Genomic DNA, 62,141 nt, shown 5'->3' on the forward strand with positions numbered 1-62,141 from the left:
GAGAGGGGGGGGCTATTGTCATGGCCTCAGTCTACACCATTTCAAGCAGAGGATGAGGCTCAATCTGAAAAGGTCGTGTCATTTCGAGCGAGAGTGGATGGATGCGGATGATTCTGAAATACAACGTGACAGTGATACAACAGTCAGTCATCTGCAATTAAAGCTAAGAGCTATGCTAATCTTGAGCATCTGAAGTGGCCACAAACACAGGGACGAGGAGGATCCAGAGGAGGGACGACCTCAGACACGGTCGCAGCTTGTGATTGGTCTAAAATGGGGCGTGGTTGGGTTGCCAGGTTTTGTAAAGGTTATAAATTGTTAAAATAGTTTTTAGAATTCATTCATCCATTCATTCATGCATAAGGCAGGAACACTCCCTGAACAGAGCACCACACTCTCACCCAGTCACTCAAACACTCTCTCACCTGTGGACAGTTTCACACACTCACCCAGTCACTCACACACATTCACACCTGTGGACAGTTTCACACACTCACCCAGTCACTCACACACCACTGGACAGTTTCACACATTCACCCAGTCACTCACATACCACTGGACAGTTTCACACATTCACCCAGTCACTCTCACATCACTGGACAGTTTCACACATTCACCCAGTCACTCACACACCACTGGACAGTTTCACACATTCACCCAGTCACTCACACACCACTGGACAGTTTCACACACTCACCCAGTCACTCACACACCACTGGACAGTTTCACACACTCACCCAGTCACTCACACACCACTGGACAGTTTCACACATTCACCCAGTCACTCACACACCACTGGACAGTTTCACACATTCACCCAGTCACTCACACACCACTGGACAGTTTCACACACTCACCCATTCACTCACACACCACTGGAAAGTTTCACACATTCACCCAGTCACTCACACACCACTGGAAAGTTTCACACACTCACCCAGTCACTCACACTCTCTCACCTGTGGACAGTTTCACACATTCACCCAGTCACTCACACACCACTGGTCAGTTTCACACACTCACCCAGTCACTCACACCACTGGACAGTTTCACACACTCACCCAGTCATTCACACACTCTCTCATCTGTGGACAGTTTCACACATTCACTTAGTCACTCACACACCACTGGACAGTTTCACACACTCACCCTGTCACTCACCCAGTCACTCACTCCATCTACCAGCATGTGTTTGGACTGTGGAAGGAACCCTGAGGATCTTGGGGGTTAATCTTTGTTAGGAGAGGGGCTTTAATTCTCCTCAGAATCCTGAGATTTTCCAGATGATTTCAGACAGATTTTTGGAAATGCAGTTCCACCGCAGCTTCAATAGGAGACTAGCCTTGTAGGACTGAAAGTCATTGTCTCAGGGTGTCACCACCGAGAGGACGGGTTTGTCTGTGGTCGTTTTCCTGGCAGTCAGTCAGTTTCTAATGTTGATGTACTGAGCATGCTCTGAGCCTAAATATCAGAACAGCAGTTCTTCCTGCACCACCACACAGGCCTCTGCCAGTTTGAACCAGCGAGGTCCTCTCCAGCAGACGTGCTTTCTCTTTTTCCTCCTAATGAAGCGGTTAGGCGTTTACTTGCCGCGTGCGACGCCTGGAACCAGTGCCACTCAGCTCACTCACACAGCGGAACTGCCTCGGACGCCTTGGACGGCTACAGTCAAGGCGAGCTAACGTATAATGACGTGATTATGTAACGATGCATAAGGCAGAGGGCAGGATCTAATGTGTGTGCGTATGTGTGTGTGTGTGTTTGAGAGACAGAGGAAAAAAGAAGTAGGAAGATGCTAAATCTGTTTTTTCCAACTTCATCCATTTCAAGGTAAAGACTCTTTCTCTTCTACGAGATCCCCACCACCAGGTTGAGACGACAAACACTGGCCACTTTTCTGGACTGCTGCTCATGCTCATCACCTAATCTTCGACCTGGCCTCCCAACCATGCGAATGTCCAACTGGCAGGTAGCTAGCTTAGCAGCAGACGATAACCAGACCCTGTGGTACTCTGCTGGACGGTGGTGGTCTGGTCAGTAGCATGACTGTGTTGACAACCAACAACAGTGGGAATGCTGGGAATGTTTGAGACTATGTCTGAAGCAAGAGGGGTCCAGGCTTGTTGTCCAGGGAGGAGTTAAAGGAGAATGCTTACCTTGTGGTCACCCCAGGAGAATATGTTGTGGTGTTTTTTGTAGTTGTTGATGCTGTGTGTAGCTGTACTTCAGCTTGTGGCTGTGTTAACACACCACCCTCCTACATCTCGTTCTGTTGTAGTTTCCGTTTCTTTATAAGACCAGTGTTTCTCAACCTTTTTTCAGATAATGGCACCTTTTAAAGGCGACATTCACGATTGTAATTTTTGAAAAATGGTGAGAAAACAGAGAAAAGTCATCTGTCGTTTTTTATTAGACTCCAAATTTTCAAAAGCACAAATCCAGATGAGGATATTTCTCGGTTCCTGCTCCACAGCTGTGTACACTGACTTATTTTTTTTGTTACTTAAGGTGGCATGTTTTCAAATAACAAAAGTTCTAAAAAAAAAAAAAAAAAAACTAATCAGCTCGAGTTATAAATGAGTTTCTGTGGGAATTCAAACACTCAAACACACCGTTCCACCTTAAAAGATGTTAAGCCTCGGAATGTAAACAAACCAGAGAGAACTGTATTTATCCACAATGGTAGACATGCCCTTTAAATGTATGAAAACATTTTTAACCTTCTTTCTGTAAATAAAATTCTCTTTATTGAGAATAAAATGTGGCGCAGCAGGTAGTGTCGCAGTCACACAGCTCCAGGGGCCTGGAGGTTGTGGGTTCGATTCCCGCTCCGGGTGACTGTCTGTGAGGAGTTGGTGTGTTCTCCCCGTGTCCGCGTGGGTTTCCTCCGGGTGCTCCGGTTTCCTCCCACAGTCCACAAACACACGTTGCAGGTGGATTGGCGACTTGAAAAATGTCCGTAGGTGTGAGTGTGTGTGTTGCCCTGTGAAGGACTGGTGTCCCCTCCAGGGTGTATTCCCGCCTTGCGCCCAATGATTCCAGGTAGGCTCTGGACCCCCCGCGACCCTAAATTGGATAAGCGGTTACAGATAATGGATGGATGGATGGATGGATGGAGAATAAAATGTGCTTTCAGCTGCTGCCACTGTGTCCACTCACAACACAACACACCACCTCACTCAATAGTGTGCGATAGGCTCCAGTGGAAAGTACTGCATTAAGAAGCTGAGAGATATCAGATTATGTGAATATTTTTTCTAGATATTCTTGAAGTATTCTTACTTTGTTTCTTGAAACATTCAGACTTTATTCTCTGATGTTTCTGATTCAGGGGTGTGGCCACAGTTGGGCCAGTCCCCACCCCCACCCAAACAGGACCAATCCCACCCAGTCCACCACTGCTAATGCACACACAAGGTTAAACACTCTCCTGGCTCTTCCGTGCAGGTTCCTGCGAGTCTGTCAGAGTGAGTGCGAGTGTGGATATGGGTGCAAGGAGCTTTGTTTCATGAGAAATGTACATACAACAAGTACAAGAAATAGACACTAGACAATTCACCTAAAAAGACTAAACATCGACAACCTTGTCTGAGGCCCCGTCCACACGGATCCGTTTATTTTTAAAAATGGAGATGGAGTTTTTGAAAATGTCCCCATCCAGATGAATATGAAAATGGCTGCATTCTCATGGCAGGCCAGTAGGGGGCCACCATATCGCCTAAGGAGAGAGACATCAAAACATCTCAAATCACTCAATATTCCCCCTGTAGAGCACTGCGCAAGTCTTGAAATGACTGAATCTAGATCTTAACATTTTATATTTCTGATACCGAATCATTTATATTTATTCATCTGTGTGAATCTAAACTCTAGTGCTGTCTGTGTGTGTACAGTATAGTTTATGACTGATGTAGTTCACTGTAGAGGGAGAGAGCGAGGAGCTGTGTGTGTACAGTGTAGTTTATGACTGATGTAGTTCACTGTAGAGGGAGTGAGGAGCTGTGTGTGTACAGTGTAGTTTATGACTGATGTAGTTCACTGTAGAGGGAGTGAGGAGCTGTGTGTTTACAGTGTAGTTTATGACTGATGTAGTTCACTGTAGAGGGAGCGAGGAGCTGTGTGTGTACAGTGTAGTTTATGAGTGATGTAGTTCACTGTAGAGAGAGCGAGGAGCTGTGTGTGTACAGTGTAGTTTATGACTGATGTAGTTCACTGTAGAGGGAGCGAGGAGCTGTGTGTGTACAGTGTAGTTTATGACTGATGTAGTTCACTGTAGAGAGAGCGAGGAGCTGTGTGTGTACAGTGTAGTTTATGACTGATGTAGTTCATTGTAGAGGGAGCGAGGAGCTGTGTGTTTACAGTGTAGTTTATGACTGATGTAGTTCACTGTAGAGGGAGCGAGGAGCTGTGTGTGTACAGTGTAGTTTATGACTGTTGTAGTTCACTATAGAGGGAGCGAGGAGCTGTGTGTGTACAGTGTAGTTTGTGACTGATGTAGTGCACTGTAGAGGGAGCGAGGAGCTGTGTGTACAGTGTAGTTTGTGACTGATGTAGTTCACTGTAGAGGGAGCGAGGAGCTGTGTGTGTACAGTGTAGTTTATGACTGATGTAGTTCACTGTAGAGGGAGTGAGGAGCTGTGTGTGTACAGTGTAGTTTGTGACTGATGTAGTTCACTGTAGAGGGAGCGAGGAGCTGTGTGTGTACAGTGTAGTTTGTGACTGATGTAGTGCACTGTAGAGGGAGCGAGGAGCTGTGTGTACAGTGTAGTTTGTGACTGATGTAGTTCACTGTAGAGGGAGCGAGGAGCTGTGTGTGTACAGTGTAGTTTATGACTGATGTAGTTCACTGTAGAGGGAGTGAGGAGCTGTGTGTGTACAGTGTAGTTTGTGACTGATGTAGTTCACTGTAGAGGGAGCGAGGAGCTGTGTGTGTACAGTGTAGTTTGTGACTGATGTAGTGCACTGTAGAGGGAGCGAGGAGCTGTGTGTGTACAGTGTAGTTTATGACTGATGTAGTTCACTGTAGAGAGAGCGAGGAGCTGTGTGTGTACAGTGTAGTTTATGACTGATGTAGTTCATTGTAGAGGGAGCGAGGAGCTGTGTGTTTACAGTGTAGTTTATGACTGATGTAGTTCACTGTAGAGGGAGCGAGGAGCTGTGTGTGTACAGTGTAGTTTATGACTGCTGTAGTTCACTATAGAGGGAGCGAGGAGCTGTGTGTGTACAGTGTAGTTTGTGACTGATGTAGTGCACTGTAGAGGGAGCGAGGAGCTGTGTGTACAGTGTAGTTTGTGACTGATGTAGTTCACTGTAGAGGGAGCGAGGAGCTGTGTGTGTACAGTGTAGTTTATGACTGATGTAGTTCACTGTAGAGGGAGTGAGGAGCTGTGTGTGTACAGTGTAGTTTGTGACTGATGTAGTTCACTGTAGAGGGAGCGAGGAGCTGTGTGTGTACAGTGTAGTTTGTGACTGATGTAGTGCACTGTAGAGGGAGCGAGGAGCTGTGTGTACAGTGTAGTTTGTGACTGATGTAGTTCACTGTAGAGGGAGCGAGGAGCTGTGTGTGTACAGTGTAGTTTATGACTGATGTAGTTCACTGTAGAGGGAGTGAGGAGCTGTGTGTGTACAGTGTAGTTTGTGACTGATGTAGTTCACTGTAGAGGGAGCGAGGAGCTGTGTGTGTACAGTGTAGTTTGTGACTGATGTAGTGCACTGTAGAGGGAGCGAGGAGCTGTGTGTGTACAGTGTAGTTTGTGACTGATGTAGTGCACTGTAGAGGGAGCGAGGAGCTGTGTGTGTACAGTGTAGTTTGTGACTGATGTAGTTCACTGTAGATGGAGCGAGGAGCTGTGTGTGTACGGTGTAGTTTATGACGGATGTAGTTCACTGTAGAGAGAGCGAGGAGCTGTGTGTGTACAGTGTAGTTTGTGACTGATGTAGTTCACTGTAGAGGGAGCGAGGAGCTGTGTGTGTACAGTGTAGTTTATGACTGATGTAGTTCACTGTAGTGGGAGCGAGGAGCTGTGTGTGTACAGTGTAGTTTGTGACTGATGTAGTGCACTGTAGAGGGAGCGAGGAGCTGTGTGTGTACAGTATAGTTTGTGACTGATGTAGTGCACTGTAGAGGGAGCGAGGAGCTGTGTGTGTACAGTGTAGTTTGTGACTGATGTAGTGCACTGTAGAGGGAGCGAGGAGCTGTGTGTGTACAGTGTAGTTTGTGACTGATGTAGTGCACTGTAGAGGGAGCGAGGAGCTGTGTGTGTACAGTGTAGTTTATGACTGATGTAGTTCACTGTAGAGGGAGCGAGGAGCTGTGTGTGTACAGTGTAGTTCATGACTGATGTAGTTCACTGTAGAGGGAGCGAGGAGCTGTGTGTGTACAGTGTAGTTCATGACTGATGTAGTTCACTGTAGAGGGAGTGAGGAGCTGTGTGTGTACAGTGTAGTTTGTGACTGATGTAGTTCACTGTAGAGGGAGCGAGGAGCTGTGTGTTTACAGTGTAGTTTATGACTGATGTAGTTCACTGTAGAGGGAGCGAGAAGCTGTGTGTGTACAGTGTAGTTTATGACTGATGTAGTTCACTGTAGAGGGAGCGAGGAGCTGTGTGTGTACAGTGTAGTTTGTGACTGATGTAGTGCACTGTAGAGGGAGCGAGGAGCTGTGTGTGTACAGTGTAGTTTATGACTGATGTAGTGCACTGTAGAGGGAGCGAGGAGCTGTGTGTGTACAGTGTAGTTTGTGACTGATGTAGTTCACTGTAGAGGGAGCGAGGAGCTGTTTGTAAAGTGTAGTTTATGACTGATGTAGTTCACTGTAGAGGGAGCGAGGAGCTGTGTGTGTACAGTGTAGTTTGTGACTGATGTAGTGCACTGTAGAGGGAGCGAGGAGCTGTGTGTGTACAGTGTAGTTTGTGACTGATGTAGTGCACTGTAGAGGGAGCGAGGAGCTGTGTGTGTACAGTGTAGTTTATGACTGATGTAGTTCACTGTAGAGGGAGTGAGGAGCTGTGTGTGTACAGTGTAGTTTGTGACTGATGTAGTTCACTGTAGAGGGAGCGAGGAGCTGTTTGTAAAGTGTAGTTTATGACTGATGTAGTTCACTGTAGAGGGAGTGAGGAGCTGTGTGTGTACAGTGTAGTTTGTGACTGATGTAGTTCACTGTAGAGGGAGCGAGGAGCTGTTTGTAAAGTGTAGTTTATGACTGATGTAGTTCACTGTAGAGGGAGCGAGAAGCTGTGTGTGTACAGTGTAGTTTATGACTGATGTAGTTCACTGTAGAGGGAGCGAGGAGCTGTGTGTTTACAGTGTAGTTTATGACTTATGTAGTTCACTGTAGAGGGAGCGAGGAGCTGTGTGTGTACAGTGTAGTTCATGACTGATGTAGTTCACTGTAGAGGGAGCGAGGAGCTGTGTGTGTACAGTGTAGTTCATGACTGATGTAGTTCACTGTAGAGGGAGCGAGGAGCTGTGTGTGTACAGTGTAGTTTATGACTGATGTAGTTCACTGTAGAGGGAGCGAGGAGCTGTGTGTTTACAGTGTAGTTTATGACTGATGTAGTTCACTGTAGAGGGAGCGAGGAGCTGTGTGTGTACAGTGTAGTTTGTAACTGATGTAGTTCACTGTAGAGGGAGCGAGGAGCGGTGTGTTTACAGTGTAGTTTATGACTGATGTAGTTCACTGTAGAGGGAGCGAGGAGCTGTGTGTGTACAGTGTAGTTTATGACTGATGTAGTTCACTGTAGAGGGAGCGAGGAGCTGTGTGTGTACAGTGTAGTTTATGACTGATGTAGTTCACTGTAGAGGGAGCGAGGAGCTGTGTGTGTACAGTGTAGTTTGTGACTGATGTAGTTCACTGTAGAGGGATCGAGGAGCTGTGTGTACAGTGTAGTTTATGACTGATGTAGTTCACTGTAGAGGGAGAGAGGAGCTGTGTGTGTACAGTGTAGTTTATGACTGATGTAGTTCACTGTAGAGGGAGAGAGGAGCTGTGTGTGTACAGTGTAGTTTATGAGTGATGTAGTTCACTGTAGAGGGAGAGAGGAGCTGTGTGTGTACAGTGTAGTTCATGACTGATGTAGTTCACTGTAGAGGGAGCGAGGAGCTGTGTGTTTACAGTGTAGTTTATGACTGATGTAGTTCACTGTAGAGGGAGCGAGGAGCGAGGAGGAGGAACAGTGACAATGTTTTCAAAAATCTTCTTCTTTCCAAAAGCTGTGTACTCCATTATACTCCACTCATAACACTACAGCTTGCACCTTATCCTTAAAGGAAATGTCAACCACAGATTAAGCAGAACTTTAATCACTGCCCACACTGCCGATGCACGTCTGCTTGTATCTGTAATTTATATTTCAATATCCACCTCTAAATCTACCTTTATTTTCCATATTACTGACTATTCTGCTGCCTATGTTCATTTGTATTTAAAAATAAATGTCCTTCTGCTTGGGAAGCCTGTCAACGAAACCTCCTTATACTCACATATAATGTCAATAAGGTCTCAAATATATTGTAGCTAGATTTTCATGGTAAGTTTGTATCTATCGTTTTTTTCCGAGATGTCAGAATACAGTTAACGGGACCCCATGACAAAGCCAGGTGGCACACCAGTGTGTCGCAGGCTGTATGAGACTGTGTGACTGCCTGTTCAATAAAAGAGCATTCTGCCTAAAGGCGCTATGTTGTCCTTGCCTTCTTCTAAGACTTGTCTCTACCAGAACGAGCACGCCCTCACCTCCTACTTTGTAAAGCAATGTTCCCACCCGCATTTGGCTGTCCCCCAACTGTCTCATTACAGAGATAACATCTGACCCTACAGGACTAGCCCCACAACTGACCGTTGACTCTGCGTAGCCCGACCAAGTGGGCCAGAGTCCAACTGGAGGCACAGAGATGATAAAGACAAAATGACAATTACCCGGGCTTTAATTTGACATTTAATCGACTGAGACATGATGATGATGGGATTTCTCTCTTCCTCTTCTTCTTCATATTCCCTAACTGCCTCTCACTCCTGTCTTATTTTATCTTCCCCTCCTCAAGTTCCTTTAGGCCTAGAGACTCTGGAGTCTGTCTCTGGGATTTAGGACTACAGAAAAAAGCTGTAGAACTCTGCATCCATAAGGTGATTCCTCCTCTCCCTCTCTCTGTCCGTCCACCAGCCTCTGAAACCTCCCGACTCAACAAGTGGAAAACGAAATCACATTTCGAAACACTGAACAATAAAAGCACACTAAAATGACTCTGTGATGTCTTTGGGTGTTGGGTTTGCCTGGCTGCGCTTCTCCCTCCCTCCCTCTCTCTCCCTCTCTCACTCTCTCTCCCTCTGTCCTCTCTCGGTCTTTTATTCTCCTCCTACTTCCCCCCCTTGCCTTGTCTTCTCTGAGTCATGTCAGGAGAGTGTAAGAACATCACCCTCTCCTCTATCTCTTTCTTCTCTTTCTCTTGCACACATACACAAACATAGACCCTTCTCCACTGACCTGCTAAGAGGAATACTTAGTCTCTTTTTTCCTGCTTTCACACATACACATACACACACAGACTTGTGCCGAGTGTGTAGGTGGAGGGGAGTTGGAGTCCCTCTCCCATCCGCCTTTCACCATTCCGCCGTGCGTGGAGAACTCAGCGCTGGCGGCCCCACCCCTCTCCCGCCTCAGCCTGGGACGGAAGACCCTGCTGGGGGCCGCAGCCGCTGTCATGTTCCTCCTCATCCTGGTGGTGCTCATCCCTGTCCTCGTCAGCTCAGTGGGTGGCAACGAGGATGCCAGCCGGTACGAGATGCTGGGCACCTGCCGCATGGTCTGCGACCCGTACCTGGAGAAAGCGGGAGGCACCGCGGCCGGGGCGGCGGGTACGGCCATCACGCACCTCCAGCCCGAGGCCGAGGCTCTGACCGACCACAGCATGGGCCCCCCGCTGCCCACCTACGCACACGGGCCACAGGGCAGGCCCGGACGCCCGGGTAAGCCCGGGCCTCCTGGACCCCCGGGACCACCCGGAGAGCCAGGTCCACCTGGACCTGTGGGGCCGCCGGGAGAAAAGAATGAAGTAGAGCAGCCAGGAATCTTCTCCTTGGGTGGTAGAGCTACAACAGGCATCAGCACTGCCACGTACACAGTGGGGCCCCGTGTGGCGTTCTACGCAGGGCTGAGGAACCCTCAGGAGGGCTACGAGGTCCTGAGGTTCGACGACGTGGTCACCAACATCGGGAATAATTACGATGGCTCGTCGGGGAAGTTTGTGTGCAAGGTGCCCGGGACGTACTTCTTTACCTACAATGTCCTGATGAGAGGTGGAGATGGGACCAGCATGTGGGCGGATCTCCTGAAGAATGGACAGGTGAGAGGTTTCGTGGTGTTGGATTTTTAACAGATGTTTTCACTGAACGATTTTGGAGGGAATTTCTTGGGAAAGTCATTGGGTGTTAAGTGCCATTCAGGGAGACTTCTGCATCCCCTTTTGCAATCTGTCAAACTTGGGAGGGACCACTGCAGCTGCTTTTCAGACCACATAGATAATTGTATGCAAAAGTTTGGCAACCTGTGGTAAATCTATATGTTAAAACTCAGCAAAATATATGTTAACAGCATAATTTAACACACTTTTTTATATCCTCAATTATATACTGAATATAACATATTGGGTGGTGGGGTGAAAAACATAAAATGTTTATAATAAACAAAAAATCACACATATTACATTTTAAACTACAAAATAAATCTGTAGAGACTCAATATTTAGCTTTGTTCCCTGTGTACTGTCAGAAAATACATTTACAGTAGAGGTACATTACTGTCACTAAAGGTCCAAACCATGTAGTGTATCTTTAAAGCTACAGCAGTGGTGTTAGAGTCCAGTTGTGTTCCCTAAAGGTTCATTACATTCTCTTCTCCAGAAGGAAAGGGGGATCTCTGTAACCTTCCATTATACAACTGTGGAGAATAAAAAAACATACAACAAAATAAAAGTCCTGGAGATAAATTGGGGCGTATGAAATCTACAATTAGAACAGAATAAGGTACAATTATGTTCCCTAATTAAATGTTCCCTTGTGGGTACCACCACGGTGACTGTATTTCTGAGCATGTGTGAAATGATATTAACTTAGAACATGACAAAAAAAATGTACTTTGACCAGAGCTGTTCAAATAATTCCAAACGACTGCACACGTCCAGACAGATGGAACAGCGGCACATGACAGACCGAAGAACACAGCGTCTGTAAACACAGCAGCGCAAGAGTCAGACCCAGTCACAGCCCGTGTGTTCAGAAAGAGTTTCTTCATCTTGTAATGAAACCCTTAAGGGAATCTGAGCGCTGCTGTAAAAGAGTGTGTGCTGCCACAAACACAGATGAACTTCTCCCTCAGAAGACGTTTGAAAACAGAGCGATGTCAGGGCGAACCAAGCTGAGTGTAAACAGAAGTGAGAGGTTATGAGGTTTTCACCGAACCAAAAGCTTTTCTTGCTTGCAAGTGCGTGTTTGTGTGTGTGTCCAAATCAGCAGCTTTCTCAAACACACACAGCTCTCCAAACACATCCATATTAACACTCAAACACACAGTGCAGCAGCAAGGACACGACATGCGTCCCTTCACTAACACTGCTGTGCAAAAATAGCCAAATCATAAGCTTTGAACGGCAGTTCTAGTAAACACTGAATGGAATATTACAGGTAGACTTTGGGAAGTGGTGCTGGAAAAGCTTTTTCCCATTCGTTTTCTACAGTTTCAGACAAACTCTGACCTCCAGGGGAACATTATTAAACCATAATATCATTTAACTTCAGATTAGTACATTGTGTTAACTGTATACTCCAGGTTTAGTCCGAGTTTAGAATCTACAACATTATCAGTCACACTTTGTATTACATGAATTGACAGTAATTAAGATATTAACCCCTCAGGAAATAAAGAAGCATGTAGCAAGCGTGTGTTAATAACGGTAAGGTTAATTTCCTCAGCGTTAACTAATGCAGGTACCAATGAATCAATATGAAGGTGATAAAAGCTTTCTTCAATGTATTTATCGGGAATTAAAATATTATGTATGATGCTGGATGGATATAAATGCTAACTCTTTGAAAAAGCAGAACACAGGTGACTGGGATAATGGGGCTGAATGCTGTGAGCAGTGCTTATCTTGTAAAAACAACGTAATGCATTGGCCCCTGCGTTAGATAACGCTGAGTAAATTAACCTAACTGTTATTAATACACGTCTTAAACTGATCATCACTACGGACCATACACTGATCCATACTGTATACCCTGGACTTATTTACTTAGCATTCACATATATAGAACATGTTTCAATACACATGCTGTACATCTCTGTGATTACACTGTGATTAATAGGCTGTAAACACCATATTTTATACCATATTCTCACTCACTTATATATATTTAGTTACATAGTGTCTTATATGTTGTATACTTTATATGTTATATATTTAGAGTTTATATATTATACATATTTCATAGTGTCAGTTCACGCACCCTTAATATGAAGTGCTACCCATCGATCAAATAAATACATACAGATACCGAACCTTTCCATCTGTAAAAGAGAATATAGTGGACCATCAGGGAGCACAGCTTACACCACTGCTGTGCCACGCTGTTCCCCTTTAGTCAACAACAATGAAACTGTGCAGTCCCTTGCTTTTCTGAAAGCGTAAAGAGGATTATGCAGAGATTCTTTCTCCAAAGACATCACTCACGCTGCCAAGCCTTGGCTCCGTCAGACCCAGGTCTCGTTCTGCTCAGAGTCCAAATGTAACACTTACAAAGAATATTTAATCTCACATTGAGTGTGTAAAGAAATCACAGGTAAACGCTCCCTCCGTTTCTGCATCTGGGTGTTCAGTTTTTTTTTTCTCATTTCTTGATCATTAAAAGCTTAGAGCTGGTGAACAGACAGGGATTAAGCCCATTCCTGGACTACACAGAATTCTGTCCTGTCATTTTTCATTGAAAAGAGGATATAGTCCAGGACTAGGCTTAATCCCTGTGTGGGAAACCAGCTCTAAATGTTTATTTATTTATTTATTTATTGCCTGGGAGTGTATCCGCATGTACTCACACTGACTGTTTTTGTCTGGCTTTATGCTACATTTTTGGCACATCTTGTGTAATGATGCTTTATTGATTTAAAAGTAATTACATTCTCTGTACAGAATATATTTACATCTCTCTCTCTCTCTCTCTCTCTCTCTCCTTTATTGTGTATTTTACACATTAAATTATTGTTGCTATAGTTACTTTAATAGATTTTTGTTCTCCTGTAGTGTTCATATTTTGGAGATACTAGGTTTTGTTCTTTCATTTTTTATTTATTTATTTAGTCTTAGACATTTTCGTATTGTTGATTTGGCTAAAAATTTGTTTTACATCTTAGACAACTGAGGATTAATTAACATATTTAAATAACATAATACCTTTGACCTATTAAATAATTAATAATATTATTCATAGAGTAACTTTGGCCCTTTGACTGGTGCCCTGTTCGCACCCAGTGCAGCAGCGATCAGGAAATGCCTTGAAAGAAGATGAACGTAAGAATATTGTGAGTTTAAGTGACAGCTCTGAAACTTTATTTATTTAAGGGGTGAAGTTATTCCAAATTCGGAAAGGAAATTTGCCCCTAGTCTTTTCCTTGACCCCCCAACTATTATTTTGATATATTCTGCAGCAATTACAATTCATAACATTTAAATCAGGGGTAATTCATTAAAATTCATTAAGGTCCAGTTAGAGAAAATGTTTCCAAGCCAAGGTCCGGAGCATAATGTATAACCTGCATATGATCAGTGCTGTATCCTGTACATCGAAGTAGCCTCATAGTTATAGCATCATTTTATATCGTTAACAACTGAATGTCAAATCAAATTACACTTTCAGTTACATTTCAACATATTTCCAAAATATTTATAAATAATTATAAATAAAATATTCGCTAAATAAAAAGGCTTTTTCTCAGTTCAAGTAAAATTTACAAACAAAATAGTCATATTTTAAATTAAGTGCCTAATAACTTTACTGATTGGCTCTTATTGCTGAAGGGCGGGACTTTATCCATAAACAGAATCAATGTTGAGCGTTAGGAGAATATTTCAAACGGTAATCGTTCCCTCCGTACTAAAGATTCTGGTTTGACCTCACACAGCTCTGTCGTCCGGAAAGTGTTCGAAAAGAGCTTTTATTATTTTCTTATTATATTATAAAATGTTTAGGCACGATCAAATCAATCGTGCATTCACATTTTTGTGTATTGTGTGTGGACTGTGTAAGTGGGTTAAACTGTCGACGGGTATCGACTGATGATCCTAACGGTTCTCTTCCATCTCTAGCTCGTCCACAACTTGTGCACGCACTCAGGGCAAAGGTTACGTCCGTTGCGCATGCGTGCTTGCAGCTGAAACTTATTTCAGACCTCACCCGGCAAGAAGAAATCCTGTTTTCTGATTGGTCGATAGGTCGCTAATTGAAGACAGCTGTAGGCGCGCAAAGTAATCTGCCTTTGACTCGTTTGTAGGCGAAGTTAATCGTTTCTTAGCGAGAGAAATATCATGTGTGGCGTGAGAGCGTGTGAACTGCGTGTGAGAGCCCTGTTCCAGCATAAAAATCAAATTGTTCTTCTGAAAAGAGTGGCAGCTCCTGACAAATCTCACAGGGGGCAGTGGTTGCGATGATGGCTGAGGCCACTTATTCAATGGGTAGATTAGGAGTTACCTAGGGTGACCAGACGTCCTCTTTTTCCCGGACATGTCCTCTTTTTTAGACTTAAAAAAATGCCCGGGCAGAATTTCACAAACGTCCGGGATTTTGTTTTTCTAGCGCTTACACAGAACTTTGAGAGGTTTCGTTCACAAACTAGTCCCGCCCTCCCCTACTCCGATTGGTTCGCTTGAGTGAGAAGGGGGCGTGGTGAAGTAGCCTAAAATCTTCGGATTGGACGGTCTGACTGTAGAGCTACCGTTATTGGTCGATAACCTTCTCTGTTAAAATTTAATTGGTCAGCCTGCAGTGTACAAATTTCTCTGTACAAATTAATCAGGAAACTAACTTGATACTGTCATGTTAGTTACACCTCATGTAGAAACACCACCAGTAACCTTATCTACATAGTGTACAGTATTTTTAGTCCAGGAGTTCACCCCCTTCACAGGGCAACACACACATTCACTCACACCTATGGACACTTTTTTGAGTTGCCAATCCACCTGCCAACCTGTGTTGTTGAACCGTGGGAGGAAACACGCATGGACACGCGGAGAACACAACAAACTTCTCATAGACACTAGACATTCTTCTATACATTATATTTAAGGTGCAGGAGATACAGAATAAAGAGCATTGTGATGTTCTCCTCACACCTCTGACAGCTCCAGTTTTCCGTACAGGGCTGTGCCCAAAATTAGTCAGTGCCCGGGGCAGCCTTGGCCTAATGTTACAGACCAAGCTTTTTAACCAGAAGATTGCTGGTTCTATTCCCCAGGCCCAGCACGAATATCCATGGCTGAAGTGCCCTTGAGCAAGGCACAGAACCCCCAAATGCTCCCCAGATGGCTGCCTGCTGTTCAGGGTGTGTTCAAAGCCCCTAGTGCACTAGTGTGTGTGTGTGTGTGTGTGTGTGTGTGTGTGTACTGCCACATAATGGGTTAAATGCAGAAGACATTCCTTTCTACGCTCTACAATGACAAATAGTTGCACATTATCATTATTATTTTCACTATACACTTCACTACATAGTGAGCAATGTAGGGAATAATGTAGGGGGTCATTTGGAACCCACCTTACGTTTTGTATGACGAAAACACATTGGGGCGAGCCCTACCAGAGCCAGGCCTCCAGGATTTTCCTTCAAAATTGTGCCACAGGATGTGAGCGGCAGAGCTATGAGAGGACCATTCGAGAGTAGATCTCCATTCACTCTCATTCATTTCGAGGGGATTATTGAACCAATAATAAAGTCTTTTTTTTTTCCTATTACAACACAACCTAGTCACAGTTTAGAAATTAACGATTTTCCACAACATTGCTCAAGATGACGTGATAAAGCAGGGACCCAAAACACTGTGCTGTAATGTTTGATCTTAATATAATCCAGATACACAGAGATATAATTTTATATCTCTTTTAATTCATTGTCTGTAATCCTTATCCAGTTCAGGGTCACGGTAGGACCAGAGCTGGAATCACTGAGCGCAAGGTGGGAACACACCCTGAAGGGGGCGACGATCCTTAACAGGGCGACACACACTCACACATTCACTCACACCTAAGACACTTTTGAGTCGCCAAGTCACTTACCAACGTGGGTTTTTGGAGTGTGGGTGGAAACTGGAGCACCCAGAGGAAACCCACGCAGACACAGGGAGAACACACCACACTCCTCACAGACAGTCACCTGGAGGAAACCCACGCAGACACAGGGAGAACACACTACACTCCTCACAGACAGTCACCTGGAGGAAACCCACACAGACACAGGGAGAACACACCACACTCCTCACAGACAGTCACCCGGAGGAAACCTATGCAGACACAGGGAGAACCCACCACACTCCTCACAGACAGTCACCTGGAGGAAACCCACGCAGACACAGGGAGAACACACTACACTCCTCACAGACAGTCACCCGGAGGAAACCCATGCAGACACAGGGAGAACCCACCACACTCCTCACAGACAGTCACCTAGAGGAAACCCACACAGACACAGGGAGAACACACCACACACCTCACAGACAGTCACCCGGAGGAAACCCATGCAGACACAGGGAGAACCCACCACACTCCTCACAGACAGTCACCTGGAGGAAACCCACACAGACACAGGAGAACACACCACACTCCTCACAGACAGTCACCTGGAGGAAACCCATGCAGACACAGGGAGAACCCACCACACTCCTCACAGACAGTCACCCGGAGGAAACCCATGCAGACACAGGGAGAACCCACCACATTCCTTACAGACAGTCACCCGGAGGAAACCCACGCGGACACAGGGAGAACACACCACACTCCTCACAGACAGTCACCCGGAGGAAACCCACGCGGACACAGGAAGAACACACCACACTCCTCACAGACAGCAGGACTTGAACCCCCAACCCCAGGTTTAAAGGTGGTAATATTTCAAAGTCTTATGAGAGACAGATTTGCTTTCATAGAGGATCACTGGGTCCTGTTTATATTCCAGTGGTTAATACAGAGCCATGGGTTAATACTGTGGTAGAATGAGAAAACAAAATCACTGTTGCATCGCCCCATCGCCCTAATGAAGGAACGGCCCATGGAAGCAGTGATAAAGCCAAATGTAATAAAGTCATTGTACATTTAGTGTAATTTTCTTTAAATATATCTCCTGCTGATTGCAACCAAACTAAAATAAAAACCCCTACCTTACATCTGTTTTCCTGGAATCATATATAAATGAATATTAGGCTGCGTCTGATATCACATACTCCCATACTGAACAAGACAGATGTATTTATATAGCACATGTAAAAGACATCAAGTGTCAGCCAAAGTGCTGTACAGTTAGACAACCCACTTAAGAATATATTATAAATGGCACAAGGTTTGATTTCCTGTTCTAAAACAGAACGCGATTTCAGACGCAGTCTTTGTTTGTGTGGATCTAATATAGCGATAAGTGTAAAGAGGTTAAATTAGAGCTCACACTCATATCTGCTGATCTGAACCCTGTCAAAACCAAGACACTCGAGTCTGACTCAGGCGCTGATGAACAGGAAAACACAGCGATTCATTGGTGCGTACGTGTTGGTTTGTGTTTTGTGGTTTGACCTTGAGTGCTTTAAGCGCTAATCCACACTGATACAGCACACACACACACACACACACCATGACAGACAGTACGTGTTGGTTGAGTCAGCGTTGTTACCCATGTTATAGAGAGCACGATGAGGCGGCCTGCAGGGACAGCTTCTCCTCGGCTGACTGATACGCTGACATTTCCCTCACTTCTGCGTCTGTGGTCTGAAAAACTTCTGTCCTCTTTGTCGGGGTAACACCTCCCTCCTGCAACACCAACAAATAACAAAACACATTCCGCTTCAAGGACTCTCTCTTTCTCTCTCTCTTCTACAAGACTCAGATTGTGGCATTCATGCTGTCTTTAAGAGGTGTTTATGTGGTTGTAACATGTTGGTGCTTATAAGGGGTGGGGCTTAATGCTACTTTTAAGTGCACGCCGGGTGGTAGTTTTCTCTGAGGCCCCACTCATGTCCACGTTCATGTCTTTTGTGTATGATATTTTTAAATAAAAACAAGGATGCTGTAAAGATGTCATATCCTGTTGATTTTAGCCTTTCTGCAAGTGATTTTTAAACACAATTACAGCTAAACAACACGTTTTATTTGATATTTTACTGTTGATGGACTAGTCCACCATGTTGAAAATAATGTTTATGTCACAACTATTACAACCAGTTCGCGTTGTATTAAGAAGTTTGATGTGTCCGATTTTATCTTCTTAACTGCAGAGAGTGTTCATATGGTGCCTCCTGGTGGGAAACAATAAAACGTACACTACTTAAAAGCAGCATTAGTGATTTTACCTTGAGCTCCCTGTGTTTTTTTGTTGTTGCTGTTGATTTTAGCGGGTGGCACGGTGGCACAGCAGGATAGTGTTGCAGTCACACAGCTCCAGGGACCTGGAGGTTGTGGGTTTGATTCCCGCTCCAGGTGACTGTCTGTGAGTTTAGTGTGTTCTCCCCGTGTCTGCGTGGGTTTCCTCCAGGTGGCTGTCTTTGAGGAGTGTGGTGTGTTCTCCTTGTGTCTGCGTGGGTTTCCTCCGGGTGACTGTCTGAGGAGTGTGGTGTGTTCTCCCCGTGTCTGCGTGGGTTTCCTCCAGGTGGCTGTCTGTGAGGAGTGTGGTGTGTTCTCCTTGTGTCTGCATGGGTTTCCTCCGGGTGACTGTCTGAGGAGTGTGGTGTGTTCTCCCTGTGTCTGCGTGGGTTTCCTCCGGGTGACTGTCTGAGGAGTGTGGTGTGTTCTCCCTGTGTCTGACTGGGTTTCCTCCGGGTAACTGTCAGTGAGGAGTTTAGTGTGTTCTCCCCGTGTCCATGTGGGTTTCCTCCAGGTGGCTGTCTGTGAGGAGTGTGGTGTGTTCTCCCTGTGTCTGCGTGGGTTTCCTCCGGGTGCTCCGGTTTCCTCCCACAGTCCAAAAACACAGATTGGTAGGTGGATTGGTGACTCAAAAGTGTCCATAGGTATGTGTAATTATACTATCTGCCACTAAATATAAAGTTTAGAGTAAATATCACCCCCAAGAAATATAGTATAATAATTTGTATCAATATAATTTATCGTTTAGTGCCTAATTTTGTTCAAGCTTCATTCCATTAATTATTAAACTGGTGTCAGAAGTGGGATCTTACTCACAGTGAATCTTAGTGCTCATAACAGCCGTGACAACAGTTCTGGGCCCAGCTTCTCATCTTAACAGGGACTGGGAGTGTTCAGTGTGATGCTCCCTCAAACAGTTAAGAATCTTCTTTGTTCATTGCGGTAGTGTAGTGTAAATTTACAGTCCAGAATGTGCAGCGTCTTTATACTGTTCACACACACTCATTCATTTATTCATTCATTCATTATCTGTAACTGCTTATCCAATTCAGGGTCACGGTGGGTCCAGAGCCTACCTGGAATCATTGGGCACAAGGCGGGAATACACCCTGGAGGGGGCGCCAGTCCTTCACAGGGCAACACACACACTCACACCTACGGACACTTCTGAGTCACCAATCCACTTACCAACGTGTGTTTTTGGACTGTGGGAGGAGCACCCGGAGGAAACCCACGCAGACACAGGGAGAACACACCACACTCCTCACAGACAGTCCCCCGCGGAGGAAACCCACGCAGACACAGGGAGAACACACCACACTCCTCACAGACAATCACCTGGAGGAAACCCACGCAGACACAGAGAAAACACACCACACTCCTCACAGACAGTCACCCAGGGCGGGAATCGAACCCACAACCTCCAGGCCCCTGGAGCTGTGTGACTGCGACACTACCTGCTGCGCCACCGTGCCGCCCTATTAATATTACAAAAGTAATAAATAAAAGCAATAGATATTCACTTTTTAAACACAAAATATACAAAATATACTCATCTCTCTCTCTCTCTCTCTGTCTGTCTTCAGGTGAAAGCGAGTGCGATAGCTCAGGATCAGGACCAGAGTTATGATTACGCTTCTAACACGGTCATTCTGCATCTGGACGCCGGAGATGAAATCTTCATCAAACTGGATGGAGGCAAAGCCCATGGTGGCAACAGCAACAAGTACAGCACCTTCGCCGGCTTCATCCTCTACTCCGATTAGAGGGACAGGTCAAAATATCACGAGGGCAAGGGGGGAAGCGGTCAGGGCTCATGAATTAATAAAGCAAGGATGTTTCAGTGTCTTGTTCAGTGAGAGAGTGAGACAGAGAGAGACAGATGGAGCTTCACTGATTTGCCTGAAAGAGAGGTATATCAGGACCTAACCAAGATCTACACCAACACACACTTGGATGTAGTTCTCTCTCATTTCTATCATCAGATAATATTCCCTGATATAAGAAAATCAGCAGAGCAAGGGCACAGTAGATCAGAGAAGCTCTGTCTCTCTCTCTTCCACTCATCGTTTCTCTGGGAGTGCGATTCCCTGCCATGTGTTGAGACGGCGAGCGCTGGGTTTTCTGTTTTCCGGACAGTGGATGTGGAGCAGGAGTCGAAGCCAAGTCACATTTAGCCGTTCCATTGAGATATTTGTCTTTGTATGAGTGTTCTTGTCTCGTCTTTGATGATATGCGATGATATGTGTCGTGCCTAATAACTGACCTTATGAGAAACCATACCCCAAATTTTCTGAGATCGGTGTGTCCACCCAACTCTGAATTCAGTGTGGAAAAGCAAACTGGTCCTGATGCTCCATCCAAAACCATAACATTTATATCAGTGTCCATCTGTGAGAGTCTGGGTGTGGAAATCTCAACTTACATTTCCTTAAAACCTCATACTGTGTGGCTCTTGGGGGAAAAAAACGACTTTAATCAGGACGGAGGGTGATCTCAGAACACTGACCACTGGCTGTACGGCCTGCTGCTGAGAGAAATGGAAAGAAAGAGATGATTTAAAAAGCTCCAATCAGAAATGGCTGAGACATCACCCTGGGTCTTTGCTCCAGGACACGAAAGATTGAAAGATGATGATGTTGCTTATCTCGCTGATACATATCGCAGACATTAATTACTCGTGGTTAATTACTTCACAGAAGCGCAAGTGGCTGGTCTACTGAGAGAAAGCTCTCCGTCAGTTAAGAGGAAAGAGAAAGGCTAATCACTACCAGTGGTGTAACTAGGATCTTAAAGGCCTTAATGCAGTCCTAGCCACTTTAAAGGCAACGTTTATGATGAATAACACTTCTTAAATCTATTAACACTTTATATAATTGGGAGGATGTTTCCTCACTGTTTACTGCTCTCTAAAGGTGTAATGTTTTTACAAAGCCCAGGAAAATAAACACAAGTGTCTCTGTTTGGAGGCATCTGGAGGTTTTTAAAGACCTCCAAACGTTGAAAAACATTAACCAAGATGAGCATGTTGCTGTATTCCTGGGGGCCATTCCACAAAGAAGAATTTCTCAGTTAGCCGACAAACTTAAAGGCTAAGCACCACTTAATGGACCTCCATGAATATTTCACATTATTGTAGTTACTGACAGATATAAGTATGAATTAAAATGAAAATAGCAGCTTAATTTGCTTTAAAACTGACAATTTTATTAAACTGATGGAAAAACCCGAGCTCGCTACGGAAATTCTTGAACGCGACCGTGACGTCACTGGTGGACAACAGCTGACCAACGCCGCGGTAAAACACCGTTATGACTGACTGTTATGACAGTATCTAGCTAAATAACCAACATTATTCATGACAATAGCCTAGCAATAAGCTAAACTCAAATGTAGAGGTACCGTTATTCTTGTAAATGTGATCGAAGTCGAACTTGAATTCATCCGACACTATAAACCTCCGTAATGCAGCTACGTAGCCGAGTATAATCTGAGCCACCGAGTTTAGCGAGTCAAGCTAACGCTAACTAACACCAACTAAAACAGGCGAAGTAAGTGTCCTTACCCTGTTTACCTCCATGTTACAGAGGCTCTTGAACACCTTTCGTTGGTGTCCTTACATGCCCATATTGTTGGAAAAGCGCCAGTGAAATGAGCTACAGATAACGGAGTGAGCGGATGGTCCTTTCCAAAGTGCCCGTTTAAAGTGGACAAATTTAGTCCATTTTCTGGATATTTTGGGATCTTTGGGCCATTTGTTCACAGATGTCCCACTGTACATTGAATGATTGCCGCCAAAAACAACACACCTTTTCGTCATTTTGCATTAAATTAAGTGCAGCTTCTAGAGTGTTGTCCACCATCTACGTCACAGGCAAGACGCCTATTAGAGTTTCCGAACACCGTTGGGGGGGGACCAACGGTCTTTTAAACCTTGTTCCTTCAATTAGTAAGAAATAACATGTTTTCTGACGATCAATAAACACAAGTTAGGAACTCAAACTCCACTGTATTTATTTGTTTAATACTTTCATAGAGCTGGTGCTTAGCCTTTAAGCCCAAAGTCAATCCTGTCCAATAGGAACAGACCTGAGGGAGATACCTATTGGACAATCCTCAACTTTGGGTTTAAGTTAGCTGGCTAACTGAGAAATCCTGTTTTATTTAATACACCCCTGCTCAATAGGTGGGTAATATTTACTTATTTATGCTGCAGACGGAACTAAATCCAAATTCAGGAGAGCGTTAACTCCACGAAAGTAGACACAGAGCGAAAGTGCTTCAAAACTAAACAACTTGAGTTACAAATGTAACAGATGTTTCTGTGGGAATTAAAACACTGAATAAATGGAAAATTTATGTGGAAATTTAATGGCATTCAGGACTAATTATATGACTGGTTAGTTCTAGATCACAAAACAAACACCTCCCAAAGATATTGGATGAGCTCTATCACTGTACTCAGATTTACACTTGGCATGGGCACAGTGACCTTAGGCTCAAATGCTCAAGACATTATACACACTACACGCACAATTAAACATCAGTGTCCACAATGGATTTAAAATAAAGAGGACATACACTACCCTTCTCCACAGTGGAACACAGTTCTGTTTCTTAATGAAACGTCTGTGACCTGCTTTGGTCCAAACCCCACGAGCCCCACAGCAGTGTTCTCCCCCTGTGTAAACAGCCCCTGTTCAGAACGCCCGCTTTCAGCACCTGTTCCTTTAAATGATAATGAGCCGCTCGCTGTTCACCCCGACCCCGAGCGCACAGCAGTGAGGAGCGAGAAGCAGAAGCTCCCCTTTTTTAGCCGTTTTTGCTCAGTTCTCTTTCTCTGTTTTTACTCAGTGCTCTTATTGTCTTTGCGCTCTCACACAAGCGTGGGTGATGTACTTTTTTGATGTACTGAGGGTACGCTGAAGGAATCAGGGCTAACCACACAGATGCCATGAATAATAAATATTAAATCAAGCTTTTTGATATAAAGTGGTTTGTTGATATAAACAACTCACTCAGATCTCTCCCTCGTTTCGATGCCGACCCTGATCACAAAGCCCTGAAGTTTATTCTCAAAAGTGCAGTGGATGGAAACACAACTCATTTTGGGGTTTTTTTTCTGGCGATATTTGTTTAGTATGCAAAATATATGCAAAACAATTTGGATGGTAACCCACCTCATGGCCAACTTACAGTAACCACACCACTGGTAGTAATGCATTACTGTACTGGTTAAACATTAGTCTTGTGGGAATAAGCTGGTAAATCATGTTCTTACTTACAATAAATATGTTCAAACTGCAGCCGTTCCTGATTGAGGTTAATGGGGAACCTGTAATCTACTGTATGTATCTGGACACATTAATGTAAAGTATACTTTTGCTAATAAATGGACATTTTATAACAGTGCGTGTCCCTCTGATCCCTGACTGAATAACATGGAAATGGTGGTGTCAAAGGTCATGTGATAATAATGTATAACATTATTAACACTTTTTCTTAGTTTGTCCCTGTGAACCATCCCAGGAGGCGAATTGATGCCTGTACTTCTCTGCTAAAGCCTGCATTCACTAGTATATACACCCACCCCACAGGGTGAGGAACTGGGTTAATGTAATAAACCACACTGAAAGAGTGTAAAAACACACAGCACCTTGTAAAAATACAAGGCAAGAAAGTAAAAAAAAAAACAGAAAAGTAAGGAAACATATAAAAAGAGTTCAATTTTAGAAACAAACTGTGGGGACTGGATAAACCATGGCCTAACAGGTCTTAGCATGGCTAAAACCTTGTGTCTAAAATTGGATCACTGTCTTTTATAAGGGTGTTTTGATATTTTGGAGACACCTTGTCTATAACTGCGACTAGTTCATACTTTTATCCTGTTGTTTAATAAAATAAAATCAGTGAAAATGATGCTGGGGTCTTTCCTCAGACGTAAGTGTAGGAGTAAATGGCTGTAGCTGGTGTGTGTCAGTATTTTGGTGCTGTAACTGTATGTAAGAGTAAACGGCTGTAGCTGGTGTGTGTCAGTATTTTGGTGCTGTAACTGTATGTAGGAGTAAACAGCTGTAGCTGGTGTGTGTCAGTATTTTGGTGCAGTAACTGTATGTAAGAGTAAACGGCTGTAGCTGGTCTGTGTCAGTATTTTGGTGCAGTAACTGTATGTAGGATTAAATGGCTGTAGCTGGTGTGTGTCAGTATTATGGTGCAGTAACTGTATGTAAGAGTAAACGGCTGTAGCTGGTGTGTTTCAGTATTTTGGTGCAGTAACCGTATGTAAGAGTAAACGGCTTTTGCTGGTGTCTAAATATTTCAGTGTACTCTTACAGCAGAAATGATACGATTAAATTGTCTGACACCCCTACAATAAACAGTTTTGATTGATTACAGATGCTCATTTTTAATTAACAAGTATTCGAAAGACACAGAGAGAGAGAGGGTTCGGATTGACTGTCCCAATTGCAAAACCGAGGAAGAAAAGAAGGGAGAGACACATCGCCGCTAAATATAAAGGGCGTGAAATATCAAATGACCAGAGGGCTAGTGCCCTCTCACAATCAGAAGAGATCAGTGTCCGTTTCAAATCCACAAGAAGGAGGGAGAGAGGCTTTTAGTGTAGCAGCAGAGATAAGCAGAAGGAAGAGGGCTGAAATGAATGAGTGGCGAGGGCTGGCTGCAGAAATGGAGACTCCTGCTGAAACAGGTAATGCTTCATTTACGGCCTCTGAACACCCGCAGATCACCATCCAGTGTCCTCCCTATTCTTAAACATGACTCATAAGTGTGGGGTCTCTTTCATAGCAGTTAGGGCACCAACATCTCACATCCCAATGTATTTTGTATCTATCCTGCAGCTTGAGTGATGAGAAAACACATTGCCTGTACATTCACATGACACTATTATAAACTACAAGTTACCTCCACCTTGCTCGTGGTCTGCATCATTAAACACACACCAAGCGTGGGGATGATGTTGTGATGCTTGAGGAAGCTTTGTTCTCCTCTCTACCAGAAAATCCAGCAGAAAAAAATCACACATCCGCCCATGACCGGAAGCTCAGCCATATCTGATTTGTGCTGCAAGCCAGCGACCCAAAACTCAACAGTAAGTGCACCTCACTGAATTAATTTTGTATGTATGTTACTAAAGCACGATTATTAATTAATTAATTAATTCATTCATTCATTATCTGTAACTGCTTATCCAGTTCAGGGTCGTGGTGGGTCCAGAGCCTACCTGGGATCATTGGGCACAACGCGGGAACACACCCTGAAGGGGGCACCAGTCCTTCACAAGGCAACACACACTCACACATTCACTCACACACTCACACCTACGGACACTTTTGAGTCTCCAATTTACCTACCAACGTGTGTTTTTGGAGCGTGGGAGGAAACCAGAACACCCGGGGGAAACCCACACAGACACAGGGAGAACACACCACACTCCTCACAGACAGTCACCCGGAGGAAACCTGGAATGATTCCAGGTAGGCTCTGGACCCACCGTGACCCTGAACTGGATAAGCGGTTACAGATAATGGATGGATGGAATATTGTCATGTCAATAAATGAACACAGCTTGCGCCCCGTGTCATATTCTCATGTGGGGCCGCCGTGGCCTAGGGGGGCAGCCGAGGCCTGGTGGTTAGGGAACTGGGAGTGTAACTGGAAGGTTGTCGTTTTGATTCCCATATCCGGCAGGTCATGACTGAAATGCCCTGAAGCAAGGCACCTACCCCCCAACTGCTCCCCAGGCACCATGGCTGGGCATGTGTGCTCACTGCCCCCTAGTGTTCACTAGTGTGTGTGTAAATGTGTGTTTCACTGCACGGATTGGGTTAAATGCAGAGAACAAAAATTCCTCTGTGTGCAGCACCGTGGTCAATTAAGGGATTCTGATTCTAATTCTAATTCTAGTTTCCCCAGTGTCTGTTTCCTGTCAGTTCCACTATGTGCTTCTGGAATCTGCCGAATACACATTTTTAACTTTAAAGTACTAAAATAATTAGCAAAAACAGGCAGTGGCACTATGACATGCACAGAATAAACCACAGTTTGCTCATAATGCAATGATTTTGTTACATTATCCCGGTTTGTGTGTGAAATTATTTTTAAGATCTGCAAATAGTTCATCATTAAAGTGAACAGGTTTAGTGTTGACAGCATTGGATGATGGGTAATATTGATGATGGAGTCCAGTGCCAATTCCGCAACAACAATGGATCAGAAAAGGTCTAAGAGAAAAAGAGGAAAGAAGAAGAGAAACATGCCAAAGATATTGGTGTAAAGGTATTGTTTTCTATAGAGCATAATAAAGATTACAGTGGAATGAAACCTCCCCTAGGTGTGTGTTGCGTCACGCGAGCTAGAACTGAGGCTAATAAAGTATGCAGAGCAACCGATGAACTACAGTCTGTAATTGTAGAACTATAAAGTGCTCCTGAGTGGTCAGTGGAGCTGAGAGACAGTGAGTGTAGAAACTAAAAACAATAAACAAGGTTTTTACGCTCTCACGTCCCTCTCGCTCTCTCTAGTAAACTAACAGTGCAGGGTAAACAATCAATCTGATTGGCTTAGCTGAGTGAAACTATTGCCATAGTAACTGGATTAGCTGCTCCTGCTGTTGGTCACCACAAAACAAAATTAATGCTTCATTAATCTCATTAATTTATTACGAATCAGTCACAGATCCAGACAGCACTATCACACTAAAAAGGGCCGGAGCGTTCGTTGATACCTGATGTAGAGTACACAGTGGGATTTATCTCTTATGATGGGGATCTGTCCATACTCCTCACTGTAAAACCAGAAGCCCCTCAACAACAGAGAGAGCAGGTTCCAGGTTGTGGACTTTCCCGGGATTGTGTCTTTACTTGTGTAATCCAATTAGGATGTGGCTAACTGTGTGTGAGCTGGACATGAAGAGCATGTGTAAAACTACACAGAGCAAAAGAGTGTGGGGTCACACCTTGCTGACAAGACTGACACAATACCTCCACCAGACACAATTAACAAGCTGTGAGATGTTCTGAGTGCACACACACACACACACATACACACACACACACACACTTTGTTAGCAAAGAGAGGTCGGCCCATCCATCAGTACTTTCTCAGTCTCCTCTGAGGGCATGGGAGTGTTTTCTCAAATTAGTGATTTCACTTCAACACACATACACACACTCACACACACACACACACTCAGAAATATGAGGATGTCAACACTGACAGACAAAAACAACCTACCGATTGGATGACTGACAGGACAGACAATGAACCCACTCCTGCCCCAATGGCCTTCTCAAACTTCCAGGAAGATTGACACACAATGAGTTCCCAAAGTGTTTCAAGACTTTCTGATGTGCACCACCAGTTCTCCGGATCTGAAATGATGGAAACTGCCTGCAGGGATCCAGATGACTACTTGAAGTTCTCCTGTCTTCATTAAAGTCTGAAAATCTAGGGATACAATGGACTAAATAAATATTTCTTGCATTTACAACTGCAGAAAGAGTAAAATAATGTCGCTCCAACACCTGTGAATATATAATTACACTTCACCTTGCTCCGTCTTAAATGAGCTCAGGCACAGAGAAGGCAGCAGCGTATCTGGATCCTGTTTATATCGGGTTTCTTCTTTAAATTTGTGAGTTTTGTGGATGTGTTGATGAACTGTGTTCACAGACAGTGGTTTTGGGAAGTGTTCCTGAGCCCATGCAGTGATTTCCACTACAGAAACCTATCTGGTTTTTAATTCAGTGCCGTCTGAGGGCTTGAAGACCACAGTCAGCTAACACTGGTTTTGGGCCTTGACCCTTGTATTTAGAGATTTATCTGAATCATTTAATGATATTATGTGCCATACGTGATGAACTCCCCAAGTGCTAAGTATTTTTTACTGTTATTTTAAGTTGAGAAACGTTATCCTTGTGTTATTTCAGTTTATCACAGTCTTTCACAGAATGGGGAACCCGTCCCCATCTTTACTTCTGAATACTCAGCCTCACTGAGATGCTTTTTAAAACCCTTCATTTATTTATTTTTATAAGTTTTATAAAAAAATGTAATACAATAATACAATTTTCCAGTTTCAACATTTATAATATTATCTGTGCGCTCTTATTTTTAAAAATAGGGTTTAAATTGTTTGCACATCAATGCATTGGGTTTTTATTTATATTCTGCTTATGTCCCATCTCTAGAAATAGGGGTATATTTTAATATTCTTAAAACTAAACTGGCCCATTTTTAGTTTTTTCTTTCTTTTTTAAGTATACTTTATTTACTTATTTTAGGTGTAAGGGTAGTAAACTTTGAGTACACAACAAGTTTACACCTATGTTTCAGTGTGTATTGCAAATATAGCCTACTAAATTAAAGTAATATATACAGTGCCTTGCGAAAGTATTCGCCCCCCTTGAACTTTTCAACCTTTTGCCACATTTCAGGCTTCAAACATAAAGATATAAAATTTACATTTTTTGGGAAGAATCAACAACAAGTGGGACACAATCGTGAAGTGGAATGAAATTTGTTGGATGTGTCAAACTTTTTTAACAAATAAAAAACTGAAAAGTGGAGTGTGCAATATTATTCGGCCCCTTGCGTTAATACTTTGTAGCGCCACCTTTTGCTGCAATTACAGATGCAAGTCGCTTGGAGTATGTCTCTATCAGTTTTGCACATCGAGAGACTGAAATTCTTGCCCATTCTTCTTTGCAAAACAGCTCGAGCTCAGTGAGGTTGGATGGAGAGCGTTTGTGAACATGTATGAGAGCACATACAGACGGCATAAAAAAGACAGCAAAGTCTTGTGTTTTTGATGAAAATTACATACTGCCAAATATATTTCTAATGAATACCAGCAGCCAGGATATTGTATTATGAAACTAAGCACAATAACTCCTTGTTTAATACTTTATTTAATAACAGAAAACAATGAAGCTGAATTCGGAGTTGCATGTGTCAGGATGCTTAACACATTCCCCTCATTTTCAGCCTGCATTTAAAAGCCACAGTCCTCGTTACATCGTGTGGAAAAGGCCATTAAAGATTATGCGCCCCCCTGCTCGTTAAACCCTGCCTACATTACCAGATCAGGGTCTCTGGCTGCGCGTGAAGACGTTGTGAGATAGTGGTCATTTCTGTGCGTAATGAGATTGGTTGTGGCATTTGCAGCTTGTGTTGATAAAGCCAGTCTCTTATCTCCCAAAGACAGATCCAAAGCTAGAGATGGACACCCGCTAGGGTAAACAGCCCGATCATTACTGCTTATCGACATTAAGTATCTCAGTCTAGTGCTAAAGCAGCCACCGGACAACAACGCCATACTCTAGGATGATGTGCGGAAGTGTTTGAAGAGTCCTTGATCGGTCAAAATAGCATTGTGTTTTGTTTTGCACATTTGATGCAACTCTTATCAGTTTTAGCCAAAAGGAAAAGAGGTGTGAAGAGAAAAGAAAAGAATTTGAAGGCTTTAACAGATAGATATTTCAAACAGGCATGGTTTCCAGTTTTACGTTATATGTTGACTGACTAACGGATGATGTTAGATTTTACTCCCTCAGCTATTAAAAACATCAGAGTTTGCTCCCTCAGCTCTCAATCACCTCAGAGTTTACTCCCCTCAGCTCACAATCACCTCAGAGTTTACTCCCCTCAGCTCACAATCACCTCAGAGTTTACTCCCCTCATCTCACAAACACCTCAGAGTTTACTCCCCTCAGCTCACAATCACCTCAGAGTTTACTCCCCTTAGCTCACAATCACCTCAGAGTTTACTCTCCTCAGCTCACAATCACCTCAGAGTTTACTCCCCTCAGCTCTGTTATCTCCTAGTTTACTCCCCACAGCTCTCAATCACCTCAGAGTTTACTCCCCTCAGCTCACAATCACCTCAGAGTTTACTCCCCTCAGCTCTGTTATCTCCTAGTTTACTCCCCACAGCTCTCAATCACCTCAGAGTTTACTCCCTTCAGCTCACAATCACCTCAGAGTTTACTCCCCTCAGCTCACAATCACCTCAGAGTTTACTCCCCACAGCTCTCAATCACCTCAGAGTTTACTCCCCTCAGCTCTGTTATCTCCTAGTTTACTCCCCACAGCTCTCAATCACCTCAGAGTTTACTCCCTTCAGCTCACAATCACCTCAGAGTTTACTCCCCTCAGCTCACAATCACCTCAGAGTTTACTCCCCACAGCTCTCAATCACCTCAGAGTTTACTCCCCTCAGCTCTGTTATCTCCTAGTTTACTCCCCACAGCTCTCAATCACCTCAGAGTTTACTCCCTTCAGCTCACAATCACCTCAGAGTTTACTCCCCTCAGCTCACAATCACCTCAGAGTTTACTCCCCTCAGCTCACAATCACCTCAGAGTTTACTCCCCTCAGCTCTGTTATCTCCTAGTTTACTCCCCACAACTCTCAATCACCTCAGAGTTTACTCCCTTCAGCTCACAATCACCTCAGAGTTTACTCTCCTCAGCTCACAATCACCTCAGAGTTTACTCCCCTCAGCTCACAATCACCTCAGAGTTTACTCCCCTCAGCTCTGTTATCTCCTAGTTTACTCCCCACAGCTCTCAATCACCTCAGAGTTTACTCCCCTCAGCTCACAATCACCTCAGAGTTTACTCCCCTCAGCTCTGTTATCTCCTAGTTTACTCCCCACAGCTCTCAATCACCTCAGAGTTTACTCCCTTCAGCTCACAATCACCTCAGAGTTTACTCCCCTCAGCTCACAATCACCTCAGAGTTTGCTCTCCTCAGCTCACAATCACCTCAGAGTTTGCTCTCCTCAGCTCACAATCACCTCAGAGTTTGCTCTCCTCAGCTCACAATCACCTCAGAGTTTGCTCTCCTCAGCTCTCAATCACCTCAGAGTTTACTCCCCTCAGCTCTGTTATCTCCTAGTTTACTCCCCACAGCTCACAATCACCTCAGAGTTTACTCCCCACAGCTCTCAATCAACTCAGAGTTTACTCTCCTCAGCTCACAATCACCTCAGAGTTTACTCCCCTCAGCTCTGTTATCTCCTAGTTTACTCCCCACAGCTCACAATCACCTCAGAGTTTACTCCCCACAGCTCTCAATCACCTCAGAGTTTACTCTCCTCAGCTCACAATCACCTCAGAGTTTACTCCCCTCAGCTCTCAATCACCTCAGAGTTTACTCCCCTCAGCTATGTTATCTCCTAGTTTACTCCCCACAGCTCACAATCACCTCAGAGTTTACTCCCCACAGCTCTCAATCACCTCAGAGTTTACTCTCCTCAGCTCACAATCACCTCAGAGTTTACTCTACTCTGTTGCAAAAAGCCTTGAGAAAATTAGCAGTCATCTCTGGGTCAACACACACTTCCTCAGACTAGTGTGAAAGTATCACAACAAAAGTGACCAAATCAGGCTGCAGAAAGTGTACTTTTGCCTCTGCACTGAGTCTGGAAAATGTAAACACATATCCACAGATCTGCATCATTTTATACTTAATATCCTGCTCGCAGTGGTGGCTGTCAGAACCAAAGGGGGTTCATCATGTCAGATTAGTGAAATGCCACATCACTGTGTTATCGAAGCAGGATATATTTATATATACACACACACACACACAAAGACACTCTATTTCCCAAACAAGCATAGCATCTCTCCCACCGAGAGAAAAGCTCTTTTCATTACTGACTCCAGCCTTGATCGCTTCCTCTGTGCTCAGTAAACTCACGCCTTTCTCGTCTTTGAACTCAATTTTGTTTTACAAACTATTTCCAGTTCTGCCAGAGCCTCCTTACTGTCAAGCAGAGCCCTTGTTTTGGTCGTCCCAATTATGCAAGGGGAAGTAATCAGATATAATAAATAGAGCAGTAACCTGAGGAAAGTTGTCTTTTCTGCACTGAATAAGCATTCACCATATATAATTAAGTGTATGGGGCGCCATGGTCATACAGCTCCAGGGTCCTGGAGGTTGTGGGTTCGAGTCCTGCTCCGGGTGACTGTCTGTGAGGAGTGTGGTGTGTTCTCCCTGTGTCCTACATGGGTTTCCTCCGGGTGACTGTCTGTGAGGAGTGTGGTGTGTTCTCCCTGTGTCTGCATGGGTTTCCTCCGGGTAACTGTCTGTGAGGAGTGTGGTGTGTTCTCCGTGTGTTTCCTCCGGGTGACTGTCTGTGAGGAGTGTGGTGTGTTCTCCCTGTGTCTGCATGGGTTTCCTCCGGGTGACTGTCTGTGAGGAGTGTGGTGTGTTCTCCCTGTGTCTGCGTGGGTTTCCTCCGGGTGACTGTCTGTGTGGAGTGTGGTATGTTCTCTCTGTGTCTGCGTGGGTTTCCTCCGGGTGACTGTCTGTGAGGAGTGTGGTGTGTTCTCCCTGTGTCTGCGTGGGCTTCCTCCGGGTGACTGTCTGTGAGAAGTGTGGTGTGTTCTCATGGTGTCCACGTGGGTTTCCTCTGGGTGCTCCGGTTTCCTCTCACGCTCTAAAAACACACGTTGGTAGGTGGATTGGTGACTCAAAAGTGTCCGTAGTGAAGTGTTGCCCTGTGAAGGACTGGCACCCCCTCCAGGGTGTTTCTGCCCATTGATTCTGAGTAGGCTCAGGACTCTCCATGACCAATGAATGAATGAACACATTTAGTGCATGATGATCATTCTATCAGAAGCCATGTGCAAAAAAAAGCATATTTTGGCTTTGGAAACCACAACAACGGCGGGGCTAACGTTAAGTGGTGTTTACTCATGGTGTATTGGCATGTTGTTGTTGTTGTTGTTATTTGGGACTGAACACAGCTCCGTCATCAGTTCAGACAGATCAGTAGAGTTTGTTCCTTCCTTGTTGCAGCGTCCAGCTCTCGCTGAATTCTTCCATTTGCCGATGACTCAGCATTTATTAAAAAAATGAAGCCAAACTAAAGCTGTGTATTAAACAGAAGATTTCCCCCTGCACCAGTGTTTTTGGTGTTTCCTCTGATGTTCAAGGGTGTCCTGCAGGTTTGTTTTTTGCACCTACACCTCAGTACCTTACCTTTCTGATGTTTCCGTGGCTGAATGCAATGAATTCGTCGCCACAGGGTATTAACATGTACAGAAAGATTCTGTTAATTGCAGAATAAAATGATAAACTGATTAAAAACATTGATATGGAATGGCACATTTGACCAAACAGTGCATACTCATCTTCCCAGGGATATCTGAGCTTAGCAAAGACCTGCGTACACTCACAAACACACAGGGACTGGGAAAGAAAGCAGCATGCTGTCTTATCTCAAGTTTTTGGAGCATGTGTGTGTGTGTGTGTGAGAGAGAGAGCTAAGCAGCAGTCACTTTTCATTTTGAGGGGTGTTTTCCAGCAGAGTTCGCCTGACAACGCTGGGTGAGTGGACCGGCGCCAGTGTGTCATGATGCAGCCTCTGCCTCAAGTCACACAGCATCGGCCAGGGAACTGTTGCAAAACGAACACAACACACACACACACACACACACACACACACACACACAAACCTGTAGCCTTATCTTCCCAGTTTCAAATAATGTTCACACCATTATCAGGCCTCACTCTTTTCCTCCCACTCCGTGCTTGGGTTTCCTAAATGGACCGGGAGGGGAATGTACATTATGTGTTGTGCATGCAACATCTATGATTTGGGATTCTGGATCATTCTCAGTGCTGCAGTGACACTGACGTGGTGGTGGTGTGTTAGTGTGTGTTGTGCTGGTATAGAGTGGATCAGACACAGCAGTGCTGCTGGAGTTTTTAAACCCTGTGTCCACTCTCTGTCCACTCTGTGAGACACTCCTCCCTCGTTGGTCCACCTTGTAGATGTAGAGTCAGAGACAGTAGCTCATCTGTCGCTGCACAGTGTGTGTCGCTCGTCCTCTAGTCCTTCATCAGTGACACAGGACGCTGTCGGCTGGATGTTTTTGGTCGGTGGACTGTTCTCGGTCCAGACACTGAGGGGTTTAAAAACTCCAGCAGCAGTGCTGTGTCTGATCCACTCTACACCAGCACAACACACACTAACACACCACCACCACGTCAGTGTCACTGCAGCGCTGAGAATGATCCACCACCACATCACACCTGCTCTGTGGGGGTCCTGAGCGCTGAGGAACAAGGAAACAAGGAGGTCATTTTTCCACCTTTACTGCAGGTGGTTGAAGAAAACACTTCCTCTGCCTGGTTTTAAATAGCCACTGGACAGTGATGTGAGATGAAACAACTGCAGAAGAGTGATGTGGCTGTCACCATGTCTCTGCAGTGGACAGAGGCGTGAGGGGAGAGACAGATGGGCCACAGAGGGACGCCTGTTGTGGTTGTGGGTTTTTTTGAAAGCACATGCATTCTGCCCTGCGCGTGTCCTGCACTGTAACTGGCTAATTGTCAAAGTCTCTCGCTCCTTCTATTGGACACGCGCCTGACCTCCCAGACCCGGCACGTAGCCTCAGACACACACACACACACACAGAGTCAGTCAGACGTCTTGGTTGTGGGGCCGCTGGCCCTCGTCACTTTGAATTAGCATAAGAGTAGTTTATTAGAGAGAGAGAGAGAGAAGAAAGGAAGCCATGAGCTGTCATATCCGTTAAGAGTCTGTCAGACTATACACTTTACGACAGCAATAATTCCATACACAACAGCGCATATATACATACACACACACACACACACGCACATACAGGATGAGTATATGCTTTATGTAAGCACACACACGCGCTCTGTGACAGAGAGGAAGGAATTCTCCAAAATGCAAAAGGGGCAAAAATATGCCGTGCCTGAGCATCTTCTTCATGCCCTGTGAGTATATGAGGATGGCTCCTACGTTTCTCTCCTGCCCTGCAACTCCTCACGTTCACCGTGTGCAGCATGACGCTGCTGCAACACAGTCTGAGAACATCATCACATCTGTCCTCCCGCTCTTTGTGGAACCTGAAATCATGAATCATATGCTTTCATTGTCTTTGCACAGCAGTACCGCCAAATCCTCACTGCATTTTACCTTAATATTACAGCTCCAAATCATTGTGATTCTTCACTGAGCTGTAATAGAAAGAGCAGAGCCTCCGTTGTTATTTCTCTGGGCTCAGCACTGTAGAAACTGTGCTGTGTACACACACACACACACACAGAGAGATCCTCCAACCTTGATTTCAGGACTGTGCTGTAAAAGTAAAAGACAATGTAAGGCAAGGCAAGGCAAGTGTATTTATAGAGCACCTTTCATACAAAAGCAATTCTGTATGAAAAAAGTGTTTTTGTAGGAGGAGCCTAGGAACAAAATGACCAAATCTTACCTAGAGGTCCTTTAAGCCGTCCATCTCAGTGAACACAAAAACTCACTAGTGATTGGGAGCACACACACACACACGCACAAGGTGTAGGTCTCTTCCTCAAGGACACTGCAGCCGTGGATGCTGAGGGATATTCCTTTATACCCACTGGCGCCATTTCAGTGCCCAATGACCTTTCCGTCCAAAGCTCATTTCTCTGCATTTTAAGATACAGACACCCACTCTCTTACATTTACAGCATTTAGCAGACGCCCTTATCCAGAGCGACTCGTAAAAACAGTCCTTAGTGTTCAAACAGAGTGTGTATTCTAACTAGTACAAACAGGTTTGAGCCCAAACTCCCCCTGAGCTCAGTCGCACATTCTAATTAACTTGAAAATCCCATTCTTATTTCTGTTGTTTCTATTTGTGTACTCCACCTCAATTACACATTTTAAACCTATGAGACAAGCCTTTAAAAACACATGAGAATAATTAGCTGGCAGCGTTAAGCTGTGTGTTTTAATTTATGCACATCATTCACCATTTGCGTGCATCACAGGAATTACATATTTACATGTACTTTGCAATGCAGACACTATTTTAATTTGCCACAATCCATTACTGCCAGGCGTCGTGTTCTGTGATGAATGCATTAAAGTGCATTGTGTTTTCCAGCCTCGCTTATTCTTCCTTATGACATTTCCCTCAGAATGAGGGCGTGACAGGGTGAGTGTGTGAAATTGTCCACAGGTGTGAGTGTGAAACTGTCGAGAGGTGAGAGTGACAGGGTGAGTGTGTGAAATTGTCCACAGGTGTGAGTGTGAAACTGTCGAGAGGTGAGAGTGATTGGGTGAGTGTGTGAAATTGTTCACAGGTGTGAGTGTGAAACTGTCGAGAGGTGAGAGTGACTGGGTGAGTGTGTGAAATTGTCGAGAGGTGAGAGTGACTTGGTGAGAGTGTGAAGTTGTCCACAGGTGTGAGTGTGAAACTGTCGAGAGGTGAGGGTGACAGGGTGAGTGTGTGAAATTGTCCACAGGTGTGAGTGTGAAACTGTCGAGAGGTGAGAGTGACTGGGTGAGTGTGTGAAATTGTTCACAGGTGTGAGTGTGAAACTGTCGAGAGGTGAGAGTGACTGGGTGAGTGTGTGAAATTGTCCACAGGTGTGAGTGTGAAACTGTCGAGAGGTGAGAGTGACTTGGTGAGAGTGTGAAGTTGTCCACAGGTGTGAGTGTGAAACTGTCGAGAGGTGAGGGTGACAGGGTGAGTGTGTGAAATTGTCCACAGGTGTGAGTGTGAAACTGTCGAGAGGTGAGAGTGACTGGGTGAGTGAGTGAAATTGTTCACAGGTGTGAGTGTGAAACTGTCGAGAGGTGAGAGTGACTGGGTGAGTGTGTGAAATTGTCCACAGGTGTGAGTGTGAAACTGTCGAGAGGTGAGAGTGACTTGGTGAGAGTGTGAAATTGTCCACAGGTGTGAATGTGAAACTGTCGAGAGGTGAGAGTGACAGGGTGAGTGTGTGAAATTGTCCACAGGTGTGAGTGTGAAATTGTCGAGAGGTGAGAGTGACTTGGTGAGAGTGTGAAATTGTTCACAGGTGTGAGTGTGAAACTGTCGAGAGGTGAGAGTGACTGGGTGAGTGTGTGAAATTGTTCACAGGTGTGAGTGTGAAACTGTCGAGAGGTGAGAGTGACTTGGTGAGAGTGTGAAATTGTCCACAGGTGTGTGTGTGAAACTGTCGAGAGGTGAGAGTGACAGGGTGAGGGTGTGAAATTGTCCACAGGTGTGAGTGTGAAACTGTCGGGAGGTGAGAGTGACAGGGTGAGTGTGTGAAGTTGTCCACAGGTGTGAGTGTGAAACTGTCGGGAGGTGAGAGTGACAGGTGTGAGTGTGAAACTGTCGGGAGGTGAGAGTGACAGGGTGAGTGTGTGAAGTTGTCCACAGGTGTGAGTGTGAAACTGTCGAGAGGTGAGAGTGAAAGGGTGAGTGTGTGAAATTGTCCACAGGTGTGAATGTGAAACTGTCGAGAGGTGAGAGTGACAGGGTGAGTGTGTGAAATTGTCCACAGGTGTGAGTGTAAAACTGTCGAGAGGTGAGAGTGACTGGGTGAGTGTGTGAAATTGTCCACAGGTGTGAGTGTGAAACTGTCGAGAGGTGAGAGTGACTTGGTGAGAGTGTGAAATTGTCCACAGGTGTGAGTGTGACACTGTCGAGAGGTGAATGACAGGGTGTGTGAAATTGTCCACAGGTGTGAGTGTGAAACTGTCGAGAGGTGAGAGTGACAGGGTGAGGGTGTGAAATTGGTCTCTGTGGACTCATTTAAGCTGGTTCTCAGTGTGTTCTTATTTGAAGTCATCTTCCACAGCCGAAGTTGCGTTCCAATACTCAAGAACACAAACGAGAATAGTCCAAGTGCCCGGATGTTGTCTCATCACTGACTCATCAGTTCATGGGTCACCAACGAGAACGACCTGAAAATCCCATCATTCATTGCATTACGAACTTGTTCTTGCGAGGAGACAGAGGTCTAGAAAACTCAAGTCCATTCTGTGTTCTCCGATTTGAGAAACAGTGGTAACAATTCTTCCAAAATGAAGCACATTTACTAGGGGTTTGTCATCCCTTTGCTGCAGAATCAGCCTCTAAACTAGATGCTGGAACATAGCTGTGGGGATGGGGCAGGACATCCATCCACAATACCTTTAGAGGGATCAGACACGATTGGACGATTAGGTTTGGGTGACAAATGTCACTAACTCACCAAAATAAACAGCAATAACGCCTAGCAGTGCCCCTGAAAGCCTTGGCATTGGTGAATGCACATGGAAAACCGTGTTTCAACAGTCTGAGTGCACCGTAAATGTGTGGTGAAGATGTGAAGGGAAGTTAGAGACCGTCAGAAACAGGAACAAGAGTAAGTATTACACCAGGTGATGTAGTTAAACCTGTTTAATCTGCATTAGTTGATTAGTTACATTCAGTTAAGAGCAGCATTAGGTTCTTACAGATACATTCACTTCACTCCGTGGTGAGTAACATCACTATGATCTGAAACACGAGTGTTTATAGCACAGGTGAAAAGACTGTATATTTTGATCCGTGTCTTTAAATAAGGACTGACTTGTGTGGAGCCTGGGATTGAGTTCAAGATCCGGTTTGTGGCTACGATGAAGAGACTGTACACAGAAGCAGAGTATGAAGCGGTGTAAGATGAGGTGCCCAAATGTCGGGCTGCTGACCTGCGGGGGTCTGTGATAAAAACCTGGTGTTCTTAGCTGTTCCTGCGTATTATGCCGTTACAAGCGTGGACTGACCATGATCAATAGCTCTTCTCCAGCTCGCTGAGGCTGCAGTGACACCGATGTGCTGCCGGAGTCTACAGAGTGTAATTGTGGAACTACACAGTGCTCCTGTGTGCTCAGTGGAGCTGAGAGAATGGACAGTGATGGTACATAATTTGATGTACTGGTACTGTATAGTGGCCCTATATCCAGCCCTAATTTTATGTAAATCATGATGATTATAGGAATATGAACTGTGTTGGTCTATAGGAGCAGCTCTAACGCGGCTGATTAGGAGGTTGTTTGGTTGTGAGGTTAAGATTGTCATTTGATAACAATTAATAATATTAATAGTGTTCCAGATGTTTCGATTAATTTAAAAATTAAACAACAACAACAAAAGAGTGTCACATTACATTTTCTAAATCACATTTTCAACCCACAACCAATATATAGCTGTACGCAAATGTGCGCGCGTCCCTGGTCAGATCACGTTTAGCTGTTTTGTGAAAATCAGTACACATTCTCTACACTCTCCCAAAAAAAGTACATTATTGATCACTAAAGGTACAACAGTGTTTGAAGTGCAGTTGTGTTCCCTAAAGGTACATTACACCCTCTTCTCCAGAATGAGAGGTGAGCTTTCATTATAGAACTGTGTCAAATAAAAGAACATGACATATGTCCTGGAAACGCAGCGAATTAAATCAATACAATTTAAAAATGTATAATTATAATACAATAAGGTACAATTCATTCATTCATTGTCTGTAACCCTTATCCTGTTCAGGGAGGCGGTGGGTCTGGAGCCTACCCGGAATCACTGGGTGCAAGGTGGGAACACACCCTGGAGGGGCACCAGTCCTTCTCAGAGCGACACATATTAACACACATATGGACTCTTGAGTTGCCAATCCACCTACCAACATGTGTTTTTGGAGCATGGGAGGAAACCGGAGCACCAGGAGGAAACCCACGCCGACACAGAGAGAACACACCACACTCCTCACAGACAGTCACCCGGAGGAAACCCACGCAGACACAGGGGGAACACACCACACTCCTCACAGACAGTCACCCGGAGGAAACCCACGCAGACACAGGGAGAACACACCACACTCCTCACAGACAGTCACCCGGAGGAAACCCACGCAGACACAGGGAGAACACACCACACTCCTCACAGACAGTCACCCGGTGGAAACCCACGCAGACACAGGGTGAACACACCAAACTCCTCACAGACAGTCACCCGGAGGAAACCCATGCAGACACAGGGGGAACACACCACACTCCTCACAGACAGTCACCCGGAGGAAACCCACGCAGACACAGGGAGAACACACCACACTCCTCACAGACAGTCACCCGGAGGAAACCCACGCAGACACAGGGGGAACACACCACACTCCTCACAGACAGTCACCCGGAGGAAACCCACGCAGACACAGAGAGAACACACCACACTCCTCACAGACAGTCACCCGGAGGAAACCCACGCAGACACAGGGGGAACATACCACACTCCTCACAGACAGTCACCCGGAGGAAACCCACGCAGACACAGGGGGAACACACTACACTTCTCACAGACAGTCACCCGGAGGAAACCCACGCAGACACAGGGAGAACACACCACACTCCTCACAGACAGTCACCCGGTGGAAACCCACGCAGACACAGGGGGAACATACCACACTCCTCACAGACAGTCACCCGGTGGAAACCCACGCAGACACAGGGAGAACACACCAAACTCCTCACAGACAGTCACCTGGAGGAAACCCATGCAGACACAGGGGGAACACACCACACTCCTCACAGACAGTCACCCAGAGGAAACCCACACAGACACAGGGAGAACACACCACACTCCTCACAGACAGTCACCTGGAAGAAACCCACGCAGACACAGGGATTGTGTCTCAGTCCAACTCAATCCATGAGGATCTGCAGTGGAGGGAACTGGCTGTCACAGGGGAACGCACGGCAAAATCCACACTCAGTCAGAGATATAAAGGAATTTTAAGAGGAATCTGCTTTGCTGTCTGCCTAATTAAACCTGTATAAAAATCATGGTAGCTGCTGCTGGGTCCCCCCTAGTATCAGCCACAGACACTCAGCCCACAAGTTATCGGAGTGTCTGATACCTTCTGTGCACTAATCTGGCTTCACTGTCAAGATTCTGTCAACTGCATTCTGATTGGCTCTCTGTACTTCCGTGTTTCGGATTGTACTGGCTCTGGTATTGGTCCAACGTGAATCACCTCCTTCTACACGTCATGCCAAAATATTAGACTTGTGACTGGTTCTTTTTGCATGTCAGTCAAATGTCTATTCCTGCAGTAGTAGGCAGTTCTTGGCCATGTAATAGTGCTTAATAGACAGTTAATGAACACATCTGTTTAGTGACAGGATACATGTAGATTTAAAGTCCCAGTGCTGTTATACTCTATATCAGTACTCAGGGACTCTCCTCCAATCAGATTACTCTGCTGGATCTACCTGTTCTGTTTTTTCCCCATTTATCAAACTGGAAAGACTCAGACCACCTGCCATTAGCCACCATCACCAATTACACTGAAGTAGAAATGGACTCTGATTAGCAATCCTTAGACTGATGCTTCTAGCGCTATTATAATTACTATTGCCCCAGATTGATGCCATTAACATTTTTATTATTATTATTCTCATATTGCCATAACCCCCATTATTTCCATCACTTTTACAGCAATATTATATCAGTACACTGCAGTATAATGACAGACATGGAGGCAACGTTCACGATTGTAATCATAAAACCTTTATAAAAGTCACGTGTTCCCTCCCAATTTGCTGTTCTCCAGTCAGTTTTCACTCTAAATCTTTCTAATGTTTTTATGAAGCCCCAGTGTCTGTAAATGAGGAAAAAAAAAACCCTAACTGGCTTGGTACGGTATGCTAGGCTTTCCCTCTCTCTGCTCACGGCAGAGGTATCTTGGGGTTTTTAGACAACATAGAGACTCGAAACATTGAAAAACACCAACCGAGATGAGGATGTTGCTCTGTTCCTGCTCCATAGGGTGGGTAACACTGACCTATTTTTGTGTTGTGAATCACTTAAGGTGGAAATGTCTCCAAACTCGGGAGAAGTCTAACTGCATTAGCGACAGTGGTACAAAACTAAACAACTCGAGTTACACATGAGTTATTGTGGGAATTCAAACAGTGAATAAAATCTTACAAGTTTTACTTCAGAAACCTACAAACAGTCGTTTTATTCCTCAAACACACCATTCCACCTTAAAAAAATGCAGAGCTTCTGAATGTAAATAAACAGAGAGAACTGCAGGGTTTGGACAATGAAACTGAAACTGCCAAACGTTGGTTTCAATGGTGCAAGGAGCACAAATCTTGGGCTGTGGACAATGTGAAACGTATTGTTCTCTGATGAGTCCACCTTTACAGTTTTCCCCACATCTGGGAGAGTTACGACGTGGAGAAGCCCCAAAGAAGCGTACCACCAGACTGGTGCATGCCCAGAGTGAAGCATGGGGGTGGATCAGAGATGGTCTGGTCTGCCGTATCATGGCATTCCTTTGGCCCAATACTTGTGCTAGATGGGCGTGTCATTGCCAAGGACTACCAAACCATTCTGGAGGACCATGTGCATCCAATGGTTCAAACATTGTATCCTGAAGGCGGTGCCGTGGATCAGGACGACAATGCACCAATACACACAGCAAGACTGGTGAAAGACTGGTTTGATGAACATGAAAGTGAAGTTGAACATCTCCCATGGCCTGCACAGTCACCAGATCTAAATATTATTGAGCCACTTTGGGGTGTTTTGGAGGAGCGAGTCAGGAAACGTTTTCCTCCACCAGCATCACGTAGAGACCTGGCCACTATCCTGCAAGAAGAATGGCTTCAAATCCCTCTGACCACTGTGCAGGATTTGTATATGTCATTCCCAAGACGAACTGACGCTGTATTGGCCGCAAAAGGAGGCACTACACCACACTAATAAATTATTGTGGTCTAAAACCAGGTGTTTCACTTTCATTGTCCAACCCCTGTGTGTTTCCCCACAATTGCAGACATTACCTATAACTAGATGATACTGTTAAGTTCTATTAGTAGTTTGATCAGAGGAGGACAATCCCCTGTGAGTCTCGGTTCCCCCCTCGCCAAGGTTTCTTCCTGCCACTGTCGCTTTCGGCTGCCCCCTTGAGGCTTTCTGATTTGTACCGTATTCTCTTGTTCTAAAACTAATTCTGTAAAGCTGCTTTGCGACATGATTTCACTTCATTTGGAAAGGTCTAAAATATTAAAAATGTGGCCTGTGCCTGTGTTTTCACAAACTTCACATGTAATCTGGTCAGGGGTGTCAACATCTTTGCGATCAGCTGAATTCTTCTTCACCGTTATTGAACGGAAGCCCTGGGCCCCGTCCCAGATGTGCACCTCATTAAAAGTTCTACCTCATGGCTATGACGCCAGTAGTCTAACCGTGTACAGGAAGAGGCCTCCCAGGCCGGCCACAGCTGCCACAGCCACAGCCCTGACCAACAAGAACTCCATGGAGTCCTCCAGCTTGGTGTGCAGTTTGAGGACCTGCCGGTGAGTGTCCTCGCGTGAGCCAGAGTTCTCGATCACGTGACTCGCCAAACCGCGCTTCTCCTTCATCGGCATCTGAGCGGCAACGCGCTGCTTGGCCTCCTCCTGGTTCAGACCGTCCCTCTGCATCAGCCGAGCCAACTGTGTGGCAGGATCGCTGAGAGAGAGAGAGACTGAGACTTTAATACACAAACTGTCATTCTCCACACAAAAAGCACGGCTGAACAATTTGGGGGAAATATCTAACTGTGATATTTCTGTCCAAAGTTTTAAATAATATTTTAATTATTTTACACAAACGAAGGTCCAGACCTGTGTTTTTAACCAAAACCAACATGGTCTGGCTTTAAATCTGAGCACTGAATGTATGTCCAACAGCGTCTGACAGGTCTAAAAACTGATGTATGCTTCTGCTGCAAATTTGCACCAAACCTACGCCATGCCCTATGCCTTGTTCTCATATGCAAATCAACAGAAATGTAGCTACACATTGTGGCGAAAGAGACACCAGCAACTTAACTTAACTTGGCTTAAAATCTCTCTGACCACTGTGCAGGACGTGTATATGTCATTCCCAAGACGAACTGACGCTGTATCGGCCGCAAAAGGAGGCCCTACACCATACCAATAAATTACTGTGGTCTAAAACCAGGTTTCACTTTCATTGTCCAACCCCTGTATATTACAAATATACAACATAATCAACATAAAACATAATACGTAAACAAATAAACAAATACAATGACAACACTGCTATAAAAAAAAATAACAAAAAAACCTCACAAAGCACATCAAGCATAAAAAAAACTTTTGAGGTGAATTTATTGAAAAAAAAAAAAAAAAAAAAAAAAACAAAGACAAATAACTCATTCCACTCCATTTACTTGTGTATAACAGTCTCATTTCTTCCAATTTTTCCCCATCTCTCTTTTTGTACGCATTTGAAATATGTCGCCGTTTCCATAACGGATATAAATAACAATTTTAAAACAGAGATCCATCACTGGGGGAACAGTTGTTACATGGACACAGTGGTTATATTCATCCCCGCTGTCCTCAGTAAGGACAAATAATCACCACTCAATACTTCCTTCTGCTGAGAGGGACAAGACAAGGCTGTCCTCTGTCAGCTTAATTATTTCCAATAGCAACTGCGCTTTTAGGCATGACACTACCACAGTGGTCTGAGGTGAAAAAAATATACAGTGGGTAAAACAGAGCAAAACATCTGTCTTTACACAGACAACCTAATTTTGTATGCGTCATCTGTTCCCATAGCTCTGACTGTTTTAAAAGATCTGGAGAAGGCAAATATCTAGAGCCCCAAGTTTCTTTATTTGTTCTGATATATCTCTACTTTTATTCATAAACTGTTTTGCTTTTTTTTTTTTTTTAATATAAACTTGATGTAGTAATCTAACTACACAGACACAATTTAGAAAATATTTTTTTTGCCTAAAAACACACTCATTACTTACAGAACTATGTAGTAATCCTCCCTTCACCCATCCCTACATGATGCTGCTTATACGCTCTGAAACAGGAGAGGCATAGTTTGGATGACAGATTTCCCAGTTATTTAACCTTCCTAATTCTCACTTTAAACAAAAAAAAAAAAAAGGAAAAAAAAATCCCAAGTTTGCAATCACATACAAGGCAAGGCAGGAATACACCCTGGAGGGGGCACCAGTCCTTCACAGGGCAACACACACACACAGACATTCACGGACACATTTGAGGCGCCAATCCACCTACCAACATGTGTTTTTGGACTGTGAGGAAACCGGAACACCCGGAGGAAACCCACGCAGACACAGGGAAAACAAACCGACTCCTCACAGACAGTCACCCGGAGGAAACCCACGCAGACACAGGGAGAACACACCGACTCCTCACAGACAGTCACCCGGAGGAAACCCACGCAGACACAGGGAGAACACACCACACTCCTCACAGACAGTCACCCGGAGGAAACCCACGCAGACACAGAGAGAACACCCCACACTCCTCACAGACAGTCACCCGGAGGAAACCCACGCGGACACAGAGAGAACACCCCACACTCCTCACAGACAGTCACCCGGAGGAAACCCACGCAGACACAGAGAGAACACATCACACTCCCCACAGACAGTCACCCGGAGCAGGAATCGAACCCACAACCTCCAGGTCCCTGGAGCTGTGTGATTGCGACATTACCTCCTGCACCACTGTGCCGCCCCACTCCAAAATATGAACTATGTAAAATCTCCCCTGGCATTAGAGGTACAATCTCTTATTTATTTTACAGACTGCTTCAGGCCAGTGCTCCCTCGATTTTCAGTATAATGTAGAAACCGTTAAAACGATGCAATAGACGGATCAAACTGGCCTCACTGCCCCAGTGACATTACAACTACACAGTAATTAAATTCCAACAAAATCCTGACCAACCACCTGACTTTACTCTGTCAGATTTACACAACACAACCAACGGTGCTTCTTTTCATTCTTCTTATAAGAAACAAATTGTTAGGTGATATTGTTCACAAAGCTTTACATGAGGGGTTACACACTGAAAGCCTGCAGTAACAAACCATCAACGCCACTTACTCGGGGTTTGCTTGAAAAAGGAGTCCATCTTCCCCTGCTTTTTCATTTTGTGCCTCCGAATATCACATAACAAAAAGATAACAACGTTTTCAAAACACTGTCCTATGATAGGACTATATTATATAGCAAGAGAATTACTGGGGCAAAAAAAACCACTCAGATTTGGCTTTGAACTAAAGGTAAAGTTACCCCCTAAAGGTACAGTAAAGCAATGCCATGGGTTCACAGATTAACCTCATCACAAATATTCACATTAGACTATGAATTCATGCTGACGTTGTGATGCAGTGTCTGATATCTCCTCATTCTACCAGCTGATGTTCACTCTTCTTCCAGAATCCTGCAGGACAGGAGGTCGTTCCTATACTTTGCTCATTCACACACATTGAAATATGTAGCTTTCATTACCTTGTCACTGATGTTAACAGATACATTTACTGTGATTACCTGAAAGGTTCTCTATGCGCTACGTCCTGTCCGTATGAAAAACTGTCCTGTACTGAGTCCACTCTTCCTCTGTATGTGGTGGACATGGACTGACCCAGTGTAGGTCTAGAATTTATCAAGATGTAGCTTCAGTACGTGAACGTTGTAATAAAGATAATGCAAACGTATATCTCACGTTTGGGTCTTGTTTATAAAATTGTTGGGCATCCACCTTTACAAAGTGTGTCAGAGCCACTGGAGCAGCCTGTGAATCCACGTAACATTCAACGTACTTCCAGACTCCATTCCTTTGTCCGTCCCAAAGGTCAGTTGTAGTTTTTGTGTGACACTGATTCCACTAAAATGGAAAACACAGGGTCCTCCCTCTTACACTCACTGGCTCAGAGACATCTTAGCTTTTCTGATGCTGGAATAAATGAAACGTACTCATGTATACAGACACGATTTCGTTTTCATCACCATGACTTTACGAGATCCAATACTAAAATAGGGATTTCAATATTCGAATACTGGCACGTAAATGGTTAACAGAGTACTTGAGTACTCATGTACATCCCAAAGTAAGTTCCAGATGCCAGATGCCAGAGAGAGAGAGGAACACAAGCAGAGAAAAAGATTTATGAGACTGTTATACACAACTAAAACCTCAAGACGTTTGACACACAGGGTGTGTTCGAGACAGCAGTAATGATGAGTGTGCTGTGAGACATGATGCAGAAAGAGAAGCACTTACCAGTAGACAACCACTGTGTGATTTAAGAAGCGTGTAAGACGACGAGTCTCAAACAGCAGAGGCACGTCCAGAATCACGTACCTATAACCTACAGGAGGACAACACGCACAGCAACACAGACAGGAGGACTGATGAGGCATCACTGTAATAAAACTACAATAGCTAAACATTAATAACGTATTTCAGTTTACAAGATCAGCCAAAACATTAAAACAACCTCCTTGTTTCCACATTCACTGCCCATTCCGTCAGCTCCGGTGACTGTAGAGTTAGACCCCCACAGAGCAGGTGTGATGTGGTGGTGGATCCTTCTCAGCGCTGCAGTGACACTGACGTGGTGGTGGTGGTGTGTTAGTGTGTGTTGTGCTGGTGTAGAGTGGATCAGACACAGCAGTGCTGCTGGAGTTTTTAAACCCCTCAGTGTCTGCACTGAGAACAGTCCACCAACCAAAAGCATCCAGCCGACAGCGTCTTGCAAGGTGGACCAGCCAGGTAGTGGACAGTGAGTGGACATGGTTTAAAGTTCTCTCTGCACTTCTGTCTCTGGGCTTTGTCATCTCTAGAGGCAGTGTGTTTGTTGTTTTTAATAACTGCCCTTTTTCAACAAACAAACAAACAAACAAGATCGGTAGATTAACTAATAAATAATATAATCAACAGTGACTGCTCTCAATAATTTCAGTCGAGCACCAGAACAAGGTCAGTGTAAACACACTCACTGTGTGAAGCACTACGACTGGAGCACCCGGGGCAAAGTCAGCGGTTTGGGAGTTATTTGCTCAGCGTATTTTTTGCCGGGCTTTGCCAGAGGAGGGTGGAGGTGTTGGTGGAGGGGCGGTGGACTGGAGAGGCTCAAAAGCTTCTTTGAACTGGCACCCGGTGACTTTAAGGGCGCTGTAGATCATTCCTTGTGACAGAGCTAGAAAAAGACCTGCTGTACTCTTCTCCCCTTGGTCATCCGCTCTAAACTGAATGTGACATCCACGTAGCTGCGTTTTTAGTTGAAGCTAAAGGCTATGGGATCAAAGCATTCAGAAAGCACACAGCCTTGGGGGCTCATCACACAAGGGCTATGATTGTGAATGATGGTGTATGATAGTGCAGGACCAACTTAACCCTATCAATAATAATCTATCCCCAGTTTGACTGCATTACTGAAGCCCCTGGGAATCTAAACAAGAGTTTTATTCCTAATTTAGTTCATCTGGCTCCTCAGGGCCCACACAGTAAAAGTATAAATTATTAAGTCTGCCATCGGTAACTCAATAACATTGCTCTCCAGGGAGAGTCGGGTACCTTTTGTCACTTAACGAGGCCAAGAACCGCCTACTAACGCAGCAAGAGAAACGTGACTGACATGCAAAAGGACCAATCCCAAGTCTGCTATTTTGGCATGAGGTGTAGGAGGCGATTCACGTCGGACCAGAACCAGATCCCGTACAAAACGATTACATGGAAGTGTGTAAATGTGGATGTGAAGCCGGGTTAATGCACTGAAAGTATCAGACTCTCTGTCAACTTGTGACTGAGACTACTCTCAACTCAATGTAGAATGGGCGGTCCTAAAAAAGATAAAGCAGAGGCTTCACACACAAGTTGACGGAGAGTCTGATACTTAACCTGGCGTTAACCTGGCCTCACTTTCAGTATTCTGCTAGTTGCACTCTGTTTTGATCGGTTCTGGCTCTGGTATTGGTCCGACGTAAAAGACTGCTTCCAAACATCATGCCAAAATAGCAAACTTGTGATTGGTCCTATTGCGTGTCACTCAAATTAGTTTTCCTGCAGCAGTAAGTAGGTGTTTTTTTTGGCTACGATAAGTGATTAAAAAAAGAGAGAATCTGGAAATGCGAGACTAGGGTGAAGCTAACATAACTTTTTTATATTATTAAATATTTTTGAACATGTCAGAGGGCAGCACGGTGGTGCACAGCCCCATGGTCCTGGAGGTTGTGGGTTCAAGTCCAACTCCAGGTGACTGTCTGTGAGGTGTGTGGTGTGATCTCCCCGTGTCCGCGTGGGTTTCCTCCGGGTGACTGTCTGTGAGGAGTGTGGTGTGTTCTCTCTGTGTCTGCGTGGGTTTCCTCCGGGTGACTGTCTGTGAGGAGTGGGGTGTGTTCTCCGTGTGTCTGCGTGGGTTTCCTCCGGGTGACTGTCTGTGAAGAGTGTGGTGTGATCTCCCTGTGTCTGCATGGGTTTCCTCCAGGTGACTGTCTGTGAGGAGTGTGGTGTGTTCTCCCTGTGTCTGTGTGGGTTTCCTCCGGGTGACTGTCTGTGAGGAGTGGGGTGTGTTCTCCCCGTGTCTGCGTAGGTTTCCTCCGGGTGACTGTCTGTGAGGAGTGTGGTGTGTTCTCCCTGTGTCTGTGTGGGTTTCCTCCGGGTAATTGTCTGTGAGGAGTGTGGTGTGTTGTCCCTGTGTCTGTGTGGGTTTCCTCCGGGTAATTGTCTGTGAGGAGTGTGGTGTGTTGTCCCTGTGTCTGTGTGGGTTTCCTCCGGGTGAATGTCTGTGAGGAGGTGTGATCTCCCTGTGTCTGCATGGGTTTCCTCCAGGTGCTTCGGTTTCCTCCCACAGTCCAAAAACACACATTGGTAGGTGGATTGGCGACTCAAAAATGTCCGTAGGTGCGAGTGTGTGAGTGAATGTGTAAGTGTTTGTCGCCCTGTGAAGGACTGGCGCCCCCTCCAGGGCGTGTTCCTCCCTTTCACCCAATGATTCCAGGTAGGCTCTGGACCCACTGCGACCCTGAACTAGATAAGCGGTTACAGATATTGAATGAATGAATGGACATGTCAGTCTGAGATATTAAACAGCAGGGAAGAGGAAGAACATCAGCATTAGCCCTCATACTCACTAGCCTTATGCTAAACAAGGGTCAAGCGAGTCACCAAGCTTTGACAAGTGTTGGTGGAACCATGCCCCAAGCTAAACGAGAGCCTGAGAGGTAAATAAAATATAAAAAATAAAACAGAAGCTGGTGACCAAGACAAAGCTCAAAAAATGGAGAAAAGAGGGAGCCTAAGGAAAACAGAAATGATGGGAATAAAACACTCCTTCTTAAAGCAACACTAGGTGTGAAACATTTTGCAGAGTGTACATGTAAGTGTGTAAAGAGTGTAAACACTTTTACAGCACTGTCCTGAAATCAAGAGAGGGGGAGGGAGTGAGGGTGTGATTTATTTCCCTCCTCAGAGTGTTACATAGAGAAGTTTCTGCAGTGCTGAGGCCAGAGTTGCAATGATTTTTAAGCTGAAATTTTAAAATAAAATACGACCTTGTGTTGCTTTAATTATTTGAAGAAGTTTTAATCCATTTGTTCATTGCTTCATTCATTGTCTATAGCCTCTTATCCAGGTCTCTGTGGGTCTGGAGGACACACTCCCACACTCACACTCCCACCTATGGACACTTTAGAGTCACCAATCAACCTTGAAGATGTTAATTAAAAATACAGATTTAAGCATGAGGCAGAAAACGCAAAAAATGGCAAAGAATGGCATGAGTTTATATAAATAAATATATAGTAACAGAATACACCAATCAAAAGCTTACAGATCCATCCACATGTCACGACTGCAAACCATTTAAAACGGGTGCCTAACCATCTCTGCATTCACTCTTCCTGAACTCATGTTTATACGTTTGGCCTTCGCCTGTCGTTAGAATGTGACACTAAAAGCAGTAAACATTTCAGGACGATAAACCTGAAGTCGGCCGAGCCTTTCACAGAGCACACTTTCAGGACTGAAATTCAAACACTGACACCAGAGAAGTGATTTTCCTCAGCTCTCTGGGGTGTGGAGGACACTATCCCCTCACTCAGATTTAATAAACATTTCTGTGGCCTGCTTTCTTTGTTTAAATGTTTTTCCCTTTGTCTAAACACGGCTCGGATTAACTACTGACGTTGGTGTTAGAGTGTGAAAGGGTCATTTTGATGCAGAGCAGGAGAATCCAAGGACACAGATCTAGGGTAGATCAATCCATACCAGATTAGAAAAACAGATTCACTTGTGTTAGCGGTTCGGGTTTAGGGCCAATTACAACTAGAGCACAGCGTAGTGCAAAATTAAGAACAAATTACCTAAAATGTACTAAACTAGAACGCAAGCATTTGTGTCTTAGAGAGAAAATAGCTAAAGATTGTTTGTGGTTGAAGTATTAATAAACTCTCCCTATCAGGTAAGAGGCACCATAACTTTTTCTGTCACTGTCTCTGGCCTTGTTCATTCATTCATTCATTGTCTGTAGCCCTTGTCCAGTTCAGGGTCGCAGTGAGTCCGGAGCCTACCCGCAATCACTAGGCGCAAGGCAGGACCGCACCCTGCAGGGGGCACCATAACATCAGAGGGTGACACACACACACACACACACACACACGCACACACCCCTACGGACACTTTTGAGTCCACCGTGCTGCCCCATTTACATAATCATTATTTTTATAATATTATTATTAGTAGTAGTAGTAGTAATAGTACACTGATCGCTGGATTAGGAACACCTACCTTGTATAAACATTCCTCTTCCATTTCATCAGCTGCATCAGTTAGACTGTGGTCCACTTGTTGCTCTGCATACTTTCTTACCCCACTTTCCCCCCTTGTTACTCAGCGCCCAGGACCCCCACAGAGCAGGTGTGATATGGTGGTGGATCATTCTCAGCGCTGCAGTGACACTCACGTGGTGGTGGTGTGTTAGTGTGTGTTGTGCTGGTGTAGAGTGGATCAGACACAGCAGTGCTGCTGGCCAGATCTGTACTTTTAGAACCACAAAGTGCTCCTGTGTGGTCAGTGGAGCTGATGAAGTAGACAATGAGTGTAGACTAAGGGTGGGCGATATAATACCGTTCATGATAATACCGGTATCTTTTTTAATTCGATAAGACTTTTGCCATATCACGATATTGTAACGTGCGCTGTCCTGCCATTGTTGGTGTAAGCGACAAGAGCAGTTCTCAGCTCATTTATCGCGCGCTCTCGGGTCTACCTCTCTGATAACTGTGAGGAAGTCAACAAAGAACAAAAATGAAATCAGTGGCGAAGCTTTAATTCCAAAAAAGAGCGCTGTTAAGACCAGCCGGAGGGAGGGGCCGATGCTCCACGGCTCCCAAACAGTGAATGCACTCCTCATTGGTCGTCACTTTTATTTAGCCAATCAGCAGCCAGGCTTAGCTGTCCATCATTTAGTGCTGCAGCCAATGGAGACACAGTCCCGCCCACAGGGGTTTGTTGGTTTTGTGAAGACGCTGAGAGAAACAGGTCAATGCGCCGTGTCCCAAAGAAACTACATTTCTTTTTTTTTCCCTCAATGCATCTGACTTTTAGAATCAAAGTTATTCTTTAGTAAATCACATTAGATAATTTCATATAAGATTCAAAATAATATTCAATTATGTACATGGACTGTTTGTGAACACACCTTTTGTTTACTTTGTTATAAAAAATAAATGAAGCAACTCAATGTGAGTTTAATGTGTAACAGTACCATTACCATTGGAAAATCTAACACTATCACACTATCGGGAGATACTCAATATTTAAAACTCGTATCAGGACTGGGGCAAAAAAAACTTGAAAGGGACATCACTATTTCTTAGACACAGTGTGATAATGCAGCATGTTCTTTTTAGGGTTAAAAAAAACTCTAATACTTTGACGTTATGTTTTGTTATGGATTTTCATAATATTGTACCGTATATCGCCATTTTTTGGCATATGGTCATATCGCCCAGCCCTAGTGTAGACACAAGGTAGGTGTTCCTAATCCAGTGATCGCTTAGTGGAAATGTAACAGTCGTATTTCATATTTAAGGGAAAAACATACTGATACCTGTTTAATTGAGAGTTACACAAGCACCAGTGCAATCTCAGCTGCACACAGGTGGGAGTTATACGACCAACAGACAATCATTATCTTTTACTCAACGAGTCCGACTCTGATAAGACCCTTCACTGAGCGTGTTTCGATCAGCCGCGCTGCATGTGATTAATGGCATCCGGCCGACGGAATACTGATGAGTTCTCACAGACAGCATCATGCATCTGTTTATCTTCCCACAAAAGGAAAAGAGCCAACACATTTGTGGACAACACTGCAGTTTCAGTCAGGCCTGGTTGTGTGTGTGTGTGTGTGTGTGTGTGTGTGTGTGTGTGTGTGTTCAAACTAACAAACTAAGAGAAGTGTATTTGTTAGAGCATGTCTTCTGTGTGCGTCTGAGCAAGGCTCTGTGAGAGAGAGACGGCCAGGAGCGAGACTGTGCGCGAGTGTTAGTGTGTGTGTGATTTCTAACTGCGAGTGGCTGTGTGTGTCCCAACCACAGCAATATCAGATGTGAACATCTGTCTCAGTGTGAATGAGATACACAGCAGGATGTGTGTGTGTGTGTGTGTGTGTGTGTGTTCTAACCTTGGAGGAAGTAGAGCAGGATCTGTTTGAGCATGGCTCTGTGGATCTCCGGGTGTGTGATGGAGTTGAGCAGTTTGCGTTTCTCTGGGCTGGAGAAGATGATGCGTCCCAGCTTCTGTCTGTCTATCTCTCCGTTCTCCAGCAGCACCTCCTGCCCAAAGTGCTGCACCACTAGCCTGTACGCCGAGGTGTCCGGCTCCACCACTGTCTCACACACACACACACACACAAATACAGAGTTATGATGAGATAAGGCCAACAAACTGGGCTCTGTATTGAGGGACCACAACCCGACCTCGACGCTGAGAAACAGTGGGAATAAAAGTCTTCCAATAAAGTAGCAGTATTAAATTCATACATCAGTATTCTAAGCTTTAAAATGAGCTACATCTGATTAATGCATATTACTTACTGGGTAACACCCCCTGGCTGCAGTTAACTCCAAACTGAAAGCGCTGAAGTGGGGTCATTGCAAGGAGCGCTGTGGACTGCGATCACTTGGGCAGCTGATTTTGATTTGGTTCTAGTCTTAGACTTTTGATTAAAATGTGCATTAGTTTTAGTCTCATCATAGAATATCTATTTAATCATAGAATGTCGCTGTGATTAACACAATAAAATATTTTAATTGACAGACATTATATATATATATAAAACAATACTCAAAAAGTAGAGTTTAAAGGAGCAGTCAGTCTTCTTACTAATCCTTCAAATTACAAAACAGACACTATACTGACACCTAGTGGCCTGAAAGTATCAGAAATTCTGTCTAGACTCTCAGAGGCTCTGAACAGAATGAAGTGGTTACAGAAGGTAAATGAATGAAGCTGCAGTTTAAATATAAACTAAAATAATAAATGGGGGCAGCACGATGGAGCAGTATGTTAGTGTCACAGTCACACAGCTCAAGGGACCTGGAGGTTGTGGTTTCTAGTTGTGGGTTTCCTCCGGGTGACTGTCTGTGAGGAGTGTGGTGTGTTCTCCCTGTGTCTGCGTGGGTTTCCTCCGGGTGACTGTCTGTGAGGAGTGTGGTGTGTTCTCCCTGTGTCTGCGTGGGTTTCCTCCGGGTGACTGTCTGTGAGGAGTGTGGTGTGTTCTCCCTGTGTCTGTGTGGGTTTCCTCCGGGTGACTGTCTGTGAGGAGTGTGGTGTGTTCTCCCTGTGTCTGCGTGGGTTTCCTCCGGGTGACTCTCTGTGAGGAGTGTGGTGTGTTCTCCCTGTGTCTGCGTGGGTTTCCTCCGGGTGACTGTCTGTGAGGAGTGTGGTGTGTTCTCTCTGTGTCTGCGTGGGTTTCCTCCGGGTGACTGTCTGTGAGGAGTGTGGTGTGTTCTCCCTGTGTCTGTGTGGGTTTCCTACGGGTGATTGTCTGTGAGGAGTGTGGTGTGTTCTCCCTGTGTCTGTGTGGGTTTCCTACGGGTGACTGTCTGTGAGGAGTGTGGTGTGTTCTCCCTGTGTCTGCATGGGTTTCCTCCGGGTGACTGTCTGTGAGGAGTGTGGTGTGTTCTCCCTGTGTCTGCATGGGTTTCCTCCGGGTGACTGTCTGTGAGGAGTGTGGTGTGTTCTCCCTGTGTCTGCGTGGGTTTCCTCCGGGTGACTGTCTGTGAGGAGTGTGGTGTGTTCTCCCTGTGTCTGTGTGGGTTTCCTCCAGGTGACTGTCTGTGAGGAGTGTGGTGTGTTCTCCCTGTGTCTGCGTGGGTTTCCTCCGGGTGCTCCGGTTTCCTCCCACGCTCCAAAAACACACGTTGGTAGGTGGATTGGCTCAAAAGTGTCCATAGGTATGTGTGCATGAGTGAATGTGTGTGTGTCGCCCTGTAAAGGACTGGCGCCCCCTACAGGGTTTAGATAAGGGTTACAGATGATGACTGAATGAATGAATGAATGAGTGAATAAATTCACACTTAAAACCATGGACGAAGGAGATTTTTGAAGCATGTCTCCAGGTTACAGCGAGGAGGTCAGAGAAGAGAGAATTACTTTTAGGTTCCTTTCCTAAACCAGGTGCTGTGAAAACCCTTTTACCTTTCCTGGCCACAGCATCGGCATCAACGACGGGGCAGCCGAGTTCCCTCAGCTGAGAGGAGACGGTGCTCTTCCCTGAGGCGATCCCTCCAGTCAGCCCTACCAGGAACATCCTGAAAAGGAAGGTGGATTTTTCACGTTTAAAATGTGCACGTCTCAACAAGGAAACAAGATGAAAACCTGTAACTCGCATAAAATGACACTACACAGCCTTGTAACTCGAGGTGAAATGATAGTTAGCTAGAAGAGATCCCAAATCCAGTGTATTTTGCATATTCCAAACTGGCTAACTGCATTTAGATTTGCGGCAATGTTTGTTGCCACGATTACCGTTTTATAAAACGAGTACTGACACTCGTACACTTTTAACCTTTACTAACATTCATTACACACGCAGTAATGTGTACAACGACAAAGGCCATCATAATAGTGTTAATAGTGCTAATACGGCATGTATTCTGTGAATAGTGGTTGTACCACAACAGAAACGCACACAACATTGAACAAATAACAGTGAACAAACAGCAGGAGCTGAAGAAAGACTGAGAGTGTGTGAAACAGCAGGGGGCGCTACACCACTTCATTAGACTCAGTGTAGGGCTCCACGCTGCAAATTCAATCTCTGCTGATCTCTGTTTTTCTCTAATACATCCATCCGTGGTTGGCTGAATCCGCGGATGCACACCCTGTGGATACAGAGCGCAGATGGTACGAGTTTTGAGGAGAAAAGATTGAGATGTTCACTGGTGTTGGTTGATACAAGAGGGATAGGGGGAGAAAAGGGGAGTGGTTTCATATCCTCCTCCTCCTCCTCCAAGTTACACAGTGCTGAGCCTGGAGTGGTAACAACAGAGGCTCTATTCTCCCTGTTTACAGCCGAGTAGAGAATAACAATGATTATGAAGCTGTAATTTTAAGAAAAAAAAAAACACTACCTAGTGTTACTTTAAATCATTCCAAACTGCAACGCCTCAGTCCCAAGCCAACAGCGCCCCTTGAGGCCACATCCGCCCCAATAAACTAAACCAGTCTCTAACGTCCTCTCCATAAATAAAGAACTGGCGACATCTGGCGGCCGTTACACAGAACTACCGGCTAACTATGCTTTATTTATTCGCATTTTAACATTTAATATTCGTATTCTGAGGTGTATTTTTGTAGCTAGCTGGTTGGGGTAGGGTCAGACATGATTACCAAACGGGAATAGCTATCTAAAGTCACGGCTGTTCTTGTTTTATGGCACATTTCCTCGTGTTTGTGTCTGTGTGGAGTTAAGCTACACTCCGTGAAAAGAGCTGCATCCCGCGCTGTTGTTCCAGTAAATAACTTCATATAAATATGCAGGACCTTTCTCTGAAGTGTGTTGAAATGCCGTAGATAACGCACTGACCGGCGGTGTTGGTGTTGACCTGTTTTAAAACGGGGGGCGACCTCCTCCTCTTCTCCTTCAGCTCGAGTTTAACTCGGGACTCGGAGCCTCCTCCGCCCTGAAACACACGAGTGAGACCAAGAACAACGCTCCTGTTGTATCCTCACGCACTTATTCACATATAAACGTGTTTATTCGCCTTCATACGACTCTGACGGGGAACTACAAAACAAGCCCAGTCCACAGTGAGGAGCTGACCGAGTCGCTCTGCTGCCGCCCTGCGGACTGGAGACTCACCACACCTCGTTTCTACACTCGCTGTCCATTCTCTCAGCTCACAGCGCTGCGACTCTGACGTGGTGGTGGTGTGTGTTGCGCAGGTACGTGTGGATCAGACAAAGCAGTGCTGTTGGAGTTTTTAGACGCTGTGTCCACTCTGTTAGACACTCCTACCTCGTTGGACCTTGTAGATATAAAGTCAGACAGTAGCCCATCGGCAGTTTCAGAGTCACTGCTGTGTTGAGAATGATCCACCACCATCATTCCTGCTGTGTGGGGATCCTGACCACTGAAGAACAGGGTGAAAGGGGGATAACAACATATGCAGAGCAACGGATGTGTTAAAGCATGCAATGACACTAACAGTGAAAATTTGCTTTCATTTAATAACAATGCTATTGTTATCTACACCCAGCTCCAGGGTCTTGGGGTCCTGGGTTCAATCCTCAGGTGTCTGTCTGTGAGGAGTTTGGGGTGTTCTCTGTGTCTGCATGAGTTTCCTCCTACAGTTGCTACTTTGTGTGATTATGTGGCATTAGCAGGTATGAGTATGAGTATGTGTATGTGTATGTGTATGTGTATGTGACTGTCCATAGGTGTGTGTGTTTGGGGATGGTGGGGGTGGGGTGACTGGATGAGTGTGTGACACCCTGTGGTGCCTCAAGTGTGTCAGAACCAGTGTTAATCATTAATTCATTCATTCATTTTCTTTAACCTTATCCAGTTCAGGGCGGTGTTGGGTCCGGAGCCTACCCGGAATCACTGGGCGCAAGGCGGAAACACACCCTGGAGGGGGCGCCAGCCCTTCACAGGGCAACACACACTCACACATTCACTCACACACACACACCTACAGACACTTTTGAGTCGCCAATCCTCACAGACAGTCACCCGGAAGAAACCCACACAGACACAGAGAGAACACACCACACACCTCACATACAGTCACCCAGAGGAAACCCACGCAGAAAAAGAGAGAACACACCACACTCCTCAGAGACAGTCACCCGGAAGAAACCCACACAGACACAGAGAGAACACACCACACACCTCACATACAGTCACCCGGAGGAAACCCACGCAGAAAAAGAGAGAACACACCACACTCCTCAGAGACAGTCACCCGGAGGAAACCCACGCAGACACAGGGAGAACACACCACACTCCTCACAGACAGTCACCCGGAGGAAACCCACGCAGACACAGGGAGAACACACCACACACCTCACAGACAGTCACCCAGAGGAAACCCACGCAGACAAAGAGAGAACACACCACACTCCTCAGAGACAGTCACCCGGAGGAAACCCACGCAGACACAGGGAGAACACACCACACTCCTCACAGACAGTCACCCGGAGGAAACCCACACAGACACAGGGAGAACACACCACAGTGCTCACAGTCACCCGGAGCAGGACTCGAACCCACAACCTCCAGGACCATGCTACCAGCTACATGAACATAAAATACACACCTGAAAGTGAAATGTAAAATCAATATGTAAACAAGTTTATTTTGATCTGGAAGAAGGTTCACAATCATATAGGGTTTTTTTTTGTGTGCAAACAATTCAAAGTCATTTTATAACAAAATGGTCAACACAGAAAGGTTTGAGTTGGCGCTTGTTTTCGAGACAGCTTGTGAAAATGAAAAATTGAAAACATTCACCTCTTTGATCGGACAGACTTCACTCCACCGAAACTAGACTGAACTGCTTTAAGACTGATCTAGTTACAGATCCAGAATGTGCACAATCGGCTTATAATTCACTTCTGCTGAACTTACCCTAGGATAAAGAGAGGAATATTTACACTAACATCATGTTTCCTCAGAGCACTTTTAACCACATCACATTATCTATATACACTGACAACGGCTTATGAATATTTTACCTATGGATTGTTAGTAGCAAGAGGGAGAGACAGCGAGAGAGAGAGAGAGAAAGAAAGAAAATGGCTTTGATTTAGAGCACCATTGCTCCAAGTATAATTCACAGACTCCATATTCAGTCAGGAATTTTCCTACCCTCCTCCATAAGTTACATGGTGTACGTTCTGCAGCGCTGAGCCCACGGCAGCAATCACAGAGGCTTTCTCCTCCCTTTTACAGCTCAGTGGAGAATCACAATGATTTTAAAACTGTAATTTTTAAGTAGAAATATTACCTAGTGTTCCTTTAACCTGCTGGAATTCAGCAACTTCACAAAAGCTGTGGAGCACTAGGAGGGACATTGCTTAGAAACATTCCTCCCTGAACTTTAAAATATTGGTGTAGCAAGATCACCATCTATTCCAACATAAATCATCAATAGTTTTTCATGTACATTCAATTTTCAAATTTTTTTAAAAGTTTGTTTAAAGTTTTTAAATGTATATTACAATATGTAATACTTCCAGCCTTGGGTTAGCTTCTGGCTATGTGTTCGCTAATGTATGTGTAGACAGCCAGTCAGTTAGCAGTTAGCATACTGCTGCTATATGTACTGTATTTGTTTAAACTTTATGATACACATCGTTGGAACGTTTGCAAACTCACTTTATGAAGTGTGCATCCATTTTTCTGATTTGTATAAGCTTAGGGTCACCCTGTCCAATGCTAAACATATAAACCACCAAGAATCGGGCTGTGGAGCAGTGGAGTGGTGGAGCTCTTTTCATTAATTCTGTTGGTGTGCCAGTTCTGAACCACAGGTCGTGTATCTCACAGAAATTCTCCAGTATTTTAGTGTAAAGCAGACGAGTAGAGAAAATTACAGCAGCAAACACCTGGTTAATATCCTGAAATTCATCTGAAAGCTTAAATAGCAGGTGTCCACTTAAACAATTAGCCACAATAGGGCACTATAAAGTTGATTGAGACACAGCCCTAGGACCACAACCACAGCCGTTCCAGAAACAAAACAGTGGCCCCTATTCATTAAAGGTGCATGTAGCCAAATAATAAAACTTGCATGCACAGATATCCCCAGATGCTTTCATCTTCAGGCGAATCTCTCCGATCAAATCCCTTGGTTTTCAATGTGTCCATGACAATAAAAACAAAAGCAGACACTAACTAGTAATAATCCAAAGTGAGTTATTATTCCATGTGCACTGATATAAACACACGTTGCACAAATTCCATCTTCACTGTTTAAAGACATAGTACACTGTGCTTTTATTTTATGGTGCTTTCCTCTGTATCCTACCTACACTACTCAGTTTTTTGCTTCTCCACCAGGTGAATCAGGTCCTGGTTCTGGAAGCGGGTTCTTGTTTAGTGGCTGTTCTCTCGTGGTTCAGAGCGAGTCGAGTAGGGACTAAACCGTGGCGTGTAAACCTTGCAGAGCGCTGATTGTCCAGAGAGAGTCGTCACTCTACGCCACGCAACGCAGACGACCAGCACCAACTCTCCATCTGTAAAATCTCACAACGGCAGCTCGTAAAATTACGCCGTGGTCTTTTGAAGAGGTTCTAACGCTCCTTGGATCGGTGGCCGACGAAAGAATCCAGCGAGAGCTGGACGCTGCAACAAGGAAGGAACAAACTCTACTGATCTGTCTGAACTGATGATGGAGCTGTGTTCAGTCCCAAACAACAACAACGCGCCAATAAACCATGAGTAAACACCGCTTAATGTTACCGCCGCCAATGTTGTGGTTCCCAAAAAAGCAAGTAAAATTGAGTAGGATTGACTCCACCCTAAACACAGGGGGTAGACAACTACATCATTTCCACTGCAGTGCCACACTGTTTACATCTATTATTATAAGAAGACCATCTCATGCCTTGATCACATCATTCTCCCATCTCCAACCAATCAGCAAACTCAGTTTATTGTTTTATATATATCACTATACTCACTAAATCTGATGTTGAAAACATCGTATGTCGTTCTGTGCGGCCACATCTGCGCTCGGGGTTACGCAGCTTTGATGAACAAGGGCCACTAAGAACAGCTCACCTTACAAAATCACTTTCTTATTTTGGAGTCTGGAAGAAAGAGGGAGTAGGCCTTTGTCAAAGTGACCTTAACGACTACTTCTTTCTTTAACAAGGACAAAACAAAATGAGGGAAGTATCACTGTTGGAGGCTACACCATCAACCTGGGCTTACAGTGGCATGTCTAGGCAATGACCGACACCTGTTGTTCCAGTATATACGATATCATCAGTTACTGCAGTTGTTTTGCCCGATAAACTGCGCTATCAAAGCACACAACGTTTAGGCCACACTTTTTCACAATGATAAGTGACCTATTGTTAGAAGGAAAAGATGTAGATCTATACACAATAATCATGTAATCAAAAGTGTAAATGCTAATTTGGGGTCGTTAAAAACAGGATAATGATGAAAATACCAAATAATGCACTCTGCTAAAAAAAACGAGCGCATATTTTACTTCATATCATCATACAAATGTTACACGTGGGTAATGAAAAAGAAGCCAACAATCTCAGCACCAAGACACAGTATTAGTATTTAGCCAGAGAGAGCAAACGGATGCCAAACATCCTCATCAAATACAGAATACCGGCAGCTTACTCCTTAGAATCTACCAGTAAACAGAGTCGCTAAC

The 62,141-nt window shown here is 44.7% G+C and overlaps 2 protein-coding genes across 3 annotated transcripts; one reads left to right on the plus strand and one right to left on the minus strand.

Annotated features, from left to right (window-relative positions):
- The first annotated feature begins 9,699 nt into the window (after positions 1 to 9,699).
- LOC136708953 (C1q-related factor-like) lies at positions 9,700 to 20,367 on the plus strand. Its single transcript, XM_066683879.1, has 2 exons — positions 9,700 to 10,348; positions 20,195 to 20,367. Exons 1-2 carry the CDS (start codon positions 9,700 to 9,702, stop codon positions 20,365 to 20,367), a joined length of 822 nt encoding a protein of 273 aa, XP_066539976.1.
- Positions 20,368 to 40,616: 20,249 nt separating this feature from the next.
- Positions 40,617 to 57,524, minus strand: dcakd (dephospho-CoA kinase domain containing). Of its 2 annotated transcripts, none has more exons than XM_066683380.1 (5): positions 57,342 to 57,524; positions 55,933 to 56,045; positions 53,915 to 54,118; positions 47,509 to 47,596; positions 40,617 to 43,893 (listed from the first exon to the last, which is right to left on the minus strand). In XM_066683380.1, the coding sequence occupies exons 2-5, from the start codon at positions 56,042 to 56,044 to the stop codon at positions 43,608 to 43,610; spliced, it is 690 nt and encodes a 229-aa protein (XP_066539477.1). In that variant the 5' UTR covers position 56,045; positions 57,342 to 57,524; the 3' UTR covers positions 40,617 to 43,607. The 2 variants fall into 2 exon arrangements, with proteins under 2 accessions (XP_066539477.1, XP_066539476.1); XM_066683379.1 differs by having other exon boundaries at positions 57,323 to 57,524.
- Between the last annotated feature and the right edge of the window lie 4,617 nt (positions 57,525 to 62,141).

The sequence above is a fragment of the Hoplias malabaricus genome, chromosome 10 (genome assembly GCF_029633855.1).
Source record: "Hoplias malabaricus isolate fHopMal1 chromosome 10, fHopMal1.hap1, whole genome shotgun sequence".
Lineage (NCBI taxonomy): Eukaryota > Metazoa > Chordata > Actinopteri > Characiformes > Erythrinidae > Hoplias > Hoplias malabaricus.

Coding starts and splice junctions, on each gene's coding strand:
- LOC136708953 (XM_066683879.1), top strand. CDS start 9,700: ATGTTCCTCCTCATCCTGGTGGTGCTCATCCCTGTCCTCGTCAGCTCA. Junction 10,349..20,194: donor GAAGAATGGACAGGTGAGAG/GTTTCGTGGTGT, acceptor TTCAGGTGAAAG/CGAGTGCGATAGCTCAGGAT.
- dcakd (XM_066683380.1), bottom strand. CDS start 56,044: ATGTTCCTGGTAGGGCTGACTGGAGGGATCGCCTCAGGGAAGAGCACC. Junction 54,119..55,932: donor CGATGCTGTGGCCAGGAAAG/GTAAAAGGGTTT, acceptor TGTGTGAGACAG/TGGTGGAGCCGGACACCTCG. Junction 43,894..47,508: donor CACACAGTGGTTGTCTACTG/GTAAGTGCTTCT, acceptor TCTCTCTCTCAG/CGATCCTGCCACACAGTTGG.